Source organism: Brienomyrus brachyistius, chromosome 7, assembly GCF_023856365.1.
Source record: "Brienomyrus brachyistius isolate T26 chromosome 7, BBRACH_0.4, whole genome shotgun sequence".
NCBI classification, from domain to species: domain Eukaryota; kingdom Metazoa; phylum Chordata; class Actinopteri; order Osteoglossiformes; family Mormyridae; genus Brienomyrus; species Brienomyrus brachyistius.
The window spans coordinates 28,968,210-29,040,298 of record NC_064539.1 but is presented as its reverse complement, the minus strand read 5'-3'; the positions used below and the strand labels follow the sequence as shown (position 1 = coordinate 29,040,298).

At 44.4% G+C, this 72,089-nt stretch overlaps 2 long non-coding RNA genes across 3 annotated transcripts; both read right to left on the bottom strand.

Annotated features, from left to right (window-relative positions):
* Window positions 1–18,579: 18,579 nt before the first annotated feature.
* Window positions 18,580–45,167, bottom strand: LOC125746075 (uncharacterized). 2 transcript variants are annotated; one of them, XR_007398842.1, is made up of 5 exons: window positions 44,870–45,167; window positions 43,195–44,730; window positions 42,615–42,651; window positions 19,166–19,894; window positions 18,580–18,917 (listed from the first exon to the last, which is right to left on the bottom strand). It is a non-coding gene; the product is annotated as an uncharacterized LOC125746075 (long non-coding RNA). The 2 variants fall into 2 exon arrangements; XR_007398841.1 differs by having other exon boundaries at window positions 18,580–19,894; window positions 43,416–44,730.
* Window positions 45,168–61,239: 16,072 nt separating this feature from the next.
* Window positions 61,240–70,102, bottom strand: LOC125746870 (uncharacterized). The gene is made up of 3 exons (XR_007399081.1): window positions 69,954–70,102; window positions 65,928–66,000; window positions 61,240–62,640 (listed from the first exon to the last, which is right to left on the bottom strand). It is a non-coding gene; the product is annotated as an uncharacterized LOC125746870 (long non-coding RNA).
* Between the last annotated feature and the right edge of the window lie 1,987 nt (window positions 70,103–72,089).

The window sequence follows — 72,089 nt, the reverse complement described above, 5'->3', positions numbered from 1 at the left end:
AATGGGCTCCCGTTTCCTGTCCGCAACATCAGTTTTTATTTCTGCCAATTCCACCAAGGAAGACTTCTGGCCGCTATTCCCGCCTCGCAGCAGTGTAGCGTGCAAACTCCCAGCACCCTAGCTCTTTGTACGTGCGTAAACCCTTAAAATGATGTTGAATAATGACGTACGAACATTTAAAGTTACAAACGGCCGTTTAGAACGTATCTCGTTCACTTAACATTCCACGGCTCTGTGAGATTTTTAGGTCCCATCCCTGAGCATCAAGAAAGCGCATCAGGAATGCAGGTCCCTGCAATGTTATTTCTAATGTCTTAATTAGTTTCTGGCCGCCAAGGATGAAGAATATTTGAGTTCCAGCACATTCTTCCTCATGTAGGTGGGTTATTGAAACAGCTCGACGTGTCCACCGCTGCCTCCAGCTTCAAATTCTAGGTCATCTTTTCACTCCATCATTTTCATTCTGGTACCTTTCTTGTTATTTTGGTCCTGTGAAAATTGCCTTTTCTCCCCCGCCTGATTCGTCTTACAGAGCATTTAAAATATATATTTTTTCCCGGTCACTTATGGTCCCATATTGCCCTAATCACTTCCTCAAAGCATACATACGAAGATCTACTGAAATCACTGAGATTTTAAGACAGATTCACGCACATTTTCATTAGTTTATCAATGGTGGATTCACAGGTTCTGTTGAGTGACCCTATTTAAAATAACTTCTAATATTTCTATCAAACATGCAGTTTTAACTGCTCTGTTCGAACATTTCAATGGTGGCATATTTTCTTATCAATTACGTAACAACCGCCACTCCCCTGAGTTAAATTGAGAGATATCATGAATGCAATGAATCCACCACTGCTGACTTATGGCTGATTTATAGTTCGGCGTGGAATCTACACCATCAGTAGCTGTGTAGCCTTTCCAGAAATGTAGCTACAGGGGTGATGCTACAACATAGCCTATGAGCAGAGTTGGGTAATTCAGGTAGAGAGAGTAAAAGTCCAGACCAGGATTTTGTTTCAACCAACTAGTTGAGTCCTCTGTGACTGTGACTCTTTATGCTCAACTGGTTGGTTGAAACAAAATCCTGGTCTGGACTTTTACTCACAAATCCGGGAATGCTTTAATTTGTCTGTGGTGCTGAGTCTGACGGAATAAGACAATTGATCCTCAGAATTGGTGGATCAGGCCAGGATCCGAACTTGAGGGACGCATGATGCTGAAGAACAGCTGAAGCAGAAGGAAACCCTGAGCTTCTCTTCTGCTCTCCTATCCCATCATGCTCCGACGGCCTAAAAGTAAGTATGAAGATGTGAAGAGATCCCAGATGGACCTGACCAGAAGCTGGAGAGCAGTCGCCTAAGCTCCCCCTATCCGTGTTTCATATAAACTGATAATCAAAATAAAAATTGTGCAGGCAGCCCAAGAAGTTGTGATGTCAGAGCCCAGGACACCAGGGCGAGGTTATTCTGCAAAAATAAAACAACAGATTGCTTTATCTTGAGTGACTTTCACAGCTTACATGTTTATCCAGCTGAGTGTGTGAAGATACACAGAGTCGGTGCCTCTATCATGGGTACATTAGTGGATTCTGTCTAGGAGTTTAGCTTACAAGCACTTCTTGCCCAGTCATTTTTTTCACAGTGCTCCACCTATAGTTATTACACATGGTCTAACATATCTGTGCAGGTTCTTCATGCGAGCCAGCAGGCCTGTGACAGAGGTTTGTGGCGCAGAAGACATTCTTCATTACAGTCACAGCACACAGTTGTCAGCAACTGTCTTGGTGAACTGCTTCCTCTATCTGTCAAGATGCCGGATTTTAGGAATTACTCAAGCCCGTGATTTATGGCACGCTGCGAAGGTTGCCCCTTGAGTAATACCTCAAAAATGAGGCGTATTGCCCCGCTTTTACTGACGCGAGCCGAGCAGGGAGACTGTGACGTTTGTCTCTCGCGTCGCCAATCATTCCAGCTATAAATCCTGGTGATTTCCTTCTCGATAAACACATTCTGTCTTCTCGTCTTGCCCCGGGATAAACGAAGGGGCTTAAGAGCTTCAGCTGCTCTGGTCGTGTGGTGGAGGACCTGCCCGACTTTCCACTTCATTAATGCACTGTGAGTGAATGATGAAACTATGAATGACCTCAGTCTTGTTTACATCTCCTTGGCTACAGGGCCGCTGCGCCTGTTATCAGATGCCTGTCATGTCCTGGAGGTGCTAGGAACAGAACCCCAGATGCGGCCCCCGACTCCCACACACCCAGGAAAGAGAGAATGCCTCCTGGAATCACAGAAGATATTAGCGGTTAGCCTCAGAGCTCATGATGGCACTCACGCGAAGCAGCTAATCCCAGTGAACCGCGATTCTCCCTTCTTACTACCCAATATTCCAGAGCTCAGATTTATGTTACATCATCTTAAGACCTTCACTCTTTCCCAGACATCAGTTTTGACAATAACGGTTACCTGATGGGCTAAAACACTACATTAATTAATACATTATAACTATCTAATTAACTATTGGAAAGAGGCATGCTTTGTGGTGCTCCAATAAATATGTAAACTTAGAAAAATCACAGTAAATCAATAATATCATAGTTGTACCATGTCATGTTAATAGCACGGTGAGATAGCAATAGATTATTGCTTTGAGTCTGTCAACTGTTGCATACTGGGTGTGATTCTGGTTGAATGACAAACAGATAAATGGTATCTAAATTCCATCATGCCCTGGGCACTCTAGACCTGTACCATCTTTCATTAGACCTCATTTATGTAGGTACATGGATTAGCCTGCAAAACATCAACTTGTTCGGCTTAGCCAGCGTCAAGCCCTGTGATTGCTTAGTGGACCATGCTAGCGGCCTCAGTGAATTTACAGGAAGTTTAGTTAAGTCTGACTTATTCTTGAATCACCTAGAATTGAACCCTGGATTTTTAAAAGTTCATGTAAATTAAAAAAAATAATAAAAAAAATGTATCAAACCACCAGAGAACTCCTCATGTTCAGCTAATTAAGGAGACGGTCAGAGCAGCGCTTCCTTCTGTGGAGTCTTACGTTCTGGACTATTTTTCTTATCCCCAAAGTCAACATGAACCCAAAACTGACACCATTTCACTAAGATCCATCCATCCATTTTCTGTCCTATTCCTGGTCTCGGCGGCTCTGGAGCCTGTCCCAGTAGCTACAGAAACAAGCGTTTCACTAAGATGATGAGTGATAAACTAACATTAACATGAAATTAATATAGTTACCCTGTTATGAACTTTGCTTCATGCGTACGTGAGGTAGCCACAAAAGTCACGTGCATGGCCAGCGGGGGCTGAGACACTGAAGTCGTGGAATGCTCAGTAAGCTGTAGCTCATGTAAATTGCTGGGCCGGCAACAAAGAGAAAAGGGACAGTGATGAGGGAGGCCCTGACAAGAGACCACCCTGAACGTCGGGAGAAAGCAAGGCAGACCGGCCTGGAAGGATCAAAGCTGGGCCAGTGACAGCTAATTAACAAGAAGGTCTCAAGATCGGCACTCAATAAATAAATACGCCGAAACTCAAAAGAACAGAGTGGGACGAGCACTAGTTTAAATGTCCTGCGTGTCCCACCCCCTCTCATCCTTTGCAGCAGACTTTTAGTTAAGATTACATATTGCAGGGAGCTTATTAGTCCTTAAACTAGGCGTATTCCTGCTCATTACTTCCTTCCTAAGACAGAAATATTCCTGCTCACTACTTCCTTCGTAAGATAGCGATATTCCTGCTCACTACTTCCTTCCTAAGACAGCGATATTCCTGCTCACTACTTCCTTCCTAAGATAGCAATATTCCTGCTCACTACTTCATTCCTAAGACAGCGATATTCCTGCTCACTACTTCCTTCCTAAGATAGCGATATTCCTGCTCACTACTTCATTCCTAAGACAGCGATATTCCTGCTCACTACTTCCTTCCTAAGATAGCGATATTCCTGCTCACTACTTCATTCCTAAGACAGCGATATTCCTGCTCACTACTTCCTTCCTAAGACAGCGATATTCCTGCTCACTACTTCCTTCCTAAGATAGCAATATTCCTGCTCACTACTTCTTTCCTAAAACAGCGATATTCCTGCTCACTACTTCCTTCCTAAGATAAAAATATTCCTGCTCACTACTTCCTTCCTAAGATAGCGATATTCCTGCTCACTACTTCCTTCCTAAGATAGAAATATTCCTGCTCACTACTTCCTTCCTAAGATAGCGATATTCCTGCTCACTACTTCCTTCCTAAGATAGCCATATTCCTGCTCACTACTTCCTTCCTAAGACAGCGATATTCCTGCTCACTACTTCCTTCCTAAGATAGCAATATTCCTGCTCACTACTTCATTCCTAAGACAGCGATATTCCTGCTCACTACTTCCTTCCTAAGACAGAAATATTCCTGCTCACTACTTCCTTCCTAAGATAGCGATATTCCTGCTCACTACTTCCTTCCTAAGATAGCAATATTCCTGCTCACTACTTCATTCCTAAAACAGCGATATTCCTGTTCACTACTTCCTTCCTAAGACAGCGATATTCCTGCTCACTACTTTCTTCCTAAGATAGAAATATTCCTGCTCAATACTTCCTTCCTAAGATAGCGATATTCCTGCTCACTACTTCCTTCCTAAGATAGCGATATTCCTGCTCACTACTTCATTCCTAAGATAGAAATATTCCTGCTTACTACTTCCTTCCTAAGATAGCAATATTCCTGCTCACTACTTCATTCCTAAAACAGCGATATTCCTGTTCACTACTTCCTTCCTAAGACAGCGATATTCCTGCTCACTACTTTCTTCCTAAGATAGAAATATTCCTGCTCAATACTTCCTTCCTAAGATAGCGATATTCCTGCTCACTACTTCCTTCCTAAGATAGTGATATTCCTGCTCACTACTTCATTCCTAAGATAGCGATATTCCTGCTCACTACTTCCTTCCTAAGATAGCCATATTCCTGCTCACTACTTCCTTCCTAAGACAGCGATATTCCTGCTCACTACTTCCTTCCTAAGATAGAAATATTCCTGCTCACTACTTCCTTCCTAAGATAGCGATATTCCTGCTCACTACTTCCTTCCTAAGACAGAAATATTCCTGCTCACTACTTCCTTCCTAAGATAGCGATATTCCTGCTCACTACTTCCTTCCTAAGATAGCAATATTCCTGCTCACTACTTCATTCCTAAAACAGCGATATTCCTGTTCACTACTTCCTTCCTAAGACAGCGATATTCCTGCTCACTACTTTCTTCCTAAGATAGAAATATTCCTGCTCAATACTTCCTTCCTAAGATAGCGATATTCCTGCTCACTACTTCATTCCTAAGATAGAAATATTCCTGCTTACTACTTCCTTCCTAAGATAGTGATATTCCTGCTCACTACTTCCTTCCTAAGATAGAAATATTCCTGCTCACTACTTCCTTCCTAAGATAGTGATATTCCTGCTCACTACTTCCTTCCTAAGATAGAAATATTCCTGCTCACTACTTCATTCCTAAGATAGTGATATTCCTGCTCACTACTTCCTTCCTAAGATAGCGATATTCCTGCTCACTACTTCCTTCCTAAGATAGCGATATTCCTGCTCACTACTTCCTTCCTAAGACAGCGATATTCCTGCTCACTACTTCCTTCCTAAGACAGCGATATTCCTGCTCACTACTTCGTTCCTAAGACAGCAATATTCCTGCTCACTACTTCCTTCCTAAGATAGCGATATTCCTGCTCACTACTTCCTTCCTAAGACAGCGATATTCCTGCTCACTACTTCCTTCCTAAGATAGCAATATTCCTGCTCACTACTTCCTTCCTAAGATAGCGATATTCCTGGTCACTACTTCCTTCCTAAGATAGCGATATTCCTGCTCACTACTTCCTTCCTAAGATAGCAATATTCCTGCTCACTACTTCATTCCTAAGATAGTGATATTCCTGCTCACTACTTCCTTCCTAAGATAGCGATATTCCTGCTCACTACTTCCTTCCTAAGACAGCGATATTCCTGCTCACTACTTCCTTTCTAAGACAGCGATATTCCTGCTCACTACTTCCTTCCTAAGACAGCGATATTCCTGCTCACTACTTCGTTCCTAAGACAGCAATATTCCTGCTCACTACTTCCTTCCTAAGATAGCGATATTCCTGCTCACTACTTCCTTCCTAAGACAGCGATATTCCTGCTCACTACTTCCTTCCTAAGATAGCAATATTCCTGCTCACTACTTCATTCCTAAAATAGCGATATTCCAGCTCACTACTTCATTCTTAAGCATATTTCTGCTCACTAATTCGTTCTTAAGCTACTGTAGGCGTATTCCTGCTTTCTCCTTCATTCCTTTTGAAATTTCGGGCTAACCTGGCAGTTTCCCTGCATGAGAACATATTAATCTCTCCCCACATTATGGCCTCATCGGCAACAAAATTTTTCTTCGGTTATATTTGATCCCTTCCTCCCTCCCACCCTGGGTCTGACGCCGCAGTCAGTCGATGTGATAATGCAACGGCCATTGGACAGCAGGAGCACACACCTTCCAGGTGACCCCCCACATCCCCCTCCCCATTCTGAGCAGTTCAGCCCGCTCGCTCGAAGCTGGCACCGACCGACCCAGTGACTCCATGGTGAACTCCTCCACGGCGCCCAGAGAAGTAACTTGGGGAAAGCTGTCCTTCTGGGAGGAGCGAGGCGAGGCGAGGTTGTGGCGGAGTTGGGCGAGCGTGACGGGCACCCCATGCCGGCTGGGCGCCCAGCTGCGGCGAGAGCCCATTCCACACATCCTCAGCATGCCTTTGTTGAGGGCTGGATCACAGGGGTTACACAGTGAACCCAGTACATCCCGCTCTCCCCTCTCCCCCGCCCAGCCCCGCCCGTCCTTCATGGACCCTTTTAAAATTTTATACGCAGTGTGAAAGTGATGCCCGAAGCACAAACAAGCACAAACAAATCTTTCGGATATGGATACACACGTAAATTTGAGGTTATGACTTGGTTTGCTGCCATACTTCACATTAAGGCCAGGATGCTCTCAGACAGCTAAAAATGACCTTATTTTATCATTTCCACCTGGTGTCCGATATTATGATTATAGCTAGGCTGTTTTCTCTATGTTTTTTCCAAATGCACAAAAACAAACGTCTGTACATACATGCATATATACTTACAGCCATGCAAGCATACATACCTACATGCATACTTACGTAAAGGAGGCTATCTTTGCAAAACATTCACTTTTTAAAGCTATTTAATACTTTATTAATTACAGACCTTGAAGAAAACGGATTCTTGCCTTCTTTTTGGTACAGAATTTTTCTGCTAAATTTGACATATTCATTATTTTCCCTCCCAGAAGACATCCCATGCATGCTGAGGTCTCCACTTTAATGATTCTTCCACTTTAATTGAACTTTTTTTGCTATATGAATATTCAAGGAGCTTACAGAGTTTCGTATGAGAACAGTGCATTGTCTTGTATTTTCTGGGAGAAGAAGCAGCCAGTTCTGGCCTTACATTGCTGCACTGGCTCACTGGAACAGCATGTCTGCAGTGTGATATAGTAACACCTGCTTATATTTTGCTATCATATATTTATATACAGTAAAACATCAGATTGAACAACCAAAGTGATATGCTGCAGAGGTCAAAGATTCTAAAGTCTTTTGATTGATTTTTTTGTGCATTTTTTAGGAAACTATTCGTTTATGTTCATCATGCTTTGCCAAGCAGGTCTCAGCGGCTGATGTATACATATACCTGTTTATTAGCAGTTTTTTTGATTGCAGTCATAGATTTTGACAAAATTTTGAGTTGCTCCTTATGGAGGCCAGGAAGCTTTTTCTCCAGGAAACTGGTCCCCATAAGGTAAAAAACAAGGCATTCAGGTGTTCTGGGGACATTTGGCCCCCAAAGGGAAAGATAGGCCTTTATCTGGACCACACACACACACACACACACACACACGCACGCACCATGCAGTTATGCATAAATATCAAGAGAGAAACAGGCGGAGCAGACGAAGATACAAGACAAAAGGATGGAGGAGTGATTAAGCTTCTCAGGTTAGTCTATGTTTTAAAGCTTTTTGTCTTTTGTACTTTTTTTTTAACATGCAGTATTTGATGGGCCGGAGGTTTAAATAATCATCTCTGGTGGCCGTCCTGATTTCAGTGTCAGCGGTGAGGATGCCGGTGGTGGGGGCTGGGTCGGGGGCGCGGAATTAAAGCCCCCAAAACCTGTCAGAAGAGCAGATGGTTGCCAGAGGCGCTGCCTTTGCCGTTTGATTCCGCGCCGTTCGCGGAGATCCGTACACTCAGCCGTCTGCATCTAATCTCCCGCGTGTGTTTATCGCCGCTTGTTTCCCCCCCCCTCTCTCTCCTTCCTTTATGTTTCCTCTTTTCATCTAAATAAGAAGCCACAGCTGTTTTCCGTGTACTTTTTATGTACAGTGTAAGCATTTATTACTTGGATACAATCTGGATCCATATCAACTGCCTGTTAAGACAATCTCACTCGAGGCTATGCAGTCATACATAATGACTAACCTTCATTAATTGTCATCATAATCATAATAATTATAATATGATTCAATTTGCTAATAATATATATATAATATACTAATATCACTGCTATTAATTGCTATTAATAATAAAGATAATTAGTAGTATGCCAGTTTATTATTATTATTATTATTATTATTATTATTGCAATGAGCCATTGTATTTTTTCCCATTTCAGGAGCTCCATCTTTCATGGTCCTGTGTGTTTCGCACTGTTCATAAACCCTCCCCTTGTCCCGTCCCCTCACAGGCACACCTTGCTGCGGTCATGCTCACCCTAACCCCGCGGATGGAGGAGGAGGTGGGGCATGAGCTGTGACCCCCACTCCTCAGCGGCGGGGTCAGCGCAGGCATGCAGGAGTACAGCCAGACCAGAGCAGGCCTTTCCCCAGCAGAGCACCCGCCACCCTGAACGAGGCGCGATCTCCATCTCGTTTTCCTCTCATTTGCCCCCCTCCTGCCTTACATGTTCAGGGTGCTTTTCCTTTCAAGAGGCTTTTAAGGTGCACACCTGGACTGAAATGATGGATTAACATTAGCATAATTTAAGTAAAGCATCTTCCACTTCAGGTTACGCTGAGGTATTTGCTGCTGAACAATGGGAGCTTTAACGTATTATTACCGATGTTTTAACTAGAGTAACTATAATACAGGTGGACATGATCCTTCCTTCTTCTCGGAGAGATTACAGCACAAATGTGAGCAACACGCCGAAGTTTCCGTCCCCAAACGATTCATAATGGGCCGTCACATCACCGTAAAGCAGCAAAATGAGAGAAGTCCCCGATTTTCCCCAAAGTAAACCTGAATGCGAGTGAAATGTAACAAAATACAGACATGAAATATCAATGAAAACGGTGCTGAAACGAAGGCGCTGAGTTAACGCGCCGCACCTCCGTCCCTCTGCCGTCTTCGCTCACAGCGCTTGCCGATGTTTTCTGCGAGATCGAGCGAGGCCGATAGTGGCGCACGCTCTGTGCCGCTGGGGGGGGGCACCGGGGGTCAGCGGATTACAGGGGAAGCGCGTGTGTGCGCGCTGGAACTGCTGCGCATTATATGGGGGGGGGGGGGGGGGGATGATTTTCCCCTGATGAACTTCAATATTCGCCTTCACTAATGCAATATTATCTCCCCCTCGCCTAAAAAGAAATACATAAATAAATAAATAATGAAAAAAAGGAATCGAGAGAAAAACGAGGTAGTGATGAACATGCAATACTACCTCTTATCAGACATTATTAATATCATCGTGATGGGTCTGCAAGATGATTGGATGATTGACACAAGCTGATCTGAGCTTAAACAACAACCACACAGACAAGCACACATATACATATACACACATATACTTATGTATATGTGTGTGTGTGCGTGTGTTATGTGGCATTTTGAATAGCATTATTGCCTCCATGCGATCTATATGACTATGCCAAAAATAAGTGGCCCGATTGGCTGCTTCAGGTAGCTAAACATGCTGTTGATGGGTCTGAAATGAGAAGTAACAATCTTTTTTTTTTCTTTTTTTGCAGAGGAAAAATGAGCTATTAAACTTGAGTGAAAGACTAAAATTACACCCCTTAACCTTAGGGCATCAAATTTGCACAGCCAGATGGCAGCACTATTGCTTAAAAAAACAAACTGTAGTCCCGCCCACTTCTTCCATATTGCCTTCCCACCATTATGAGTTTTGTGGCAGCATTTGCTAGCTTTCTGGTCTGGCACTAAGCATTAAACATTCTGGCTAAACCTGCTGCCGGATAAAATTCAGCTCTATATCCTAAAAACACTGTCAGTTGCTGAGAAATTCTGTACTGGTGCTTCCTGAAATTGTTCGGTAGGGTGATATTCCGTTTGGTGCCGCTGCAATGGCGATACCGCACAGCGGGGTCCCTTGTCCGGGGGAGCAGGCTTGCGTGCATCACAAAGGCTAAGAGCGGTGCAGCCTGGAGTTCTTAACTCCTGTCAGGGTCACCCAAGGCAGACAGGCCTTAGCAGAGGAACCAGAAAACACCTACAGTACAACCTATATTAGGCAGCAGCAATAGGAGAGTGTCAGCAGTGGTTGGTAACAGTGATAACAATGGCAATGACATTATTTCATACTGCGCAGACATTGGTAAACCACTTTTTTTTTTTTTTTTTTACCTTGCTAAGAACAGCTCATGGAAGGACACAGTATAATCGTGGAAGATGGGCCACCCAGGTCAAAAGGCACTCAGCACTCTCAGGAGCAAGAGCTAAGGACTCTCCTGAGGGCGGATCAAAGCCTGTTAGCCTTCCAACAGCCATGCCGACAGAGAGAACCCCGAGCCGCACGGAAAGAATGGCTACCGCATTGCAGAATGGAGGAAGAATGAAAGAAAGGTGGAGGAGGTAACAACAGGAATGGATCCCTCGCAGTTAATGTCCAGCGAGATGGACTGGACTCACACACTTTCAGACATGAAAATACACCATTTACTGCTGAGGAACTGGACATTAGACAGGAGATGACATGGCTTTCATAGTCAGGAAGGGCATCGCAAAGAGTAATTTGATAACAATCTTTTGTTTTTGGGCATATTACGAGAAGACCGAGTTCAATGGAGGAGACCGTATGGATATATGACACAATAATAGGAAGACGGGTGAAAGGAAACACACGAGCTTGACAGAATATTGTGTCATTATTGATTAGAAAAACCATTTGAGCAGATAGTATGCAGCAGACTCAGTACAAGCGGATGCGAGATGGATGGATGGATCTGTGTGACTATCTCTGAAGAGCATCAACCTCAGGTACCTTCAGCTTTCAGCATCCATAATGCAGATGTAAAAATAGCCAATCATCTTAAAACATCCAGATATCATTATCTCCGAGCGCCCTCCATTGTTAAAGGTTTTCGTTTCTTTTGTAATTTTTTGGGTTTGTGACACTTGTGAAGCTTCCGATTCTACTTTGTATCAGGCACCTGCAGCTGAACTCTTTTGAAGTCATGTTGCATAACCAGCTGAACTATTCTCAAAAATCTTACGAGACTATTTATATATTTCCCTTTACAGAACCGTGCCTTGCAGAGGATTTATTACAAATATACATTAATAAGGTATTAAATATCTAAGCCTAATCATTCTTATTTGTCATTTAAAAGACATAATTTCCAAAGGAAAACTGATTTGTGTTTAGAGTTCATAATTTTCTACAAATCTATGGTCATATAGCTTGATGGTTTTGGTAAAACTCGTAAAACCAACTAGTTAGACTTCCATAGAGATATAACCCCCGTTGAACTACTGTAATACTATAGAGTTTTGCAGCATCGTCAGCTGACAAGTCTCCTTGCATGGAATATATTCTCATATCAGCTGCCTTTTTCACATGCCCTTCAAAGGCTTTTTTTGTCATTGGCTGAAGCAGGCCAGTCAGTTATGCTGGACATGGCTACAACATTAGTGCAAGATCAGTCGCTCTGAAACAGGACGCAGGTTGAGGTTCACGTCAAGCCAAAGACACTGACCGGAGAAGGTCAACGAGTTGCAGAGACTCTTCCATGTCCTGAAACGCAAAGTTTCCTGATGTCTTTGCTCGCCATCTGAACCTCGAACGTCTTTCATGTAAGATACAAGTATGGGAGCACTGCCATCATGTCCCAGCGGCTAAAACCCTTCTTACTGCACGCAGGCTGAAGGAACTTGCTGCCAGGCCTCCATTGAAGGAGAAATGAGGAGGAAGCTGGTGTGGAGACCGACACGGCCTCCTGTTGTGTGACCTCCTCGGTAAGTCAGACCTCACTTCTGGAAACTTTAAGCAACGAAGATTAAGGGGGAACAGAGTTCTCCGTTTCTCGGTTTCCTTCGGCATATTGGTGGGCTTAGGGTTCCTGCATGTGAGTAGGTGTGTGTGTGTGCACCTGTGTGAGTGTGTGTCCATTTCACCACAGCCTGCTGCAGAGTGAGCCCATCTCCTCGCCGTCTTTAATGGCCTTCCCTGGGCCCTTTAGCAGCACAGAAGCACAAGGCCGTTCCTCATGGATAATTGCACCCTAACCCTTTCTCGTTAGACCCCCACCCACCCAGAAGCCTGAAAACCAAGCTCATTGCGGCGAACGGACCATCCCACAAAAAAAAACAGGAAAAAAAGACCTGAGTTGTCCTTCCAAACAAAAGCAGACTCTGTACTCCAACACCTTTTCAGATTAATATTTGCGATGGGCCCATTCTATGGAGCACGGCAGCTCTCCCTCAGGCTCCGCGCGCCCGTTTGATGTAATGGAGGCGAGGACAAAAAGGAGAGCCGGGGGAGTGTGTGAAAATGGTAGTTAAGTGGGCTTAAGGGCCGCTTCACTACTTTGTGAAAAGACCCCTTCCTGAATGGACCTTCAGAACGCGTCGATGTAGCGCCGCAAACAGGCAGGTCTGACACAAAGGTGCTGATGAAATGAACACACACAGCCCACCCCCTGTGACATCTGGCCGATGCCGGAATGTAATTTAATTTCTTTCTCTTTTTTTTTTTTTACCCCTGGCTGACCACCCCCTCTCCCCCCCCCCCCCCCCCCGCCCCACTCCTCGGCAAACACCCGGACAGTCCATCTCTTTTGTTTGGTTAATTGCGACGAGGATGATATAAAAGTCTCGGCGAGGTCTGCTCAGAACGATTAGACAATCCAGGCGGATTTAATGAGACGCGTTACCCAGAATGCACCGCGATCCATCCCACTTTTTTTGTTTCTGTCTTGTATAGCATCTTTATTTTTAGCTTTAAGCCCTGGAGTGCCATGGTGTGTCTGTCATTACACCTATGAACTTAAACTAAAAAAAGAAAATGACCATTGTGTACCATTGAAAATATTTATTTACGTTTCTTAACCCATGTGTATGTGCACACCTATCTGAGTAAGCTTTGTGTTACGCCTCAAATTCAATCCATGTTCAACCAGTTTGTTATTTATGGAAAATAACTAGTTTTTTTGGGAAGAATGCTACTGGATAACTAAAGAATGATTTACAATATTTGGCAGATATGACTAAAGGATCATAGTTATTCAATATGGTCCAGTTCTTTCATCTAATTAATAACCACAATTTTATGTACTATATATTATATTGTTTTATTTTAATTTGAGTCTGTATGCGACCCTGCCGAGGACGAGAGGTTAGAAATCCGCGTTTTATAAATCATAACCCCTCCTGTTTTTCTAATCACATTGTTACAACAAAAGCCACAGTTCATTATTACTTCTGTGGCAAAGAGAGAAGGTGGAGTGAAAAGGACGAGACCAGATGCCGTCTGACACAGAAAAATTAATCTTCCGCCGCCGTCAGCCATAAGCAGCCACAAATGGATCTCACGCATTAGCGGGGAGAGCCCAGCTCGAGGTTTTAACAAGCAACCGTGAGAGTCCATTTTCCGCCTAATGAAGAGACGAGTAAGTGACAGAGTGCAGCATGGCATTACGCTCAAAGTCGGGTCACCGCCACTGAAGCGGTCTTCCTGCTTTCTAGACGTTTCTGTTGGACCAGCCCATGATCATATCCTGCACATTTTGGGCCGAGATCAAACTGTCTGCCCCAGAACATCGATAAAAAACGTAACGAGCTTAACCATGCCTTATAAACGAGAGCTGGGAGCTGGGTCACAGTTAAGGAATAATAAACAAGTATGCATAAAGGGACATATAGATGTGTTTAATAGCAGAAACATCATGTTGGAGACCCTGAATTCCCTGGGACAGACTCTCCCCCCCCCCCCCCCCCCAGGATTTTCTACTGGGTAAGCAGTTAAGGAATGTGGATGAATGGGTGGGCAGATGGATGACTGGAAACGAAACTCATACTGTACATGCAAAATGTGCAATTCCATTGTCTAGTCCTTCCCACACTGGGTTGCTCCTTTGAGTCCGCCTGTTGGAGCCCCAGCATTGTGAAGACGGAAATAAGAGTGAGCTCTCGGAATGCTCTGCTTGCAAATGACGATGGGTCTATTGAAAAGATACACAAAAAGTATAATCGAAATTATAAGTAAATAATTATGATAAAAACTTCATTTTATATATAAGATGCCATTTTTTTGTAGGTTCTTGTTAAGTGCAATGTTTCATCCACCCATCCATCATTCACATGGTTTTATTTGCTTTACTGCTGGAAACAAATCTTACAATACATTAGCCATATGCTGTGTAATATGTGTGCATACTCAATACATTAGCCATATGCTTTGTAATATGTGTGCATACTCAATACGTATACATTAATATTCGCAATGTACTTTTATTGGACTATATGCACCCAGTACTGTGATTCATGCCTTTCTGTTTTATATGAAAAGCCAATATAAATTATATAAAAAGAGAAAATTAAGAATGCTGCAAAAAGTGGGACATCAGGAAGCAGAGGATGATGGTGGAGTTTACGAAACGTCATTTTTGAACACCCCCCTCTCACGTTCTCCTAAGGTGACCAGTCGTACCTCTGGGCCCCCGAAAGCCGACAGATTAACGCTTCATCTTTTCTCCTTGCTGGGTTTTAAAGACGTCGCTCGTGAGCCCGTAAGATCACGCAACTCCTGCCCATTTTGCTTCATACATAATTCATAGCGTCAAGCGAAGACCAATTAACGTCAACAAAATGGCTTTGGAATAAGAGCCGTTAAATGCGATGGTAGTTGTGTTATTGAGCGTCATATAGTCTTATGGGGGTGATTTATGTGCCGAACCGACCGTTTTGAAGTTTAGCGAGTGTCTACTGTAGCTTTTAAATACCCAGCTAACACCTGACACAGTGATATTCTTCCAGTTTATTGTCTTCTAGTGTGTTTTTTTCCCTTGTACAATTTTTTTTCTTTTATAATAGACTATAGAGATTTTCATCCATTCCTTCTTTGTCTTTGCAATACCCCTACACTACTGTAACTCGCATGCCAGTAAGCGACATGCTTTTATTCTTTCTGAAGCATTTTGGACCAGCCATGTATATAATAAATTAAATTCAACTGAGCTGAATTTGGCTGCAGAATTCATCCAATTCAAGAAACAAAGGTTAGCACAACTAAGAGTTAGGGTGGCGAAGCCGCCTTTCTTCCGTCTGGGAGCCAAGCGTCCGCTGGTGCTGTTGTTGTCTTCCTGGGCAAACCCCGCTAGCTGGATACATTATTAATTCGTTGGGCTGTCTTGTACGCAGGTGCCCGTGAGCGCTGTCTCCTCAGGTGCAGTTCAAAAGGACAAGTTTGGTAGGCTGGACAGCGAGGGTCAAGTAAGGGTCAGCCGAGGCCGAGCATCGCAGCGGGTGAAAAACTGTGAGCAGCGGCAGCGGAGGGAGAAACCGCGTAACTGACAGAGACCCGGGTTTCGCTCTCCCTCACGCTCATTATAAAATGATCTGACCGGTGTCATACTTACCCCTCCTGTCCAAACCCGCTGGCGAGTCCTTACCTTCAACTGTTGTCATCAAGGTTGAGAAGCATTTCGAAAAGAACATTTTTTGGGGGAACATTTTCGGATTTTAACCCCTTCTTTTTCGGGCCGTACTGTGCTACTTCTTGCAGGATTTCTTGTGGATTTTTGTGATTACGTGCAATAAGGTACCTTGTATTGCTCACAAAAAGTAAAACACAGGTATGAGCGTCACATTCATCAATGTGCAATTGGAGTAATTATTTTATTTATATTATTAACATCATCTTCATGATCATAATCACCGGCCACTACTAATCAGCGACCATCAGAACGCATGTAAGACCAGCAAAACGTGACACCAAATTTGAGATACATGCCTGAGATGCACTATCACCCCCCCCCCCCCAGCCACCAGTCCCCCCACCCCGGCCACTTAAAGGAGATGTGGCACCACCACCCTGTGCCGAAACATTTTAATTACATTTTCTCCCAAGTGCTGCCTGGTAGCAACTGGAGAGCTGACACTGATGTATGTGTATGATAAATGTGCGAACACTGGAAATGAGATTAACGAAGATTCTGAGGGGAAGCTGACAGGTAATTTTGCACAGCATTGTGGGTCTGAGGCAGGCCTGACGCTTTGATGTAATATATGTTATGCTATCACCTGCCATGCATTTATTACAGACTATGGGGCCGCAGTTTTTATTTTCTTTGTTTTACTATTATTATTTTCCTGTTCTTCCACTTTTTAGTCCCAAATCATACGAAACTTCTCCTCTTCCTTGATCCAATGTCACTCGCATGCTGTAATTCTCCAAAGTGATAAATACATCTTACAGAAAGACTGGGTCCAGTCTTATTTTCCCTCTCGGCCAACATGTCAGTGCTAGTTTTCCTCCAGCTTACATAAATCATAATGAACAGTGAAAATTAATCATTATGACGTGTTATGATGCTTTATGATGCTTCAGGAGAATTTTTATAATGTACCGGTTAGCGGAATAATCTAGCATAAAATGCTGTGTGCACGCTTCTCATCACGCCCTGCCTCTCAGTCAGTGCTGTCATATCTCTTTGTTTAATTCACATTTCCTTACTTTTTTTGAAGTGGCAGGTCTGAACTTGCATGTTTATGAATGCCGGTTTCATTAAGATGGGGATTGATGGAGATAATGAGCTTAATCAGCTAGCTTTGTTCTGCTTGGGCCGGGGGACATTTTGGTGGCCATATTTGCCCAGGGCTTAATCCTAACATTTCTTTGGGGGAGAGCTGGAGGTGAATGAGGGTCTTATACTTTTTTTTTGTCTGTCCCCTACTCTGAAAAGTACTTCTTTATTCTTTTTTTCTGACACTTTATTTTGTCTTCTCTCTTTTCAGCCTCCTCTCCCGATTCCATGTCTTCATTTGCAGGCAGCTGACAGCTTCCTCGCTCGTTCCCTTTCTCCCCCCATCCACCCTAACCCCATCTGCTTTTGCTTTTGTTTGCTCGGGTCCTCTCTCACCCCAACTTGATAATGAGGAATGCGGTGCGACTCCGACCCCTGTCAGCCCGGCAGTGACCTTTGACCCCGCCGTGTGACCTTCGCCCCACATTTTGACAGTTTGATTAATTACCCAGTGTTATGATTTATGAGTAAGTAGTATGTCAAAATAATAGACAACAGGTGGTCCTCAAAAATATTTTCTCCTTTGTGGTTCTGGTTTGTGGGGGTAGGGTTGCCGATTCTCTCCCTCCTTGAGGCTTTATGGAACCTGTAACTTTAGACCTACATTTTTACAGTGCCTATGCAGTTTATGCAGTTTACAGTGCCTATGCAGTTTTTCTAAAAAGGGGAAAAAGTGAAGAATGAAAAAAAATCTATTTTAAGAACCGATAATTAGACACTCTTGCACAAACGAATAAACAAACAAACAAACAAACAAAAAAACAGGCAACGCGGTACAGCAGGTGGCCAGTGTTTGAGAGCACGGACACACCGGAATAGCTGGTAAATGAATTTGTCCCACATGACTGCTGCACTTCAGGGGCTGTAACCTTCAGCAGATGGCTGACTGACTGTGCTGACTGCGGCTGCGTCGTCTTTAGCGCTGAGCGTGTAGCGCAGGAGAGAGACGGGACGAGCCGCGGGCCCTTCCCCTCCTTCCTTTGAGGTCACCCTGGCCAAAATCTGATCCTGGCTTACAGGGCGCTTGGCGGTGTTAATGTCAGCAGCACGGCCCCGTGAAAAAAGAGAGGAAGTTACAGCATCGCTGGAGTAATTAGCTCAGAGGTGGGCACACCTTCCAGTCACTTATCCTGCTCAGGGTCGTGGGGGGGGGGGGCTGGGGCTCGGCTGCAGCCTCGAAGGGGGGGCCCGGTAGTCACAGAGCCACACACTGTGGGCAAATCTGAGAGGCAAATCAGAAAGTGCAACTCCACCCCTTCAATCCAAATGAAAATGTTTAAATAATAATGATAATAATAATAATAAGTAAAGATATTCGAAATATATATATTTATATGTGTCCTGGCAATCTGGTGTGTTTAGATTAACAGCTGTGTGTATGTCAGGGCTTAACATTGGACATATGGACCCCCCCCCCCCCCCCCCCGCCCAGCAGAAATAACCCTGTCTCATAACAATGCACTTGCTGTCCGGCACTCAATAAGTGAAGGCTGAGCCCCGCTCATAATTACGGGATTGCTCGCCATCGCCGTCCCGCGTGCGCGTGACTAAAGGCCGTGGGCGGGCCCCCCTCCTGGAGGCGAAAGGTGGTGGGGGCTGCCGACCCCAATGTAGGAGTCAGGCACCAGATGAATGATCGGAAACATATGCTAGCTATAGCTGACATGCTGCAGAGCTTCTCGCCGTCAACTTCGCCGAACGTCCCTCTTCGGGCCACCAAAGTCACCCTTCATACCATGACAAGACGGAGATGCAGCGCTGTAGGTCTCTCTCACTCTTATTCCACAATCACTATACAAATAGAGGCAAATGGTGCCAGAATAGAACTCCAAGTACCATCAGCAGGAGTGTAATCTGTAGTGAAATATGTCTTAAAACAATTTGCATCTCTAATTTGGCCATCGTGGCTGATGTGTGTGTGTGTTTGTATTCTCCTAGCCTGGGAGAAGCTCTAGGCCCCACGATGATGGACAGATGGACGGATGGATTGGCGGCTAGATGTTGCGTTTAAGTACGTGCATATCTGTAGAACAACTGACCTTTAATATCAATGACTTGTTTTCTCCGTTGGTCTGCTGTCGGCTAAGGAACTTCATGAAATCGCCCTCCGTCTGTAATGATATGACTGACAATGAAGTATCCTTGGGGATTACATTGGGCAATGTTTGCTACTGACTCGTTGATCTTAGACTTGCAAGCCTGCCATCTATTGTGGGCCAACACTGCTTATTTCTGCTATGTAGCTCGTAACACAAGCAAGATCTTTGTGATGTAGCGCGTGACCCAGAGAGGCCAGGCTTCACGCAGACCATGCCACTCTCCTGAATCAGGGGCTGGCTGTCATCAATGGCACAGAGGGTCACCAACCTGCGTGGGCTAATGGAAACAGGACAGTGAGAAACTCCATTAACTACAAGCATCAAAAAACTCCTGACCAACAGAAAATGATTAATATTCCTCTCTCTATATACCACGGATTATATTGAGGTTGCATGTTCACACATACATGCTGATACCCTACATAAATTCTCCTTCTTTGGCTAGAACTTGTGTGGCTCAGTGCTGTTGCCTCTTACCTCCATGGTTGTGGGTTCAAAGCCCGCTTCTGGTTTTCCTCTGTGCATGGAATTTGCCCGTTTCCCCAAGTCCACTTCAGGGCTCCCCATACAGTCCAAAGACACGCAGTTACAGCTGGCAAAGGCTCCAGTCCCCGACACCGAGTAGGATAAGAGGACGGCAGGCAGGGCTGGACAGTCCAGGGCCCGAAGCTACAAATCCAGACCAAGATTTTGTTTTTACCAACCAGCTGAATACTCTGTCACTGTCACTCTTTATGCTCAACTGGTTGGTAGAAACAAAATCTTGGTTTGGATTTGTAGCCCAGCGCTGGAGGAGGGATGGATTAACAGAACTTTGGTAAGCAGTAAAACTCAGTTTGTGATATTGACAAATACAGATATGTGCAAAGAGAGAGGAGACATTGTGGGAGAGGTGTTTGATGTCTTCGGTTAGATTGATGGGACGGACGTGATGAGGACAGACTGACAAAAGAACACTTAACAGCGTGGTCCCGGGTCAGGTGACCTTTCTGAGCAATGACCCTGTCTGCGGGGGGCAGTCAGGCCCATCTTTTTGTTCAGTGTGAGGCCTGGTCTTTGGCTGCTAGCATAAAGCACTTAGGGCTACATGTGAGTTATTCTGCAAGGCCGGTGTGTATTGACCGAAAATGAAGCAAAGCAAATGCTGGCTGTATGTTGCAAATAAAGTAATATTTCATTTTGTAAGATTTAGAACATTAAGTGGGTTATAGGTCTACTGGTGACCCCCGAAATATATGCTCTATCCCCAAAGTGCAAATTATAGCAAGGTGAATAAAAATACATAAACTATAAAATATAATGCTGGGGGGGGGAGGGATATAAACCTGCCACTGCTAAAACCCTCTCGGCTGCAGTGAATTATGGGTACAGGGATTCTGACACGAGGCATGCAGCCGTACCGGGTCACCCTGCGGTGAATTTACTGGACGTTTCCCTTTGGCGAATCCGCGTGGAGCTGGACGAGAGCCCGAGATGCAGCGATGACCCGGGCTAAGCTGTGACACGGCGGCTGGGAGCTGCCACCCCCCCCTGCCACTCCACCCAACTCAAGCCCTGTCAGCGTAACGCCATCTCGGCCCGTCATTCATTCACACGGCCACTAGTGGGCAGTAGCACGAAGCTCCAGGCAGTTGAGTCTCCTCTTTGAATTGCAGACTTAGGTGTTGGAAAAAGTTCTCTGAATAGACTGAAACAAAGACCTGAAGATGTTCAGTGGAGCTAGGTGAACGTTTAAACGGCATCAAAAAAGAAAATTGTAAAACTAAACAAAATTAAAAGATATTTATAATTTATTAAGTGAAAACATGAAAGAGGCTTTTACAAACATTTTCAAAATAATATATATTGCATGAGCATCAGAACACTAATTAGTAAATAATTAACAACGCCTCAGGGTAACATGGAGGATGATGGTTAGGGATGTAACAATGTGACCAAACACACTGGACTGCTTAGTATGGAACCGATCGTAAGTATTAATCCCGGGTAGGCAGGGAAACTGCAGGAGCATAGCTATGAAAATTGTGATTTTTGTAAGTAATGCAATGAACAAATAATTTGGTCAAACTGGAGTGAAAAACATATTTCTACAAAATGAAGGGAAAAATATATTTTTCTTTAGTGTTTATTTCAATAAATATTTTAATATGACGAAATCATTTATATAATGAAGTGTCTACAAATTTGTAAAGATAAAATGCTTATTTTGCCTTAAGGAACCACAATAAAGCTGAGGTGTTTTTTAATGATAGGTGTATGAATACATTGGAAAATAGAAAATAAACCTTGGAACTTAAAAATGATCCAGAATATTTAGGAAAATCGGAAGAACGAGTTACAGAGAAAGGAAATGACAGAGGAGGAGGATTGAAGGAGACACAGCACAGGAACCGAAATAGAGGCAGGGGGAAACTGGAGCTCCTCAGGGAGGGAGACACACGGCCCTCCGCATCCCAAATATTTTTTTCCGGAATGTTTCTTGCACCAAAGGGCCTGGTACACTCCGGCCCCAGTCTGGCCAGAGATTTGCCCGTCGGCCGAGTTCTGGACTTGGACGAAGCTGAAGGTGAACTGGACTAAAAAATGGTGGCGATGCGGCTGAAATCGCTTCTCATCTTCCAGTCTAAACATCTACATCGGCGAGCTAATGAGAGGGACTTTTTTTTGTTTGTCTTTTGTTGTCAAAGAGGAGTCGCGGAGCGGAGACGGCTGCAGTCAGCGGCGCGCTGACGAGGCCCGGAGGACGCAGCCGAGCATCTCTCGCTAGCTGACAGGCCGCACGGGTTATGTGGAGCAGAACCGCGCTCTGTTTGCTGCGAACAGCCGGGGAGCACGGCACATGCGCGGGCGCGGGGCTGGCCGGCCCTCGGCTGACTCCTGCCGGCGCCCCCCTTAACCCTCCCGGGGGAGGCGCGTCGCTGTACGACAAGCGGCACAAAAGTAAATATTAGCGGAGGAGGCTTATTCGCCCTAGAAGAGACGCCCCCACAAAGAGGCTCTCCACAGTGTGAAGCTCGACGGCGCCACTCACTGGAAGAGCAATCAGGGCATCTGAAACAAAGTCAGTGTTTACCCCCCTAATTTACGCGTTCATGCTGAAAAAACAACCAAAAAAAACCAGGCGGATAACAGTGGCCAAATTCCGTCTCATTCCCCATTAACGAATCCCTGGGGCTGTTTCATTCACGTCTATAGCTGATGGGGGTGGGCGTGTTTTTTTCTTTACCGTCGTCCTCTGAAGGGGATCAAATCGGGTCTCTTAGCTGGGAGATTTTCATTTGTTGTAGGATCATTGTACTTTCAGCACAGCCCCGCGCCCTGCTCGGCCCCATCAGCCCAGTCGGCCAAGCCCCGCCCAGCCTCCAACGTCCCGGGTCTGTGGCCCGACACACACCAAGGGTCAAAACGGACCACCTGCATCCGCCAGAGTGAAGCCCAGCGAGTAACAGGACCATAAAGTTGAGTTGATTAATACGGTCCCTTACACACATTAATAAAACGCTAAGCACTAACGGGGCCCTACTTTTTAGCCCCCGGTTCATAGTGTCTAACCTCACAGCTCTGGCTAATCTCGGGTGTGTCTGAGATCACAGTCCATTGCCTCATCTCTTAGCACTGCTGGCTTGCTTAGCACCCGCTATACAGAGGGCTGGGAGTTCAATTTACTCTGAATTTTAGCGCTAATCCAGTTACCCATTTTCTGTCAGTCAAGCGAAGGAATAGCATGAACAAAAAACACATTCAGGGCTTAAGAAGCCTCCAACGATTTCACTTCTGGCTGACTGGAATGGATTATAGACTTGCTTCTGGGTACAGAGCCGGGGACAGACCGAAGCGGGGGCTCTCGTCAAGGGCGGCGCACGAGAAACGTGCTGGTCGCTTTTATGCCTTCGCTTCTTGCGATTTTTTTGCGCAGTTTGAGATGCCTTGCGTCTGCTGCGTAGTTTCATCACGCTCGCACTTCTCCGAAGGTTTTTAAATGATTTTTAACTGCCGACCAACGTCAGACACAATGTTTATTCCTTTTCTAAAAAGCCATTTTAGCTTAAGGTTTTCCTTTGCGATATTCCTACACTGTCTGGTATCTGTGTGATTAGAAGAGCTTTGCTTGGTATTACGGCTGATAGATACAGTAAAATATGTCTCTGTGAAGAAAGACTGTATATAGGCAGATATTTACTGGAGTGACTCAGGTTAAGTGCTAGTGTTAGGGGCTCAGTGGCAGTGTTCAGCGCGGCACTCTCGTCTCATTAATCATTAGAGGCTAATAGTGTGTGTAGCTGAAGCTACGGCCGGCTCAGATTAAAGAGAAAAGACATCCCCCTGCCCCCAGCCCACCCCAGAGTTGCATACAAATTCCTCTGTGAAGCTATTCAGCGTGTCCCTGCTGGAGTCTCTGTGAGGCTACACTGCTGCCGTGTGTGGGTCTCACCATCTTCTCATCATCGCGGCTGAAAACAAATAAAGCATGCGGTCTGGTCCGGGCTACGGCTAACAATACTAAAAACAATACTAGCAATACTAATAAAAATACTAATAATATACCCAAGTATGAGGCTGACAGCTTTCTGCCAAAAGAAAGCAAAAAAATAAAATATAAAAATAAACAAAAACTAAAAGCAAATGAAGGGTGATTTACTGTGACAAGCATAGATCTTTTGGAGAGCACTCATAGCCATTCTTACTTTCTTACACGTACATAAGGATTGACATTTTGAAAGAATACTTTGAAGACATACCTGTCTATTTTAGAGGGATGTGAAAGTAAAGCTATCTTTTTTTTTTTATTTGATGTGTGCCACATTGAGTAATCATTTATGGCTAATGAAAGCATCTCCTTTAAACTCCTCCCCAAAGCACAGGAACGTGCCCCCAGGGAAACTGTACACATTAAGGCTAATTTGTCTGACATTTTTATAGCAGTTTACGGTGAAGACTTGGGTACGGCTTTAATGTTCATCTATCTTGCAGCCACATATCCTGATCAGAGTCAAGGGGTGGAGTAAAGTGGGCCACCAGGCAGGGGCTGTTTTCTGCTGCTCACCCCAGGATGGGCTGCCAATTCATCATAAGGCACATATGTGCCCATATTTAATTGCACGTGACAGGCAATAAAAAAAAACACCAATTAGGCTAAAATGCATGTCAATGGACCGCAGGAGGAAACAGGAGTTACCGAATAATCCACAAGATATGGGAAGAGCACACAAAGAGCCGTCAGTTTCAGTGGCCGAGACCGCCTAACCGGAAGGTTCCGAGACGCGGTAGGCCCCACTCAGACATCTGCATTTCTTCCGCACGGGATTTCCCTGTTACAATCATGTCAGCAAACCTTCAAAACCTTTTTCCCGATCAACTTACTATAAAGATACTGATATTAAGAAATAAGACCCAATAATGGCTGAAAGCATCATTACTCTATTTTTGGAAAAATAAATCCCTCCATTTGTCTCAGGCATCGTGCGCTTTTCTCTAGTTAAAACAGCATATCTGGAAGCTCTCGGACTGTGCGATTCGCGATGGGCCCCATTCGCCAAATCGGCCTCTTCTGAGCACATGAGTCTTTACGGCTGGATGGATGTGCACCGATGCTGAGCTCTTTCCTCCTGTGTCGCTGACACCACAAGACATTCACAGAAACTTCTGATAAGTGCTCGGGGCTCTGGAATACGATGCGATGACAATCTGAGCATAGCTACACCACAGTAGATCTGTAGATGTTCCTTTAAAGCCTCCAGTCTTCAGAGGAACAAAATAATGTATCTTTTTTATTTCAAGATGCTTTTAGGGCAGTAATAACTATTTTTCAACTGATTAATCTATCTATTTTATTTTGACAATAACATTCATTAATGTCGGACACGTTTTTGTTTGGTAAATACTTTTCTCTTTTTATTCAGTTCACAAATGATTCTTTTTTTTAATTTAATGTCCGTTTTCCTTTCAGTTTGAGTTCAAGATTACACTGGCTCCAAAAAGACCAACACACACGCACACATCAATCAACATAGAATTTGATTTTATTTCAGATTTTACCATAAACATTTTCACAAACACCTATTCCACGGAGATTCTAATGTAGCAGGCAGACAACTTTATATAATTTGTGTATTTAGCAGCTACAAGGACAAAAAATATAACAAAAATTCTCCATACTAATCTAATAAGCATGAATAGACAACACTTAAGGTGCTTTTTACTCCGGCGGTCCATCATCCACACTAGCGCTTTTGTGTTTTCGCTTCAGGTGCTCGTGCGTCGCACTAGTGTCACTGCGATGCGGCAACTTTCCACCGTGTACAACTGAGCTACTCCCATAATTATGCAGTGATATTAAAGGAAAACATTTCTTAAAATGAAGTGTTTTAAAAACCTTAAAGGTAATTTCACCAAAAGTTAAAAAAAAAAAAAGATGTGTTGATTTAAAATATTGATGTTTCGGCACTGACGTCATTCACTACGCCGTCTAATCGCTTCTGCCCTGGATGTTTTATCCGGTTGTTACATTTTTAGCATTAGGGCTTATATGTCCTTTCAAAATTCCCTTTAAACAATGTTACTCTTGTGAACCTAACATAGTTATGCCCAAGCTTTGCTATGCTTTGCCTGCTCCTCTGGTCCACAACTAACAGTCCAGCTCCAAGCACCCTGATGACAACCCTGACATCAGCCCCCTCACCTTCGCCACCACTGAACCGGAAACGTTAAGGAGGGGAAATAATGACAAGAAAACACTTAGAGATTGTTTGTCAAATGTGCTGAAGCCTGTCAGATTCATTGTTTCCTGTTGGGGGGGGGGGGCATGGGTGGGGATATTATTCTTGGCTTTTATGTTATTTTTCTTGTCTTTGTGTGATTCTTTTTTATTTCTGCCTGGTTTTCATTAGCCTTTGTAAACAGACCACAGGAACTGGAAACTCAGATGTATCTGTCTGGGGAGTGACTATATGGAAGATTTGGGCTGGGATCGAGGGGGGTGGATTTCATCTGTGCGTGGGGGGGTGGTGGATAATCCATCCCTAAAACCTTATTGTTTTTCCTGAACCGGTGCTTTCCTCTTGCAATTTTACCCATTCATACAACTTGATGTCGTGTCAGTCGATTCTGGTTAACTAGGCTGGTGGAGGCTATGGAGTAATTCCTGACACCTTGGACAGACAACCTTGGGGTATTGTGTCCTAAACTACCCCAAACAGCATGATTAACAACAGCATTTAATAAAAGCAAACGAAAAAAACAATGGCGTACATTTTATGGAAGTACTTTAAAAATACATTATCTTGATTTCTTACTGAAATATTTAATCAATAAGCCAATTGGCAGTGTAAACTCAGCTGTAGAGTAATTTCCTACTCGTGGAATAATTTATTCCACATTCTCCTTGTGCACATATGACACTCAGCAGTACAGAAAACCCTTGAGATGTCATGACAGTGAACAGAACAGAATAAAATATGAATGGAATAAGAATGATTTCCACTGGAGCAGTTTATTTAGCTGGCAGGTACAGACGAATGCGCGTAATGACGACAGGCATCTCTGTCATGTTTGAGGTGAGACGCGCTGTAAAAAGTGTCTTGGAGGCTAGCTGGATGGTGACCAGCGACGCGAGAGCGTGACATGGTCTCGTACGACAGGCTGGTGAGTGGCCGCGTCGGACCGGACAGGGAGCCGCTTGTGAGCGCATGACCCATGCAGGCAGCCGCTGGTGTCTCACTTCAGCCCTCGGCAGACTACCGGCATGAGGCTTGGCCACTTACACATCTCCTCCATCCTTTTATTGTTTTTTTTTTTATTACCAGTGCTACCTAATCCAATACGTTTTTTTCTTTTTGTTGGTGATACTTATTCATAGCTAACACAAATTATTATAAACAACTGACCTCTGGGTATGGCTGTAGTCTCACGCGTCCAAGGGCGGGGCATCAAGCCACACCCCACACCCCTGACTGCGAGGGCGTGCAGTGTGCACATTCTCCCAGTGTTTGTGCTGAGCTCCTCCCACATACGAATGGCATGCATATCTAAGGTACCCTGAATGTCGGATTGTGGCCCCTGTCCTAGGCCTTCTGGGATTGGCTCCAGGCTCCCTGTGACTGGCACTGAATAATCATGATTAAAATGCAAGAACAGCCATGATGAAACATCCTAATAGGTGTATTTGAAATCTTACAGCAGAAAACATGTATAACACAAAGGCAAAGGAAAGATTCCCTGACGCTGTGTTGTGTATATGAATACCGACTCTGTTTGGAGAGTTTGTCTGTTTCTTTCGAGTTCTGATATATTTCAGCCTCAGCTCAGCCTCAGGCTGAACCCAGTGACCCTCCCCAGGAAGGTTGACAATCGAACTGGACTCATCAGCACGCCTGATTAAGAGGTTCATGAGGCAAGTGAACCACCAGGAGATGCTCCAATAATCAGTGACACTAGCATAGGTGTGTGGATTCAATTGCAGGAGAGCAAATTAGTGAAAGGCAGAGGAAGGCATCTCTGGGGTGTGTGGGGTACAGGCATATTATTATTGTTAATATTATTATTATTATTATTAGTATTATTATTATTAATAGGGCTGCCACTAACGACTCTTTTCCTACTGATGAATCTATTGACTATTTTACCGATTGGTTGATTAATCTAAACAATTAATTTTCTTCCAGAAAATTAACTTGACCTTTTAATTTTATTTTCACAAATCAAACTGTAAGCCAGTGCAGGGCTTTAAATAATGGACCCTGGCCCTCAATTCGATAAGTATATTAGTAGTATGTGTGAAATATCGATGGGATGCGTTTTGTGACTCCCAAAAGTCAGTAATCTGTATAAATTCGGCGTGTCCGTACGCCTCTTTTACAAAGATGGCGCAGTACAACACATACGGCCATTGAAGTTACAAAAAATATTTAGCTACTGAGTTGAGAAGAGTAAATTTAGTTTTGTAATAATATATAAAAGCTATTTTATGTAAAGTATTGTGAAATACATAATCAAAGCTGTTAGCTGAGTTGCAAAGGAGATGACATTCTTGCATCAGAAGTCAGAAGTACATCTTTTATTTATTATATTAACACATTTATTATATTAATTTCAATTTGATACTTAATAAATCATTGCTACTCATATGTAGCTTGATGTGCGATACATAATTTATTCTTTTTTGGTGCTGAAAGTACTAAGTATTGGATTAGCTACAAGGGAAGGGAACCAATGTAAAAGTTCACACTGCAGAGGTTAAGCAGTTAGTTCACACTGCAGAGGTTAAGCAGTTAGTTCACACTGCAGAGGTGAAGCAGTTACCCTCTTGTTGCAGCTGAATATAAATCCAAACAAAACTACATGTATTGGTTAAATGGCTGAGCTGAAACCCCATTGGTTGATCCGCTAGCACTGGTTAAGGGACAGATCAAATGACAAAAACAGCAATGAAAGTACAGTATGCTCAAACACAGAGTGTCCCACCCATATTCATTGTCTAGTATGAAAATTTGAAATAAAAGTATTATGATATAAGCTGGTAGTTCCACTGATGGGACTCTGCGTTAGGAGCATCAAACTCCGCCCCATTCTGCTGACATAATTGGCCTTATTACTGATTACTTATCCATACAATTTACACTGATAAGTTTCCCTGAGAATTTAGCACTGCAACGAAAGTATGTATGCGGCACGCATAGAGAGCAGACTGCATTCCTGGCGCGTGCGAAATTGAGCGAGGTTGGAATAAAATTATTCGCAGACGCTGTGCGCCATTCCTCTGGTTTACATGGTTCTGATTTTATTTTAATTTATGGGGAGTCTTGCGATTGATTGGCTTGGGGTATATGTGCGTGCGTGTGTGTGCGTGTGTGTGCGTGTGTGTGGACATGCCAAACAAGCACCAAACATAGATTCTCGCTCCTGAAAAATGTGACTGACAGGCATATCTTTCAATTCTGGCAACAAGTTTTGCGAGGCTGGGGTGAGCCCATCACGTCACTGGCAGGCCTGCAGCTAATATGCTAAATTTGCTACGGACGGGGAGTCCAAGCGGGGGGAAAAAAAAAGAAAAGAAAAAACTGCTATGTGGCGACTAATTAGCCTGAGCAATTAATTACGCCATTATGCAAATGATGGCTGAGTAATTTGGCCTGTTATCCACTTGGGCGGTGGGAGGCATGTTCCGGCCGAGCAGCGCCCAGGTGTCCGGACTCACGCCGACTCGATAAGGGCAGCTACCTGGCCAGAGTCGCCCATGGCCGCGGTGCCCGCAGAGCCTTAATACCATGCTGAATTACCAACTAATAAGACCACAGATGGGACCATGACATCTCTCTCCCTGCATTAGCATCCCTGTGCTACATGTACAGAGCAAAGCAACATGAATCGTGTATCATTCTTGTGCTGGTCTCAACCCCTCCCACCAAATAGATGGAAAGTTAAGAGGTCCGAGATTCTGCAGCAGCGAGCTTGTTGTGAGGTATAATGTCTCATCGCAGACTCTTTCCGTATTGATCAGAGATTTTTTAACTAGATTTCTCGATTTCTGTGGTCCATCTTGTCTCGCGACATGATTGAATTCACACTAATTCTTGCGCTGTGATAGACTGATAAACACACAGGGTGTCCTCTGCATTGAGCTCTAAGCTGGTGAAGATCTGCTGGAAAAGTGGTTGCGGAAGATGAATGGATGATTAATAGTAAAACTAAAAAATGTCAATGAAACGCCAAGTGAGCTCAACACACACTCACACACACTCCCCAGTGTAAGATATGAAGGCCTGTAGAAGCATCACACAACATTGATTTCTTTTAACTACTAGTGACAGAATTAATGAAGCACTGAAACCGAAGGTGGGCAGAGTTACTGAGCTGTGTCAATCATTGCACGATTCAACTCAAATTCGAACCACAAAGGTAACCAATGGGAATTCAAGCAGCCGGTGACTGACAGTTCAGAAAGATCCCACCCACTATGATTTTTAAAACACTCATATATGTTCAAGGTAAAATTTGCAGATAAATGAAGTGATTGTATTTCATGACCACCAATGACAGGACTTAGGGTGAATGTTACACACCGGCCTTCTCCAATTCGACAAACAGAATTCGAAGGTTTCATAACCTCATTTAACAGGGACAAGGAGAAAGGAAAATGACTGGGGCCACATCAACAAAAGAACACAATACCAGTGCTTCTTAAGCCTCTTTCCAGCCTCCTTAAGAGGCTTCTGATAACCACTTGGGCTGACGATGACCCAGATACTGCCTGAAAAAACAACCTAGTCGTTGGAAGGAAGTTTCAAGGAAGGAAGCCCCGGATGACCAAGGCAGAGCAGATGACCGTGCCTGCAGACGACTAACGAGGAAGCTCGTATCAAACGTTTTCCCTCGTAATCGCTTCTCGTTGCTGCCCATAAAGGTTTGCGGCAGTTGGGTGGGGAAGGGAAACACTAAATGCGAAATAGAGATGAAGAGCAGGTGCAGCAAACGAAATAAATAAAAACTACTTTGCTAAGCACCTCAGGAAAGTTAGTTCGGCTTTGCCGCATTCAAGTCCGCAGGAAGTGAAATTGCATCGCAGCCTTTTGGAGTTTGCCTCAGTTTACCCCTTTCTGCTGCGGACACCCTCAGCTGGTACAAGGTACACCAACCACTTTGACAGCAGTTTCAAAAGGCGCGGTTCTCCGCTTTGATCTTTTCCACTCAACTCTGCTTGAACCTGGTTTATTCAAATTGCACCTCCCCTCTCCTTTTGAAGAGGTAGAGTAAAATTCCTTGCCCCCCCCCCTTCATAATTCCAGGAATCCGTTCGCTTTTAACTGTGTGTAATACCACAAGTGTAGTACAAATATGGCAAATTAAATATTCAAAATGTGTTTTGTGAGTGTTTTTTTTCTTCTTTTCCCGCTGTCTGGAAATTTGCCTTCCTTGCTGTAACTTTCACACTGTGGTTTCCTCTGTGGTAGCAGGACTTAACCAGCAAGAAAAGCCAGATTAAAAAGCAAACAGGATGTGTTTGCGGTGTAACAGTCCTTTGGGTTCATGGAGAATGATTTTTCTATGAAACTACTCATCCAGTTTGTTGTTTGCATATAAATGGGACAGTAGTGGTGTTGTATGATGATTTCTGATTGTATAATGATGTATGAACGATTGCTGTAAGATTATAACTTAGGTGTCAGGATTGGGAATGAACACAGAGGTGTCAGAGCTGTGAGGTTACAACGTAGGTCTAGCTAGTTGTTAGTGGGCTTCTGTCATGGTTATGGGTCATTACTGTGTCACAGCCACCCGCACGTCAAGTGGAATTGAGACTGGCGCTCAATTCTCCTCCTACTGCACCATCAGCATGAACCACATGCTTGTGGTTGCCCCCCTGTAATTTCAGCACCTGATAATGAAGTCATTCCTCCTGTCCACTAGGGGGCAGCAGAGGTAGGAAAGCTCCAGGAGGGAATACTCTCCTCAAATAAGTACATGTTGACCTTCCCTTTCTCAAACCTCTCAGCCTGCTCTGTGCTTCTCCTACAACTGCACCATCAGCCTGGACCATATATGTGTTGAAGCCACTCCCCCCTTTTGAAATTTAGTATCTGATAATGCAGTGATTCCTCCTGACCACTGAGGGGCAGCAGAGGTAAGCCAGTCAGGGCAGGTGAGCCTCTTCTCAAACCAGTGTATGCCACCCTTCTTGTTCTCACACTTTACACCCATCTCTGGGCTTCGTTGCTCCAGTTAGGAATTGAAACATACCTGCATTTCCTGGTTCTGGTCATGGATCACTGGAGGAGACACCCTACTCCAGCCCTCCCATGATGGAGATATACTGAGATATCATGCTGGCTATTATCTTAGCTCTTTTAGAGATGTTTACTTTGTGCTTGTAGGAGGCAGAAGCTTTGGAAATGTTAAGCATATGAATACAAGACTGAATAATGCATATTATGCAAGATACCATACAATATTATGTCGTTTGAGTGTTTTTTCGAATGCAAATTATGCGGACGTTCTTATAATAACTGTCATAATGGCTGCAATACTGTCACTATTTTCAAATGATTCATATTTTTGATTAAATTTGCACAACAGGTTACATTTTTGGCTCTGGAATTTTACTTCTGGAATATTCCACCAACTGCTATCTTGTCACCCAGATGTAGCTTTGACAGTTCGGAGTTCCCAGTCCGCGGCCGGTGTGGGTGTAGCTCCTTGAATGTCCTGTATGGAACTCTGTCACCCCCCCCCCCCCCCCCCCCAGACACATCCCATTACTTCTCGGGTTGGAGTCCCATATGGGGGAGATGAGTCCCCTCTGCCCACAGCTCCCCCAGCGCGAGTCACCCCTACGCTTGTGAGGCCGGCCCAGCCCCACGTGGGACTGAATTCGTTTCATAACAGCCAGTGAAGAGAAAAAAGAAAACATGCTTCCCAGAGTGTTTGGACTGATTACAGCTACATCAAAGAGCAGCTGAAGGCTTTTGAATGGACCTTGCTGTGCGGAGTCTTTACGGCCTGGGGAACAGTGACTGCTTTCTGCTCCATCTCCTTCCCTCTAAAGCAGGAAGGCTGCCGGGAGGTTTGAACACTCTGTTTATGTCTATTCAGTCTATTCTGGGCAATGGGTGAGGGGTCGCTTCTGAACTGGAGGTGCGACCGCTGCAGAGCCCCGGGCCCAACTCGAGCAACGGCCAGCCAGCTCACAACGCTCGGCGAATGTTTTCAAAACGCTATCCCCCCCCAACCTCATCCTCACCCCGAGACAGAATAACCCCCCCCCCCCAATAAATAATGAAATGACCCTCAACTTGGCCTGCATTACTGATAGCTGCCAAGACAAAAGGTTCTAGACTGTGTCGTCATCTTCGGAGGCCCCCATGAAACCGGAGGAATCTTATCGACGGAGGTCGGATGCATAATGTAGGGCTGTATAGCTACAGATCCATCCTCACATTCACTAATGTTAGGAGGCAGGCAGGTGAGCTCACCGCGTCACACCTGTACGGGAAGCATCCCCGGATCTGCTCCAGTTGCCGCTGCATGCCTGCTTCTTCCCTACAGTGGTTTTCGCTGGGTGTTTGAGGTCAATGGGGTGATGGGTTTCCAGCTTTCCATGAAGCTGAGAGGAATATGGGCCTCGAACCTCAACTCTGCTCAGGTCACTCACATGAGAAGAGAACCAGATATGCGAAAAGGGAATTTTGAGGTATTTACAGTCGCTTGATGTAAGATACTGAACAGCAAGGGATAAACTCACTTTAATGGTCACCGTGAAAATGGGACCGTCCACATTCCCCTCCTAGTACATGATGACATAACATCCACATCCACTTTTATCCAGATCGCCGTAAAGGTTGATCTCGTCTATATTGAGGTTTGTAGCATAAAAAAACCCTCAGCGAAACAGACATAAGACACCTAATCGGCGTGTTCTTAGTCCTGCTGGCTGACCGTATGTTCCTTCTGCGGGTCCCGCTGAAATTAAACCGAAGGCGGTGGATTGGCATGGGGCTGGGTGTCATCGAGAGGACACGCTGTTCAAAAAGGAGATTTCTCCGGGGACGGAAGCGTGCCCCGCCGCTCTTCTCTCCTCTGGCGCCGGCCGCGTCACAGGTACACGGGGTAAGTGCGAGAGCGTGAAGGGGCTGTGAGACAGTGCGAGCGACTGCGTCTTCCGCCCGCCGCTCCGCCGAGCTGATCCCGTAGCTGCCTCCCTCGCAGAGCATTTATGCAGCCCATAATCTGCGCGTAGTTTTCAGGGCCCACGCGGAGTGCAAGGAAAAGAAGCTGATATAGACCATGTTTATTACAGCACAGCTTATTATGCTCTTTAGTTCAGTGGGTAATGCTGTACCCAAACACCTCCTGAGTTGGGAGTTTGAATTCTGCCCCCTGTCTCCCTGTGTGGTACATTGCATGTTCTGCTGACGTTGCATGTTCTCCTAATGTTGCATGTGCTTCTGGACTCCTTCCAACATATGTTTGCCCTCTGATGGACTGGCATCCTAATCGGTGAATCTCGGCTGGCATCCCAAATAGGGGAATCCCTCGCTTCCTTTGACAGGCTCCATGCTTAAGGTGACCCGGTACTGGACAAGCTGTCTTCAATAATAGCAACAGCAATTTTTAATAATTGTGTTTGCGATTAATCATATGGCCAGTGCTTAGATGTGGAATATATAAAAATCTCATTTTATGGTTTTATCCCTGTACTACAGTTGTTAACATTGATTAATAACTATTCCTGAATTCAGAATTTAATAAATCTTCTTCTGGGTGTTTTGCTGATTCTTTATTTTATTGTTTACTCTACTAGTTTGATCTAGAAAGAGTTGGACTCAAGGTTTTGTTGCGTGTTTCTTAAAAACTAGAAAGTTTAAAGAAATGGGGGTCACTTTTATGAAAAGATGAAGTGGAAAACAGACAGATCAAAGACAAAAGAGCAGACACAAGGTCACCGCGAAGCTGGGGAGATTTCCGAATGAGCAAGCGTGTCCTTCAGAGTCTATCATAGGGGCCTGACTTTCACTCTATTGGAAAAGGCATGCGTGATCTCCGAGAGAACAAATGTTCATGGCACACAATCGATGTTCAAGTTCTTCATGGATCCAGCAGTTAGCAGAAGTTACCTCGCAGACATTCTCGGAAAGATCCAAGTTCTTATTGCTAAGAACCTAAAAGTGAGCATAGATGAAGTAGCAATTAGTGTCATCCGCAGATTCTGGAACTGAATAAAATGTGTCTGCATCACTATCCATCTCTACGAATGTTGTGATGGAATACCAAGGTGTGACCTGGTTACTATAGGGGGTTTGCATTGTTGCTGTGCACCACCTGGGTCGAGAGTTCAAATACATTTTGTGAGTGTATAACTTTCATGTTCCCTTCTGTTTCCGTGGATCTTCTCCCAAAGACAGGTGCATTGATGGCCCTAAACTGAACCTGTGTGATAGTGATTGAGTACTGCGGGAGAGGTTGGTCCTGCCGGCTGGTCCTGCCGTCTGGGTTTCCTGTTGCCTCTTAGGACGCACTCCGGGTCACAGTGACCCTGACAGAATAAGCGATTGCTGATCATAGATCAGGGACAAGAGGGAGGATCTGAACTCTTCTGAGGGCAGTGATTCCACCTACTCATGGGTATGTCCAGTTGAAGCAGTACGGGGCGGCTCTGCTCTCTGCCCCACAGCTGGGTACCGTCTGCAGCTTGGCACCGACCCCTGGCTTCGTACCCCCAAAAACAAACGGCTTGCAGGATCTTGCAGATGACACCCGGATGGACACTCTGTCACATCCTGAATGGACTCTGTAGAGCAGCTCAGCATCACAGATTCTCAAAGGTGGGGCTGTGAAATCTCCCGTCCGCCGCTGACCCGGGTGCAAGTGCGTGCGAGGAAACGAAAGGCGTCGCATCCGAATGCACAAGCGCATCTCTGCAGAGTCGACAGAGCTCCATCGCCATTGACGCACGGCGCTGTGAAAACCACGAGGGAAATTCAGAGAGACCAGCTCACATCAGTGTCTTCATTAGCACCTTCATACTGACCCTGAATGCAATATGAAGGCTTCGTTAACATTATGGATAAAGGCAAAGACCACTGAGTTTACAAGCCACAAAGTTGCAAACTTTTACAATAACAAAATTTTATTCATATTATATTATATTATAATATATTATATTATATTTCCTAATAATGAAAATATTTTTTTTGTCAATAAAATAAAATATCAAAATAACTGTTTATTTAATGTTTGTGTTCTGTAATGGCGATGATGCCTTCCTTAACCACAGAGATATTAAAGCAGAATGACGTGAGAATAAGGTGCATAATGAGGTATATTATGGGATATTAGGGTGTCTTTTTGAGAACTCGTATCCATGGAGATTGGAAGCAGGTTATGGAGAGAACAATAATGACAAAAGGGGGGCTTTGCCGCTGGCCCGAACACAGACACACACATGCACACACACACACACACACACACACACACAAACACATATGCTTATATCCATATCTTTGTGGGGACTCTCCATTAATCGCTATGGGGAAGACCCTAATCCAAAACTTTGTCACCCTTAACCCCTACCCAGCCTCAACCTTAACCATAAGTAACCAAACAAAATACAAGACTTTAGACATTTTCGGTTTTTTGACTGCTGTCACGGTTTCCCGTCATGGGGACCGAAAATAAGTTGTTCACGATATCAAAATAATGGAGAATAACAAAATACCTCACCAACATAGCCTAGTATATACCAGCACCATCATTATAAGTCATTTTACCTGTTTTATTCATATTTTAATCTCTTCATTTGGTCAAATATTAAAATTCCTGCTCTTTTTTTCCAAAGATTATAGATAGACTACATTTTTTCCGAGCGGTGCGTTAAATAGATGCTGAAACTCTATATGCTTTCCTCAGTCCTGCGGTCTGTACAGGTGCTGTAGTGCAAAGCTGTTTGTGTGCATCCTGAATGGACAGGAAGTTTCCCGGCCAGCCGGGGTGCATCTGTATAACCACCTTGCTACCACATTTCCAGCATCTTTGCCTACCTGAATGACCAATCACAGGCCTCGTTTTTACCTGTGTGCCCCCCGATGTCATCATTGCTGTAACCCTGGCAGCTGAAAGCTAACACTGCGGCCTGTGAGGGATACCTCACGCTAAGCAAGATGCGGTAAATCCTGAAAAAACACTTCCTTCCACCGTGTGGCAGGGATGACGACATAGTCTGCTTAGCTGTCCCCCCCCCCCCCCCCCCCCCCCCCCCCGCCATCAATTACAGGCTATAAAAACTGATCACTGTAAAAAAAAAAAACAGAGGCAACCGCTTAAAATCATTTGAGGAACACTAGGAATGCATTAAGTTTATAACATATTTAATAAGATGAACCAGGTCTTTAGCAGAAGACTGGCTGATTGCCGTCTATTGAAGACGCAAATCGTACGGGAACACCACAGGAGACTGGGCTTGCAGGACCAGTGAATCAGGGAGCTCTGCTAGGCTGCTAGGAGCGAGGGAGGTATCATATCTTCCTGTTCAGTGGGGTAACTTTCAAAAGTGCCCTTTATAACATTTAATAAGCGATGCACGTGACAGTCGGACCGGTCACAGGCTGTGGACGTAATGAAAAGGCGAGAGTTTGCCCACGGTGTGCGAACACAGGTCACGTGACTGTCTGCCAGAAGTGCTTTCCTGTCCCATGAGGTCACAGCCATTGAAGCCTCTGGTTCCATCAGCCAGAGATCATAGAATCCAGATCAGGGTTTAGATGCTACACTACTTCCATGCTTGCTGGCGAACTAAATCACCGATTCCTGCTAAATATACTTACAATGTGAAATCCATTCTAATGTATATCCATTCATCCCCCACAAAGCTAACCACTTTACCACCACTTCACTCGTTTCATGCATCCGCCATCTATCCATCCATAGCTTCCACCAATCCTCTTCATTTATTTAAGTTGATGAACTTTATGAACTTTTTGATGCTTACGCTCTTGCATTATCTATTATCAGCTGCTTGGGCTGAGTAATGAATGAGCAACGTTTTCTAGTTAAAGAGCCTGAAAGCAGCATTAAAGCTAGACCAGTCCATATATATTTCAGACTAAGAAATCCTTGGATATAGAATAAGCGTTCTGGAAGTCTTACTCAACAGCACAATATTATGTTGTGTGCTTCTTTCAAACACCCACCGTCACCATGGCAATATAATTGAAAATCATTATTTGACTCAAACAAGTATTGTTGAATTGAGTATTCACAAGGCCCGTGTGTGTTTCTTTTCTCTCCACCTCTTCTTCTTCCAAGAAAAAATAGGGCAAACCTTCTCCGTAGCGTTGAGGTCTAGATTATAGAGTGGTCCATCATGAGAGATTTATTACATATTTCATGGCTGTGAATATTACGGTGATGAGTTTGTTGATGCCTCCATTGATCTGTTGTGCATGTTGCTTCTCAGGGTCACTGGATGCGTGTGGATTTGCATAACGCCCTGGGCAAGGTCCTCGGCATCGACCGGCCCATCTGAGGGGGCCCTAGGCATCGATCGCTTCCTTTCTTCACGTGAGAGACGGGAGTTTGACGAACATGGCTGGCTTGATGCTGCGTGATGCTATGTTGGGTTTTGCAAGTATCCGGGGAGTTTGGGACAAAAGAACACGGGCATAGGTGCAGTCCCGCCCAATTATTCTGAAATCCCTCACCTCCGACATCCGATTTCCACAGCATCTCAACCACAACAATTCGTTTGTTTGTTAATTCATTGGATTATCAGCTTTTATTGTCTTTATTGCATTTGTATTTGACTCAGTTTGTTTTGTTTGATTATGTACTGCACTTTGGTCAACCTTTGTTGTTTTAAATGTACTCTAAAAATAAATTTTGATTTGGTTCAATTCGAACAATGACCTGCATGGGCTGAAAGTAAAACTCAGGGAAATAATGTGAGGATGCTATCTGCAGTCTTTCGGGGCAGCCTGCAGTGTCAGGCTCTGCGTTTCACCCCGGTTTCCGCCCGTCCTCTACTTCCCAAAGTGCCCAACTCTCTGTGAATGAACCCTGCACTTTTGGCGGTGGCCTGGTTTACGCGTACAGAGTGGTACGCTGGCTGTGTCAGCTCTGCAAGGTGACTCCTGCAGCCACTGCTAATTTGGGAGAGAGAGAGAGGGAGAGAGAGGGAGCGGGAGAATGGGCTCCTGGGGATGGGCGGGCGCGGGTGGTCTGGGGGGAGGGGGGGCTGGCTGACAAAACCACAGCGCGAGGAGGCGTGAACCCGCTCCGCCCCTCACCCCGTGACCCCTCGGCCTGGCCCAGTTCAGACTGGGGGGGGATCTCGCTCGCGGCTATGTCTCGTGGCCTCTCACTCTCACCTGTCCCCCGTGTGAGAGCCGGCGGCCCGTAATTGCCGAGGTGATATTAAAAGAGGAACATAAAGGGAGAGGCGGCTGGGTCGGGCCACGCCGGGCACTCAGGGGGGCGCCAGCCTCATTTCCCGCCACCATCACCGCCGCAGAGGAGGAGGCGAGCGAGCGGGAGAGAGAGGCCCTGTCTCCTGCAAGCGCACTCTGCGTGCCTCCGCTTTATTACAGCCTCCTTTTGGGACTGCAGCTATTTAAATCCAGCATATCTTGAAAATAGATTGAAATAAATTGGGGTTGCCTTTTAGGCTATTACTCAACATCAGAATATATATTAAGAGATGAGCCTGGCAGGCGGAGGTACAGCATCAGTAGCCGGCCTCAGCTCCTCCGGCTGGGAGTCTGCCGAAGTACCCAGCATGCCGCGCTTTGTCTTTCTAAGGTCAAAGGTCATTGAGTGCGGTGCTCTCATCAGCCTGTGTGCTTTGTGTAATGTTTATGTGATTGTAATGATAGTACACCTATCAAATGCTTATATGACTATGCTTCCGCCAGTGACGTTCTTGGTCTGTATCGCTCCTGCGGCTCGAACGTGAGTTTCTGGTTTGTAGAGAGAGTTCCGGAAAGTCAATGCCAGGAGGGAATGAAGCGCTTTATGAGAGTGTTATAGTTTTATGTGCTGTGAAATGTGTACAGGGTGGGGTTACAGGAAGGGAGGGGGGGAAGCAAAACGGACTTAGAGCATGAGGTCCCGGTGCCACCCCGTTGACCCCCCCCGGCTATTCCACAATCCCAAACAGGGGGCTCCGAAAACGGAACAAAGGGGGAGGAAGACTGACAAAACTGACAAAGTGGAGTGGAGTGACTCCTGTAAGGCGCCACGTGACCTGTGTCCGTCCGACACGTCGCACACCGCAGCCGGAGCAACAGCACTCACCGCCCCCCTGCCCTCCCAACACACACCACCCCCTTTGGAGTAGGAAAATGAGCTTATATCTCCGGGTGCTCAGTGCAGGGTTTTACAACAGACTCGTGTGTTGCGTCTAATATTCTAACATTGAAATCAACTATTCGCAAGATGGATCGGCACTTTGGAACAGCAATATGTCTAATTTACGTTGGACTTTATGCCTTATCTGCATCCCTTCAAATACACATCACATCCTAATTGATATAAAAGTTAATTTGATTATTCTTTTTTTTTTTGAGAAGAGTAAATGATTGGGTTCTATTTGTGATGAAGGCAAACACTAGAGGGCGCTGCTTATCCTTTGTGGTTCACCTACCAAACCTTATCCTATCTTACATCTGTGCACCTGCATGTGTTTAAATGACTAGTCCTGTGATAGTCTATAATTTTACTTTTGTTTAAGGACTATTAAATGATAGTGGAGGGAAGGTGGTAAAATCTAAATTCACGTTATTAAGTTTTCTTATATAGATACTTAAAAAGATCCTTTTATGTTCTTAAAAATAAATGTAGCCAAGTATTTTCCTTACAAAAGCCCCGGAGCTCAGAAAGAATGATACTCAGAACATAAAAATAGAAGAAAAAAAAACGTATAAGCATGAAAAAGGGAAAGAACGTACACTTATCGCCCGACGTTTAACAAGATAGCAAGGATGGCTGATATTAACAATAATTAGGTACTAAATGCGCTTCAGAAGAAGCAGCTGAAGCACATTACTTGCTGAAACTGACATCTAATAAATAAATAAATGAAATGATGCCAGAGACTCATTAGTAAACAATTCCGATGTGACACCTATTGATTGTTTTAGCTGGTAGACTGGGGATAGACTGGCATAGGGAGATCACAGTGTATGCAGTGGGTGGTCAGGGAGGTGTGTGTGTGTGTGTGGGGGGGGGGGGGGGTTGATGATAAAATCAGTTTTATTCTAAATGGTCACCTCTACCAGTCACAGTGGCAGAAGGAAGTGGCTTTGTAATGACAAGAAAATCACTGCATTCAGGCTTTACCTTCATCACCGCTTATGAACTAATACATGAGGGGTATCCTGCACAGACGTATTCATCAGACACCTCTGATTGCTCGTCTGACAGTGGACTGCCAGCCCCCTCTGCCCCCCCCCCGTTCCTTATGTATTAAAGGACAATTTCGGTGAGGAAAAAAATTCTGAAAAAGAGAGGGGAAAACATTGTGTTACATTTAGAGTATTTCTTCCTTGCCCTGGATTTCCAGTGAAGTTAATGAGGGACACAGCCCTTCCATATAATGCGATATATTAAAATAAATATGATAATCATTATTACAGAAACAGGGAAGGTATAAGTGATCCGCCATCCCGCTCCCCATTAAGATCATTGTTCCGTCATAATGAGAGCGGGAACAATGGAAGGCGGCCGTCTTTCTCGGCGAGTAGCGTGTGAGTGGTACCCGGAAGCAAGGGGGTAAATTAATAAGCAAATAAAACTCAAGAGATGGCAGATAGCAGTTATCCTTTGTTGCCTTGCGCAGTCGTTTGTCATCTATTTGGTTCCCTACGCCAATGGCCACTTTGTGGCGGGAAAATAAAAAAATAAATAATGCCGAAAAACCCAAGGAAGGAAAACAGTATCACTCCTTTAATCTGTTTAATTAATGGGGGCTGTTTACTGTCCTCATTATTAATTCTGTCATTATTTGCTGAATTACATTTTGAGAACTATTATGTTGCAAGAATGCAATATTACTTCATTTTAACTCCTGAAAGTAATTAGACTGGACTTTTATGGAAATTTTTTATTTGAATTTTTTTTATTATTATTATTATTTATTTTTTTTACAAAAGTGGGAAAATGCTTTTCGCTTGATAATATATTTTTGAAAAACAGGAAAATTAAGGAAAATTTTATATTGTATGACCTCAAAGCTTCTGAGTAGTTTTTTTTTTTTAAATCCCCTAGTTATAAATGTCTTTCCTTGGAGTTATTGCGGTTTAGTTTTCCTTCTTAATCATAGTAATTAATCGGTCTTTTAGTTATGATATCACGTCAAGCAGCACCTGCTGTTGATCGCACAGATACAGCATGTGGTGACACAATTATATTTAGCAAATGATAATTTTAAAGTTTTATTTTTTTATTTTATTTATTATTTTCAGGACAAATCACACTCATGTGATGTCCCAGTCTGTGCGTTGACAGTGGTTTTCCTTTTCCCCATCTCTCTAGTTAAACGTAGCTGTCGGCAACGGAAAGTTAATTTTGTATTTGGAGGTATCTTTTATTAATTCTGCCGTTTGCTGCCGTAGCTGGGCCCCGGTGCTAACGCGAGGAGCTGCATGCACGTCGCTGAATCGGCCCGCACTCTTACGATGACACCACGCTTACGTGTAGAGGACGGATGCTGATAAGTGCCGGAAAAATAGGTCTTTGTGACATTAATTAGCAATTTTCCCTGTGCAGGATCTGTCCCGGAGACATGTACTGGCCACCAAAAGCTGCAACAAAGGGTCTCCCTGACGAATCCATTTTGATAGCCCTGGGGGTGTGCAGTGCCGCTGCAGGTCAGCGCGCTGGTGTGGCGTGCCGTGGCTGCCCATACCTGAGCTTGGCGTCTTGTGTGATGTCTGGTGGGAGACCTGTGGGTGGTGAGGGGCATCCCATTGGTGGATGGGGTGGAACGAGCATTCGTTAGGAATGAGCATCAATAAAAACAAAATTATATATTAATAACAAAATTATAATATTTTATATTATAATTAATAATAACAAAAGCAGAATACAAGGGATACCCTTATATAATAATTCTGAACCAGTTGGTGCATTGGTTTTGGAATAATTTATTATTATTATTATTATTATTGAAATATGTTCAGAAGTTATTGATCATTTAGGAAAAACCGGAAATAATTTCTTACAAGATAGATTAGTATAAATTGTTATGAACAGTTATGTTTCTGCACACACACACACGCACACACACACACACACAAATATATATATATATATATATATATATATATATATATATATATATATACATATATAGCATTACTAAAATTAATTATTTTATTAGCAGATCTGATTAAATATGAACATTTGTATAAATGGTTAGGGATACAAATGTTTTAAGTACATAAACATAGCTATGGGTTTATGTATTTTATATTTAAAGTACTTACAATTGCATTTTTTATGTGCATGTAAAGCCATGGATAAGTTGGTTTACTTTGGGTTTATCTCTAACCCTTTTACACCTTCGAGTGACAGGCTCTGAGGAAAGAGTCATTAGTGGCGAACTGATTTAGCCGCCCGCTAATCATGTCGGTTAGCATTTAAGCCCTTTACCAACAGAGCTAAGAGCAGAGAGTAAACATTCGCCACCTGTGCAAAGCATCCTTACCTTTAAACGATGAAAGTTACGAAAACACAAGCAGCGTGATGGTCATTAGCTTCCTCTTCCAGTTTTGACCTTGGGCATAAAGATGCTTTTTTTATCCTTCTCTTTTTTTTTTTAAATGAATGGATCGATTAATTAAAAGTGCAGCAGTCTTCAGCTGGCTCTCCCAGCATCTCTGGTTTGAGTTACGACATTGGAGGATTTCTACAAAGGCAATACGAGCGGTTTCATTCACTTTTCCAGTCAGGGAGTCAACGATCCAAAACTGTGTTAAAGACGAGGTCATCCCCTGAGTGTCCTTAAAAGGTTGTCGGTTTAACCTGCCCTGAAAGACTCCTGGCTATTATTATATCTTATAAATCATTAAGAATGTTTAATTATTCTAAAATTTCAGAGAGGAAACGTTTGAGATGACACGTGGGAGGGGGAGTTAATGGGCCATCAGGTCCCAGAACAGAGAGAGAAAATATTGAGGTTAGGTTTCTATTTTATTGCAGCGCCGAAAGGCTCTAAGACGAGAGCTGACGTTATGTGGTCAATACTTAGTGCTGGAGAGCAGTGAGGACAGCCCTCACCATTCTGCACAAGTCCAGTCAGCTATCTAAATATTTGCTATTGTGTTCTTCTAACCATTAATCAACTGACACTTTGTTAACACAAAGATGATTTTGACTTGCTAACATTTATTAACATTTAACATTTATATGTAATTGTGTGTGTTTTATGTGGAATTAAGACAATAATGTGAAATCCCTATATTAGTGTGAACAATTGAAGTTGAAGAAAAACATTTAAAAATACTTTTCATTTCTTTATTCAAACAACTATTAAATGCTTTTTTTGTATAGTAATCGGATTTATATTGAGTAACTGACTGAATGACTCATGAAATCGCCGTGAATCCAACCGTCATAATCATAAGAAATTTCAATTTATGTGCTTCCATTTTGGACTTTGATTATATTTCACCTGATGACTAACAAAGTGACTGGCAGCTATACATGTAAAGCATACGCACATTGTTGTTTTAAAGATTAAGTCAAAGATTAATTAACTTTTAGCAAGAAGTGGACGGCAAAAAGACATCGGCATGAACGTGACCTTAGAGCAGACAGCGTTTGTCTCCGCCTCCTGTCGGCTGTTCTGGAACATTCCGGAACATGGGAACGCATGTGGCAGCCAGCTCCGCGCTAGCCCGACGTCGGGGGGCTTATTCAGAGACGTTGTGGGGGGAGGCTGGTGCCTCTTAAAAAAGCGAGAGTGCGTCCCCTCGGAATGAACCCACAGCCCGGTCCGTTTATCTCCTCTGGCGACGCTCCTTAATAGCACAAGAAAGGCATGTCAGGGACATGATAAGCAGAGGTGCGGTCGACCACGGTCTCCGGCCCCCCTCTCAGGCATCCTCACTATCTGACCATTCTGTATAATTTCCCCCCTTAGAAATTGTGAATTTTTACCTGGATGCTCGGCTTATGACTCAGGCTGTGTCGATATTGAGGTTCTCCTTATCTGAAGAGGAGGAAAACACAATTTTAAGCTTAATAAGGAGACAGACACTGCCAAGGGGTGGCGTCCCACATGAGTGACCCTCTTTTGTCTTTCTGTTTTTTTTTTCCGCTGACACCGGCGGTGCCACCCCAGGCCTGTTCCCAGTTTCCTGGCACACCATTCCGCATCCTCCCGCCTTTGTTTCCATCGAGGTGTCGGCCTCCTCGATTTCTGCTGCGTCAGTAAATATTTACTCTGCTTCCCTTTCCTAGAGCCCCCCCCCCCCCCCCCCCCCCCCAAAATTGACGTGGCCGTAGAAAGTGACCTCCCCCCACACCACCACCCGGATTCTGTTGGTCAGTCGGCAAGGCGGGTGCGTGAGTCTGAGTCTGGCAGGCTCCTCAAACAGACACGCGCGGACGGTGGCTAATCTGCACGCGGGGGCCCAGAACAGGAAGAGGAAGTTGCTTCCTCTCGGCCCGGTAATAAATCACAGCTCGGCCCTGCTGCTAAATGGAGGCCCGGGACAAACAGAGTCAATAAATCCCTGTGACCTTAGCGGCTGCGAAGCCCCGACACGCGTGTGCAGCAAACCGGCTGCTACTGGGCCCAATCGCACCCACTGATGAATGGGCTTCCTTCCTGCCGGGAGACAAAGGGGCTCACGACGGTGCTTCAAAGCGCAGTGGAAAAGCAGACGTGCTCATCCTGTGACTTGCGCTGCATCTCTGTGTTTTAACAGCCTTGGGGGGGGGGGGGGGGGGGGGTGATGGTAGCCCCCGGTCTTTGTGATGGGGTAAGCGAGGGCCACACTCGTGCTGAACCCAAATGCTGAGAATGAGATGGATTCCAGCAAACATCTTATTTGTGACCCAGCGTTCCTTAAACCCTTAAAACAGAAGAGCAGAGTTCCTCTTTAAGACAAAGACATTCACGTAAATTTTTAGCAAAAGCTGATCATGGAACATTGCATCAGAGAGAAGCATTACGTTAGACGGTAAAAAGATCGGAGGCTGTGACACCCACCTAACTCTTTATTATCTGAACTTACAGGTAGAACAAAAACATAATATTTATTTCCAATGGCTAGAGGATCAGAAGTTGCCAAATAAATTTTATATCATTTTAGGTTAGGAATAACCAAAGAATGTAAAACATTCCATTTGCTATCAATTGTGAAATTATCCTGTTTGTCTTCATTGGTCATGTTTTGTGAGTTTGAGACTGACAAAAGTGGACACACCTTTAATCACCTAACCACACTGTGCTTGCTGGAAGCGTTCCATCTCTCGGCATACAAGACTATTTGCTGTTCTGCTGTCAAGCCGTTCGTACAGTCTGAATTGCTCCAGCGTAATTATCCAAATATTCCGCTAAGCAATCAGCCTTTGATTTGAGAAGAAGCCAACTGTTCTGGATGGGATTGTTCTGTTCGTACTGCTCTGCAATTTGTTACTGCATACTGACGCTCAGATTATAGACAAGAGTTTAGAACTAGCAAGGAAAATATGTCACTTTCTATGTGTGATTTTACTCCGAAACAAATAATTCCACATTATTTCACCTATTTCCTTTTCATGATAATAGCACAGCAATCTTCATACTACATACTAAAAAAAAAAAAAAACAAGCAACCTCAAAGTTTTATAGTACCTGCTGACTTGGGAAAACATAAAATGAAAAGTTAATTTTTCCAAAACAAACCTATCGTAAGAAAGACAATCTTCATCCAAAATCAATCCTTCTTTAATAATTCTGCCTATATTTAAAATTAATTTGGCATTTACAACTAGCAGTTCCAATCATATTTGCTATCCTACATTGGCCCTGCCCCCTTTAAGTCCTTAGCCAATGAGTGAACGGAGAGCAGCCACATGGCCCAGCATGCTTCAGGCTATCCTTCTCTTTCCTCATGCTAAAAGGTAAGATGGTTCCTAGGATCCCTTTGAGCCTGAAGTGGGATGGGAGTGATCCTTCCTGTCCATTCACTCCCGAGCAGACCCTCCAGAGAATGCCTTATCAGCCGATTGATACATTAGCCTTTAGCGCCTTAATAGAATCCATTTATCTCCGCACACTCCTACTTTAATTTTACAGGCTGTAAATGATGTATTTAAATGCCTGTGGAGATTGTGGTGTGCAGCGACGCTGGGCTGTAATCCAGTACAAAGCAAACGGCCACTAATAGCTAGTCACCAGCTCATCCCTTCCCTCTTCATTTTCAGACAATCTGAGCAGCTTCTGCAGGACCGATCCACACAGGAAACACAAGACATAGGTTTGTGGTTACGAAGCAAGCTAGCAAACAGCATTTAAACAGGTAAACACAGATACAAGAGCGACTGCATAGAAAGCCACAAATCCATATTATCTTGCCTGTAAGAGCCGCCCGCTCCGAGAGCCCAGACAGGTCCCCAGTTTCGTAAAGAGTCATTATGAATTTTGAACTGATTGGCCACTTTATATAAACACATTCTGATGAGTTATTCTGCCGCTAGCCAGCGGGGATTTTCCTGTCTTGCAGCCTAATGGAATGATATCACAGTAGAAAACTGTCTTTTATATCAAGCAGGCTGCTCTTGTCCAGAGAGAGCTCTGATCCATTCTCAGCGACATCCAGAAGGAGATGCAGTGTGATGCCTCTTGTTGGAGAATCAATGATTAACAAAGGTAATTTGTTTTCTTTCCACTGCTAGTCAGCTGGTGGGTATTTTATTTAGTTTCTGCCCAAAGCAGGTTCTTGCCGAAAGTTAGAAACACACATATTGGATGCATTTGTGACGTCACCCATGGCTTGTCCATTGTGTATAATATTTTTAAGCTTTTTTAAAATTATTTTTGAGGGCTCCGCCATGAACGCTGGCATTCAAGGTTGACGTGGCCCTCCTGCTTCAGTTTCGGATTCACTGGAAAGCCGGTAGGAAGCTGCTCATGACTGGAATGCTAAGTGATTTCTATTTGTGATGATTACCCAGAACAATAAATCTGTAATAACCTTCCTCCTCCACTCCCATGAAGGATAATAGAGAAGATGTCTTCTCATTAACCTTAATTCTCCTGTGTCCTCCTACGCCACGGTCTCCAGACAAAGACGGATCCAGTGTTCTTCCGGTTGACGTGAGACCGCACGGAGCGGTTCTGAATACGTTATGGTTGGCCGATAGTTGAGGCCTGGTCCTTGTAATTGTTTAATTCTTCAAAATCGATTCTGTCCAGGTAATTAAAGGCCATGAATGGCTAATCATTATGCGGTGACTTGTGAGATGTGAAAGTCTACGTCCGTGTTCATTTTCACGTCTTTATTACCATTTAATTGTGTCAGGTCCAGTGCTGGACTGACTTACACGTACAGTACTTTTGCCTGGATAGATGTGTCAATCTCAAGATGGAGACAAGGGCTCAGGTGGTGGAGAGGTGACGTCAAAGAGACACAGGCGGGGGACAGACATGCAGAAGAACCCGCCCAGCCGCCCCCCCCCCGTGGCCTTGTGGAGCACTAAAGCATGATCGCAAATTCAGATCAAACTTGCAGCTGGGTTGCCTTGCACAAAGAAATCTGTAAAGCTGTAGGATGAAACTGAGAGCATGTGGAGCAAGAACGCCTGTGAGAGGAGAAGAGCTCAGAATCAGCTTCAGAAACAGGCCTAATAGTCACACACAAGTCCAGCAGTCAAGATAGACATCCTGCACTAACAAATGACCAGTCATGACTAATTGTAAAGCCGGTAAAAAGTTGCTTTTGATAATGAGTATCACAGGAATCCTTAATGTCCATTAGATAAATTTACACTTAATAGTCACCCACAGGGACAGGGGAGATCTGACCTGGAGGCTGACCGCAAGGCAAAATCTTGTCAAAATTTTCCTGTTTTGATACAGACTAGGGAAGGGATTAATGGGACAATTTAGGGAGGGGGGTCTATATATATATATATAACTGGCAGCAAAAAACAAAGTGAAAGTTTTGTTTTAGCGAGGCTAAATGTGAACGCAGTAGAAAATTCGGGTTTATTCACCAGAAGCAAATTCACAAATGCTAATACAAAATGGCTGACTGCTCTGCGCAAGTCAGGAAACCAGAAAGATGGTCATTATAACCAGGAGGAGGACAGCAGTCAGGGCCCAGGTAAGGGTGTGCTAAGATGCCAAAACACCCGCAAAGCGTTTACGTTCGTACACAGCGATTAGTATAGCTGTTAGCGTCCTGCTAGGCCTCATCAACCTGGTCCCCAGTAGGATTCGCAGCCTCCACAGCCATATGGTTTCATGATTTATGCCGATTATCATCCATTCCAAAGCCTTCATCACCGGGCAGAAATGTGCCCAATGCAGTGCATTGAAAACTGGACTTTGGCACTAGCAGATTGGAAGTTTAAATCCTTATGAAATTTACTTATGAAAGTAACTTTCCCATGTCCTTGATGCAAATGCATAACCCCAGCCGCTGCAGCTAAATTGTGGCATTCATAAATGGGAGAAACTTTAAATCATTCTCCTTAACAGAGATAATTACGGCATTTTAAAAAGGTACACAGTGTTATAAAGCGGACAGTAATTGTGGTCACAAGTGCTCCGTGGCTCGTTTTATGAGCATTGAAAGACGTCCGTCTCTGTGCAGTTCTGAAAGGATTCCTCTGAGATTACTGAGTTTTTTGGCTGTTAGCAGAGGAGTGGGAGAAAATGCAGAGATGTGGAGATCGGTCCACCTTGAAGTGCTTGTGGAGATCAGCGCACGCTGGTGCTGACTTTTGAAAAGACTTTGTGAGTTCTGGAGTCTAATCTCACCCAGCAGTCCTGCCCTCCCCCAGCATTGTTGCCTTTGCCCGGTCCTGGGATGGGAGCTTCAGCTTGACAAATCTATTTTAAAAAGCCGTCCCCCTTTGCTCTGTACGGTAGGGAGCTGGGGCCTTTTGAAATTCCACCACCCCCACTCCCCGCCTTAACCGAGGCCCAGCAGACATCTTCTTCCAGGGAGAATGAATTATGGGCGACACAATGGGACACTTGATGTGCTAGTCAGGGATCTGTCCACAGCACCGGTGGATTCCGCGCTGCCCCGCCTGCACCTTGGAAATCGACCAATTCGCTACGTGTGCATCTGGCCACTCTATCGGCCCAGTAAAGGCTCCTCACCAAGTGGGAAGACGTGGCGATAACACGGGTAACAAGTGAGCGGAATGCACGCTTGTTCGGCACTTTTGCTTTGTGTTTCATGCAGAAAACCTTCGGTTTGCTCACAGGCCTCTGCTTTCCACGCATGGTTTTCGGAATGATTTGTAAAGGTGCTTCTGAGCAGACACAGGAATGACTCTGCAGACTCCATGCACACCCTGCAAGACAAATATTTAGACAAACAAATATATAACATAAGCTAACTGAGGTCTTCCTGCTCACCTTACAATGAACCTTTTAAGTGACTCGCTTCCATCTCTGCTTGGGCTGAGTGGGCATGTGATGCTGATGGATGCTTATTGGTCCCTAATTAACAGCCCCCCCCCCCCCCCAACAGAAAGAAGTGATTCAGATAGATAAACATGCAAGATTCTAGATCAGATTTATTTAGGTGCTTTTCAACTTAATCAGCATCATATCACATGGAAAACAGACAAGAAAAATCTAAATGCTCAGAGGAATGTCTAGTGAAAAAGCTAGACGCTCGACATGTAACAGACACCATTTCCCCCCCCTTAATTAAACCCTTTGATAAATCATAAGATTTTAGTTTGGCTGTAAAAAGGAAGAGCCGACATATTACATGGAACAAAAGAAGAGTGAATGCTCACCGAGGGCTATTTTTTGTGTGTAAACGGGTTGTTATGTATGCATCTACTGCATCTCTCTTTCCTTCCAATCAGATTCCCCTCAGGGTCGAGCTCATTGGCTTGTTACGCACTTCCCAATTACCAGTGATCCCCATTGGTTGGGGCTTTGAAGTCATCTGGCCCCTTATTGGCCGAGCAGTCGGCGGTGGGAGGGGACGATAGGCCACTGGGAGGTGCCTTGTGACCAGGGTGTGTCGGGTCTCTGGGAGGGTCAGAACTCAAGGTGGGAGGGGAGTGCTCATTATTGCAGGATTAGTGACATTTCATAGAGGAGGAGGGATAGAAACATCTAGATTGGGGGATGAGTAATTGCGTTTTATGTAAATCTTCAATACCACATCTATAATGCATTACTTCCATAGTGCAAAATTCAAGCCGTGTTAAACCCATTTGCACACGTATTTACATACATCAGCAAACATGCCCACAGAATAACTAACACTAACAATCTCTCATGTGCCACTTCCTTCATACCAAAGCATTACCTGTGACATCATAGCTCTCGCTGAGAATCATTCAATTATAATTCCCATATGGCAGAAAGAATCGCTACAACCAATAAAATAAACAGTCACTGCACAATAAGGGACTTAATTTAATTAGATTGTGTGTGTTTTTTGTCATCTTTGTGGTTTGTTTGATACAGTGAAACAAGGCAGCTTTTTAATGCGTGATGTTATACTGGGCTTTATAAGCTATAGCATGAGACACTCAATAAACCGTGACCAGGAACATGACGCACGATGATGATGTATTTTATTATTATTTGCTGATACATTCTAAGTGTAAGAGGCGATGTCATTGTTACGGAGTGTTAAATTGGATGCGGTTTGGGGGAAGTGTGGATGCAAATTCTATAAACCCGTGATGGCATCCATCCCCCATCTCACCTGCTGGGATACAGCACCCCCCCACGCCGACTAGCTATGCCCCCGGCCCCTCCTGCAGCCAGCCTGGCCCAGTCTCCACAGGTCACATGACCACCTACCACCTTCATGCTCAATAATTTATTTGCTCACAACCCCCCCCCCCCCCGACACACACACACACACACACACCCACTCAGGTTTTCTTACATCTGCTTGCTCTCATATACATTTTACAATGTATAAGTGTCTCATTGGCGGTTTGTCAATGTTACACAATGTTTTTAGCCGGAGGAGCTGAATGTGTCTGGCTTTGTTACGCGATGCTAATGTCTGCCGCCTGTATATTCTGTCCGTAATATTTATTTACTTCGAATATTAATGTCTGCGCACCATCCCCACCAGCATTGTAGTGTGTCTGTATTGCTAATTTCAAACCGCTCACAAACACATGTTTGTTTACCTATAATTGTGGGCTGTTCACATTGACTATCACATTGACTATCACATTGACACAGTGCATGCTGAAGCTCAACAAGTCCCTAAAACATATGCAGAGTCTAGCTTTCATTATATCTTTGAGATGTCCGCTAGGTCTCCTTTTCAAGGTTTCCTGTCCTCCAAGTGATATTTCTGACAAGGTTAGGAAAACGTGTACAGGCAAACACACACAGGAAATATATCGAGGACTGACAGATTACAAACACTGCATATCATGATTCATGATGCACACTGTAGACATCGTCATAATACATGTGCCTGAAAATCTGAGAATTTTCTCTTGCCTTTGGTGATTGGGTGCCTGGATGAATGGACTGAACCATTCCCTTCTGTGTGCGTTTGTGGGGGGGGGGCTGTCGCAAGGCATGATGGAGACACGTGCTTGGTGGAGTCCACCGCTTAACAACAAGACTGCTTGTTGTGTTTTTAAATGCGGTAAACCTTGGCTCCACTCCACACTTGCTGGAGCTCACGGTCAGGGTGTCTGCGTATGTGTTTGGGGGGGAGGGTTCATATTAGATGGCGGTGAGGAGATGCCCTTCCCCCCCGCTCTGTGATGGCAGAAGGTCACGGCGACGTGGTCTCGCAGGCCCGGTGAATTTTATCAGCCACGAGCCATGCTGAAGCCAATCCAAATACGCAGATGAGCTTGAGGGGAAAGAGCAGGAAAGGAAAGAAATAAATAAATAACGTTTAAATCCCCTGCCTGGGATTTAGCGTCTCTCCAGTTATGACCGCGAGTCATCTGGACGGCGCTGGATGCAGCCTGAAAAAGCTCCCGTAAGGAGATCCGGCTCCGACCCAGAACAATGCAGAGCCCGCGAGAGCCCCGGGCGGCCCAGCACCCTTTGCAGCCGCCATGCAGCCCGGACAATGCGTCCGGTAATGCCGCATTTCTCAATGCGCAGGATGGGCAGAGTCCTGATTGGCTGCTTAGCCAGCTGGTATGAAACCAAACTGAATGGTTTAGCCATGCCGGGGAATTTGCAGGGCTCTCCAATGGAGACTGAGGCTGAAGAAGCATTCAGAGGTTTAATTTCAGACCCTTGTTCCCTCTGAGGCGGGTTTCTTTGTGGAGCAGCCGCGCCTGCAGCACGGATTCCCGGCGATCCACTCGCCAGGAGACGGCAGAGGTGACATATTTCACGGCGAGGCGACCCTCTCGTGATGAATCACGTCGAGCTTGATTAATGAGCACAAAGAAATGATACGCTTACTGTAAATAGTGAAAATTGTTAACAAATGTATCTTAAACGTGCACCTCGGCTTTCATTATGGGCCCAATTATATCACAGACGTCTGAAAGGCAGTTGCCTCTTGCCTCTAATTGCATTCGTACTGAGCAAAAGGCTTTTGTGTTCTTTAAACATAAGATGTTATGGAAGTACTACACTGAAAATGCTTGCTTTTTTAAGCACCTTGTTGATGAATAACTGTACTCAGAAAACTTGAGATATCAAAAAATTTGTAACTAATGTCAACACCAGCAGACTTTGCACACCCACCGAACCGGCAATTATGAAAAGTTGTAATTGTGAACATGCGTGGTGACACAGGAGTTTCGTTGGGGCCCAGCAAGTGTGATAAAATAAACAGGTGTGTAGCGAGGAGCCCGGCTTTGCCCTTATGGAAGGTTCTGCAGTAGATCCACCGCAATGAGGGGGTCTTTGCCCTTCCTCAGCCGAGGGAGAGGATGTAATGATGCCAGTCGGTCAGCTTGTCGCCCCGTGCTGATGAATGCCACGAAGGCAAATGGCACATCGCGGTCAGAACGATGGCAACGTGGAGCCTCAACGTGAGAGCTGAAATCACAAAACGCATGAATAAAAAATTCAAAAATGGGATAAAAATGGGGCAAAAATAATGAAATAGTTTTTGGCAGAGTTATGAAGACTGTACGATTATGGTATGTTTGACATTGTTTCATTTTTATTTCTTAGTTTCTGAATGGTTGGAGTAGACAAGTGAACCAAAAATGCAAAGAGCCGATGCCAAAACAATATATTTTTTTTTCTTCTAAAAAACTAATTTCAAAATGTCCTGATGTACTTGGAGAACAGATGCAATAAATGTTGATGTAGAAATGTAATATTTATATCTGCCTCTTCATAAACAGATGAAAAAACAGATCGTGTCACAAGTCATCCTTCCCAAAAGACTTTCTGCATTTGCTGGATGTTCTCTTTCCAACACCCAGTGTTGCTAAAGCACTTAAGCCGAGCTAGAAGTGATCTCTCTTCCATATGTTAATAAATGAAGAACACCCAAGTTCTCCATCTACCAATAAGACGAGGGATCGGTCTCATGTGACTCGTTCACCAAAACACATGTGGAAATTTGAAAAAGTTCCAAGCTCAAAATGTGGAACCGCCTCCCTCCCATTCCTGACCCTCATTGAAAACCATGTGTCTCTCTTCAAAAAAAAATATAGAGGAAGGTAGGATCAGGTGTTTCCTCTCCTGCATAATTCCATGTTGCATCAGATGATAATAATTCGGCCTGGAGATGGTGCGGTAGTCAGACAGCAGGTTCTCAGCTGTGTTTAGGCACCAGTATCAGTGGTGGCTTTTATCTGAGGAATCAAAGTGCAGCCGTTCAATTACAGCCCTTCGCAGTGGCATTTCCAAGACTCTTAGCGGCGAGGTGAGAAGCAGGCACCTCTCAAGGCAGCGGTAATGAGTGAACATGTTCGTTTCCATGTCCGACTCATTTTACTAAAGGTAATGTGGGAATCTGAGGCCAGCTGCAGGAAAACGAAGGAGAAACGCCGTGACCTTATGATGCCTTATGGTCCATCGCTCACATTTCATCGCACCATCGCTTATCATCCTGCAGCAAAATTTCTATTTTCTGTTTGCATTGAATATTATGACTGTAATCAAGTTGCTGCACCACACAAATGGTTGGTGAGACCAAAATAAGCCTTTTTTGCAGGTAATGTCCACCCAGTCATCCATCCATCATCCATCCATCCATCTTCCGGCCATTTATTTTAGCCAGGGGTTGTGAGGGCTGTTTTCAATTATTAATACATATTTCCTCATAGCCCTTTACATGCATGGGAATGTGGCAGAGTTATCGGAATTATACAGCAATAAAAATACATTTCATTTTTCATGGCAACACTTTGTGATATGAATAATGTAGCAGTACATATTTACTTAATGCATTAATTACTCAGTAACTAAGTATTTGGTAAGTACTGATCCCGTGTTCATTCATCATTAATGAATGACATAATGATATAAAGACAGTTCATATATTTCATGGGGAAACATATATTAGTTCTTGAGCAGTAAATGAGTTAAAAAGTAATTTTTGCCCCCTCAAGTACTTATCATTATTAACTAGTTAGCTAACTGTTAACTAACATAGTACCTGAATGGAATACATGAACTCCTATGATTGGGCAAACGTTTTAATATGAAGATGATTTTTGCTCCATCGTCTGATGGACGAGTCTGGGTTTGCCTGACTGCATTGTGCCAACTGTAAAGTTTGGTGGAGGAGGGATAATGGTATGGGTAGTTTTTCAGGGGTTCGGCTCGGCCCCTTCGTTCCAGTGAATTGAACTCTTAATGCTTCGGCATGCCAAGACATTTTGCACAATTATTTGCTTACAACTTTGTGGGAACAGTTTGCGGAAGGACGTTTTCTGTTCCAGCATGACTGTGACCCAGTGCACAAAGGAAAGTCCATAAAGACGTGGTTGGGTGAATCTGGTGTGGAAGAACTTGACTGGCCTGCACAGAGCCTTGATCTCAACCTCCTCGAAAAGGTTTGGGTTGAACTAGAACAGAGATTGTGAGCCAGGCCTTCACATCCAACAGCAGTGCCTGACCTCACAAATGCTCTTCTGGATAAATGGGCAAACATTCCCATAGACAAACTCCAGAATCTTGTGGAAATCCTTCCCTGTTATAGCTGTAAAGGGGGACCAACTCCATATTCATGCCTATGGATTTAGAATGAGATGTCATAGAAGTTCCTGTAGGTATAATGGCCAGGTGTTCCAATAGTTATGTCCATGTAGTCTATATGATTCTGAGCTATGTGTATAACATATAGAGTTATAGATTATTTTTGCTTTCCTTCAAATAACATCTTGCAATTTAAACAGGAACTCCATTCATCCATCCATGTGCCAGTATCATGTACCATGTATCTAGTTCCGGGTCATTGTGCACCAGGAACCTGAAATGCAGGGCGCAGCCTAGATGGGATGTCTGTACATTTAAAACAGAAATTTAACAAGAGAAATGGAGATTTACAGGATTGTTTGGTTGTGTACATGTGAGCTCGTAGCCAAACTGTGTGAGATAATGTGTGTTTTTTCCTTTCACAGAGACCCCTGCCAGCCCATAAATGCCCCCCCCAGACAGAGCTGATGAGACAGGCAGCAGGGGCCCGCAGACTGGGGGCCGTTATCAAAATACCCACCTTAACTTCATTAGGGGCTCATCAAGCATCCACCCCCCTTGTCCCCAGCAGTGCTGGCTGACAGCAGTGGTGATCGTTTTGTCAGCCCGTCGGAGCGGATAAATGAGTGCATTCCTGCCGCGCGGGTCAACATCCCGCATGCCTGATTAGGCTCCCCCCACCCCCGACCAGGGCCCTGGGAGGGGGACTCTTTCCCTTAATTGAGAGAGATTCCCCCCCCCCCCCCCCCACACACACACACACGCACCCCCAACAGAAATAAATTGTTTTGTACTGTGCTGACAATGAATTACATTACAGAGCCCACACTAGAACTTTAAAATAATACTGGCTGGTAATAAATTTAAATATTTAATAAATAATAATGAATCATCAATCATTAGCAGTTAAACTTTTCCGCTTCTGATATTCTGTAAATGAATTCATATATCTATGTAAGCATTTACATCTCAGTCTGCACAGAAAAAGCACAGGCTAAATTTACGTCATAACCAATTTTGTGTGAATTGGTCAAATTTGTCATTTGGGTTTTCAATAACTTGAGAATACTTAGTACATATATGGATTGTTACAGGCATTCCCCAGGTTAGGAATGAGATCTGAGTTTGCGTTAAAGTCGAATTTGTAGGTCAGAAAAATGTACATAATAATAATAAGAATGATTATTATTATTAATAATATTATACAGTAAGTAACTGCATATGATACTGTTCTGTAACTCGAGCCGACAAACCGCTGAAGTCACACAAGGTTTTCCAGCAGTGTTACAAGGTAATGCGCACATTTGTTATTGTGAAGCATTGTTTTTAATAGAATATTTTATATAATAGGCTTTATTCCAGTCCGTTGGAAAGCCCGAGCTGCCTAAAGTCGGACGTCATGAGGACTGCCTGTACTGAAACAAGTGATTCATTAGTTGCTTTCAGCATAATTACCTTAAGAAACAGCTGGTTATCAAATAAACAAACATGTCAATATGTAAAGAAAATGGTATAAATGCAAGTGATAAACACTGACTTCTGCCATTCGAATTAATTTGTTTGAATTTAAATGAACAGGGAGAGGTATTTGTGGAGGGAGGCAGGCTTGAAAGTGTCTTCCATTTGATATTCTGAGTGCCCCTTTTCGATCACTGACGATCACGCAAAATTAACTCCGCACCCGCCCCTCCACAGCAGAGCACCTGCCCCTTGAAACGTCTCCGCATGGTCTTGTGTGGGTAAATCCCGAACAGGTGTTATTACATGCTGAAGAGCCATGGTCAGGGCTCCCAAGGTAATCGACTAAGCAGCACCGATCCTACCATGTTATAATCCCTAATCTGGTTGCACCCCCAATCCCACACCTGTTGGTACATTCTAGAGGCCATTGTACTGTCTGAATACACAGCAGCAGCACCCTCACTGATGGTTGTGCCTAACTGACCAAGGGGGGGAGAGAAACCAGTACCGTAGCTAAAATGGCAAGTTTCTGGCTTAAAATTAAAGCTTCGGTGCATTTCTATTTTTTTTGAAAAGGTAATTGCGATGTAATTTGCACGGATTTACGTATTTTAATCATTTTTATCTTAATAAAAAATGATCCATCTGCATGCCTGTCAAGTGGATTTCTGCTGGTTTCATTTCTGTTCATTTAATTTATTTGTTTTTCTTTCCCTCTTTGTAAATTGGCCAAACCTTCGCGAAAATCCGCGCAGCCCCATAGACGGCTCTCATCTAATCAGCCACGGGAGGAGGTTTGCCACCCTGATTTGTGCTCCTCTCGTCTGCCAAAAGTTACAGTGCAGTTTACAGATTACATCTTTCCGTCTGTGTGTCTGCAGCTCCTCTCGCCGCAGTCTGTCGCTTCGGGGGTATGCAGATGCACGCCGATGTCGGATGCAGGATTATTTCTCGTGGGCCCTCACCCTCCCCGGGAGGTCACATGGGGCTGAGCAGGATACGAATCCTGGGGGGGCAGGGATTTGGCCAGGGGCAACAGCCTGACTATCGCCGATCACATGACCACTAATTATGGAGCTTACTGAGCCTCAGAGTGAAAAGGATCCCGCCCCCCCCCCCCGCTACCCCGCCCCCCCCGCTACCCCGCTACCCCCCCCCCCCGCTACCCCCGCCCCCCCGCTACCCCCGCCACCCCGAGTGCTTCAGTAAACCTTTAGCTGCAAATTCTTGGGATACACTGAGAAACTTTGTCTGTTAGCATTTGCCAAACAAATTTTAAAAAATGACTCAAACGTAAGCAAAAAAAAAAAAGTGCAAAATGCTTAGCGAACGCTAATTGAGGTTGAAACCAGCTGTTGCGACACATCTTTGACACGTCTAAACGATTATTGTCTGGCACCACACTGCTATTCGGCAGTAATTAGTACAGCTAACATCACAGATGAAGGAGTCAAGTCTAGGACCACAAGAGATTTCAAGGGTCTTATCGGTTAAGGTTGGAGGGGCGATCTCCCCGCTGGTTTAATCTGCGTCTGTGGCGATTTGCTGAAATCCACAGTGACCTTTCACCCCAATGTGTCGCCGCTGGTCGCATGCCAGATCCAGTCCAGGCGCCATCGGCTGAGGGATGACCGCTCGAGACAGGTCTGACACCACCCCCCTCCAAACATGCCCCATTTCTGTCAGTTGGATCTCCGTTAGTGAGATTTCATACGACCAGAATCATCCCGCAGATAACGAGCCCGTTTTCTTCAACTTTGGTACCGATGCACTTCAATTAATCGTCTCAATTTCTGAATATAGAAAAAAAGTCAGAACAAAGATTTCTCTTTAACTAACTTCCAGTGTGAAGATTTCACAAAGACTATTAGAGAAGTTAATTATGTCTCTGCGGGTCTGAAACACAGTCCTCGGAGGGCTGAACGTACGGTGTCTCTCATTCCAGGCCATTTAACTTGCTTAATTGATCCAATTAGCAATTAATCCTGCACACTATTTATACCTATGACTTTCTCTGACATCACTTAAGTAAAATACTCTGTTTGCAAGATATTATGCACAAAGAGTTGCCATTAAAAAGTTAAACAAGGAACAACATCAATATTATTCTGAGCAGTCAAGAGGAGTGGTTGAAGTAAAAATCCATAGCGTACTTTCCTTAAGAATTTGAGACGCCTATATTAAAAGGAAAAAAATCTATTTCTCTTACAATTAAAGGAGAGATCATTATCAATTCTGCATAAAAAATTCTTGAAGTACAAAACTAGCTGTAAAGTCTCTTTGCTCGTTAGACCCCATACGGAAGTCAGTGGCCACATTGCTAGGCACCTCCCTGTGTTGCTAGATCACTTCCCCCTTCTCTCTGCAGAACCGCTTCATATGTAGACGAGTTCTGCATTTGGAGAAGCCTTCTGTGCTCCACTGCTTCACTGACCTGTTATTTTTGTACTTGTGGCCTCCCGGTTAGTTTGAACCAGTCTGGCCATTCTCCTCAAGCCACTCTTATCAACAAGGCATTTTCAGCAACAAGGCATATAGATGTTTTTTGTTATTTTGTCTTTGTAAACTGTAGATACTGTATTCCTAAGGGGGGGGGGCTCTTTCTGAAATGCTGGAAGCACCAAGTCCAGCACAAAATTTAAGACTTACTGTGCTGGATGTATTCAGTTGCAGCGAAGGTGATTTACTGTATGGCACATCAGGCTATACTGAGCAGTGTAACCTAATACACTGGCCAGTGAGTACATAATTCCACTAAAACCAAAATAAGAAACACTTTTCAGTAAGTAACAATGAAATGGATTTAGATGAATATATCAAGGCACAAATGAAGAGAACAAGAAACAGTTTTTTTCAACAGTATATTTCAAAATCCAAAATCCAAGCAAAATCGTAGACGTTTGAATGTCTTTCATAGTCAAACCTCTGACGGATTGCCAGTTACATGAAACTCGCCAGTTTTATATGAGTGTACTTCTACAGAACAGCAGTGACCCTCCCGTCCGGCCTCTGGTCACATATTCTAATATAGCAAAACTCCCCAGGAAAACAGCGTAAACTCAACTATCTACCTTCATTTGCTCTTATGATTACAAAACTGACTTTGCACATCATCAGATGGCAGCCGGCAGATTGCTAGTCTTCTGCAGTGTCACTGAGGGTGTCCGTGGGGGAGGTGGGCTGGGCGTGCAGGGGGTGGAGTAATGGCACCCATGTAGCCCAGCCGAATCCCCGGCCCCCCCCTTGCTGAGCGGTCCTAATGAAAATGTTAGACCTCTAAATAAGAGGGGAGGGAACTCCGTGCTGCGCTGGGCACAGAGGCGCTTGGCACTGCTCCAGTTCATGGCCAGGCTCCACCGAACTTAGTCTCGGTTCAGTGCCCACGGCGGTCACGACTAGCATAGCTTTGGGGTGACCTCTTGGCCGGGGACCACTCCTACCTCATTCCGATCTGACGCCCCCCTTTTATTCCCTCGCCTTTTATCCCCCCTCACTCACCCTCCTCATCCGGCCGTATAAATATTAAACTCCATTTCAGGAACAAACTGGCTGCGTGAACGAGCCGAGTTAATGATCGACTCAGGGCCACCGGATACACCCGGCGCACGTTCCCACAGGCGGCTCTCAGGGCGTAAGGGGGGGGGAAGCGGTTGGGGGAATTTAAATAAATATGTACATACCGGCATCCACAAATCACTGCATGGATGCTGCAGGCTTTCCTCAGCAGGGAGACGATGCAGTGCCGGAAAATACAACCATTAGACTCATGTCATTTCTTTGGTTATTTATTTAGAAACAATCAAAAATCACTATCTGCACAAGACGGGGAGTGACTCTGTGAGGACTGATAATATTTAATATGAGTCCTGCATGTTTTATTAAGATTCTTCTCATAAGCGATGAGTTTCGGGTTGCGCATCGCAATTTCGGTCCTGTCACTGGAGGTCAGGGCTACATTGGCTGTGTGATATTCTGGGTGTTTTTCTGCTGAATTGATAGGAATGTGGGTCAGCAGAATGTATGAGCATGGGGTCGTGGGGGACCCCAAAGTCTAGGGCCAGTTTTTATCCCAAGTCCAGCTCTGCTGGATGTAAAACAAACAGTTGTTTTCTAAATAACTTCACACATCAATTTATACATGATTTCAGGCAACAGCCAGACATTGTATTAAGGAAATTTCTGTCTTTTTATATGGTGTTAAATTAAAGATCGTCTGGGTCACCTGTCCGCATCCTTTTTATAAATCTGCACCAGTTTCATCACCACAGCAGACTAATCGCACATATTAGTCAGTGCTGTCTTACTTACAGCTGTCATGGCGTCCGCTCATGTAATCTGAGAATGTAAACTGGTTGGTTAATCTGCCGGGTATGACGGGTGATGCGTGTGAGCAATAAAGGTTAATGAAGACGCGCCGATGAGCTGTGCATCTGGGGGGTTGTGGAGAGGGAGGAGAGGCTGCTGGGCTCAGCAGTGGGGGCTTCTGGATGTGAGAGGCTGAGAGGAAGAGAAGCACATGGGTAGGACAGATCAAACGGGGTTTAAAACTCGGGAGCTGATGAGGTCTTTGTCTGGAAGAAAAACGAGATCAGCATGATGTGGCACCCTGGGAGCCGGAGAGGGTCACTGGCCGTGGGCCCCCCGAGGACCCGACGCCGAAGCCGGGCGTTCAGAGCGTAGAGGGCCGCCAGGGTGGCGCCCTGCCCAGACAAAGGGGGAAAGGGGTCACGCCAGGCAATGGGAACCCCATTCACCTGGGGCGACTCCAGAACCAGCCCCCCAGCCCTGACCGCCTACCCTCACCGAGGTGACCTGCCTACAGAACCACCAGCTTTATGAAAGATTTCATTTCAGCATGAGGTGAATCTCTCAAAATAGAGCTGGCGATTACGCTGGAATGAGAGGCTCCTTTAAAGGCCCTTCAGAGGCAGCTTGGCGATGTGCACTGTCACCAGCGTCCGGCGATGTGCACTGTCACCAGCGTCCGGCGATGTGCACTGTCACCAGCGTCCGGCGATGTGCACTGTCACCAGCGTCAGGCGATGTGCACTGTCACCAGCGTCCGGCGATGTGCACTGTCACCAACGTCCGGCGATGTGCACTGTCACCAGCGTCCGGCGATGTGCACTGTCACCAACGTCCGGCGATGTGCACTGTCACCAGCGTCTGACTGAAGTGAATAAAGCAAAACAAAACACAGCGAATAGTTACAGAAGAACAAGTCACCGGTACACAAAGCGCACTACAGGGGAAGTGGCAGAGCGACGCTCCAGTTACTCACATCTAATATCCGTGTCATTAGCAGCAGCTCTGATAAGCGCAACGCAGCACTTTGACCAAAGGCAATATGCGAAGGCAAAGCTTCTTACACACATTTTTTATTTAAATAAATAAATGTGCATCGCAGTCTCCAGGCACTGTAACATCTAATTACAGGGTTTTGTAATGCTCAATAAAGTTTTCTTCTTTGTTTTGCAAGCTAATTTCCTATGGCTTTAGAATTGCATTTAAGGATGCATCCATTGCAAGTATCCAAGCAAGTACCCCAATAGGCAATATTAAAAATTAATAAAGAGAAATCTTAACACTTTCAGGTTAACTAAAGCATTGTGGGAAAATAAAGGCAAGCAGGGTATGTAGACGTCTCACTCTGCTCTATCACTCACATCACTAGATAGGAAAAGAATAACAGAGAGAAAGAGGATTCAGGAGGTTCAGAATTGATCAGGTGAAGACTTGTGTGTATGTGGATTTAGCAAGTCATTTGCAATTATCTTCCAGAATAATTTTACTGAGCAGACAAGCAAGCTTGGTGGAATTTGCTTACAGTACAGGATGGTAGGTAAACTCAAATCAACAGTGTCCGTAACATTATAAAGACACGCAGGTGCTAAAATCATGTCATCAGCATGACATTAGACATTAAAAACAATGACTAACACAACAGATGATGCTAACAGACACCAGAAGCCAGAATTCGCAGATAATACTTACAAAGACTTACAAGCAGGATTTAAGTGCAGGAGTAACCTCTGTCAGGGTGAGACAGAGATGTGCGCGACACAGTACACTTACACAAAGTTCTGGAAACAAAAGAGAAATGTCCGAAAGACTTCAGAACTGGGGGAGGCGAAAATGCTCTGCTGCAGCACCCCTGCCAAATCTCGGCGTCACGCCGGCTGCTGCCCGCCTCGAGCATCACGCATCACTGCCAGCTGTCCGAGCCTAAACTGCAGACGTTTGTTCCTCCTGACAGGGGACATGGATGGGAGGGCACACGCGGGACAGAGGGGGCAGCGCGTGTGCAGGGGGAAATGATGCCTTGGCCATTGTGACTTGTCACTTCTTAATTGAGACGTCTCTCACTGGCTGAGGATGTTTGCATCCACGGCAACAAGGCTCAAGCCCCTCCCATTTTTCCTCCATTTATAAAACCAGGCTTTTTTTTCTTTTGTATTGTAGTAAGCAAAATTTTGTTTTTAAATTTGTGCTTTCAAATCTGGCATTCAAATCACTAGACTGCATCCCAGAATTCCATTCCATATCGTACATTTTTACGAAAATTCCAAGTCACCCCCCAACCTCTCCCCTTTCACCCCCACCATTAGAACCCTATCACGGCTATACACACTGATTTTAAAAGTTTATCTTAGTCATTTAAATTCAACATCTGAATGCTTGCAAGCAGCAAAGCCAAACGAGCGCTCCGGTAACTAGGGGAGTCGATACGTCTAATACGGTGAGTTTGCCGAGCAGCGCATTTCACGGCCAGTGGCTATCACCTGTATTGATTTCCATGGGAAAATGTTGTATGATCCCCGAATAATTAATGGCAGAAAAGGCGGCCTGGTGTTCTTTGTTCGGAGTTTCAAAGGAGATAAAGGTGTAAAGATTAGTTATTGATGGAGAGGCTTAGGGTGACTGGACCCAGGACACTTGAAATAAACTGGTGCCACACGGGGGCAAAACTAAGAAGCATCGGCCTCCGTGAACCTTCCAGGAGTCGATAACCTATTATAAAGCGTGCATATTACAGCTAAATCAGAGCAGCCATATTGAATTTGGATCCTTCTGGGTTATTAATCATCATCATTGCATCCCGGCACTATATTCATTACATTTACCTTTAATTTATATCTTGTCATTAGGGAAAATGAGTAGAATATTGTGTTTAACGTCACACAACCGGACCCAGCAACCTCGTCATTGGCGGTGGGCTGCAGAAAAAAATGTGATTATTCTACTGCGACCGAGGTGCGATACATTAAATCCAGGAAGGGCTGGGGGAGAACGTCATCCAAGTTTCTGTGTTGGACGTACACTAATAACTGTCATAGTTTGTGTTTATTTTTATTTATTTTTTTCATTTTTGTCAAAGCAAGCAGAGGGTAACCTGTGTAGAAACCGTAAAACGCGGGAACATCTCTCACGCGCAAGCATCAAAGTTTGCAAGTGTGCAAGTTGGCTTCTCTTCTTTAGCACGCCTTTGTAGACCCCATTTAGGTACAGATTAGAAAAGATAGCCAAGGGGATTTATAGCCTAGTACAGTCGAACCAGTTTGACTCTCCAATCTCCCGGCATTCTTTAAAAAAAAAACAGAAATTCGTTCCACTAAGTTTTCCGATGGCTTACAGATGGGCAATGATTAATCAGGGAGCTAACGGGCGAAGTAGTTTGCAATTAGACTAGAATGCTCTGAGGCATGCTAATAGAATCAGAAAATTAGAGACACTCTGTGTGTAATTGGCTAGTTTCCATTCAGCAGGTGCCAGCCCACTCAGCTGTGGAACAAAGTCACATTAGCAGTAGTAAAAATACTCATTGATATGGAACAGACAGATTTTCTGCTCATTTTCACTGTGGATGTCAAAACAGACCAACCACTGCCCAAAGCAATTAGCCCATAGTGGCCATTACCCCAGAAACGATTGTACAGGAAGTGTCGCGCCATTGGCTAAAGTCAAACAGAGGCCCTCTCTCTGAACCAATCAGCTTTGGCTTGCCAATAGGGGAGCACTCCCTTGTCAAGAGCACGGGCACACCTTGCACTCATTCTCTTATTTGAAACGTATTTATTAAAAATATCATTATTGACGTCCCTGCAAGTAATTTTCCTTTGCAAGAGGCCCCCAGCCAGCCTGGCTTTCTCAACAATAACCACATTATTTCTCTGTAGTGGTCACAGACTTTTGCTGGATACAGTTGGGATTCATTGCCTGTCTTTGATTCCCTGCTCACAGGGAACATGAAAGCAGCAAAGCATTCTGGGAAGGCCGCTGTTCTTTCAAGAGGTCAGCGCAGACGAGGGGGAGAATTCATGGCCTCCCACAGGTTGCCAGACCAGATCAGGGCTCTGCCTGGTGTGCCTTCCCAGCCCTCCAATGTGTCTGGCAAAATGGACGTTAACGAAGAAAACATATTAAATATTGATCACACTGCGGCTGGGGGCGGCTAACCTTGTGTTTGTGGAGAGCGAAATCCCTTAAAAGCCCCTCAGTGCTGCCAACGCAAAGGCATGTCCTCACAAGCCTGTCAGAGAAAGAGTCAGAAGAGAAAGTTGTGTGGAGACATCAAACCGCAGAGCGTATTGTGTGTTAGACACGCTGGAAAAGCTGTAGTATAAGAATGGGAGTCTGGTTCACACCACAGTGAATAAGCCGAGAGCTTTACACAGCTCTGTATACAAATGCCAAGAAGTCACATCTCTCTACTTTGTAAATATTTAGTCTAAATGGATTGGCCTTTGAATTTGAATGACCCACAGGCAAAACAATACGAATACACATTTCACACCTCCGAGATAAGACAAAACATACAGTAATGGAGCTGTTTGTTAGGGACTGTGGCTGATATTTTGTGGGAATGAAGTTTGACATGAGCACGGAGTTGGAGTAAACTAAGGAGGAAAGTAAAGACATATGAATGCAGATGCAGAGTCAGAAGACTTTCCCCAGGAAGTAGAGCTGAGGGAAGCACCTACGAGACAGAGGAGTCAGCAGGTAACTCTGACCCCATTGTGTTCTAATGAAGATGCCAACAGGGACTGAAAAACAGGCTTAGGAATCTCACTTTCAAAGTTGCGGTTTCATTTCCATGAGCCGAGGTCTGTTCTCCTTCCCAGCAGCCCCACCCTGTGCCACCCGGGCGTGCTGCGTGACGTCCACCCCTCTGTGTAACAGCTCCTTTCCAGTGAGTCCTCAAATTACACAGATTGCCTTGTTGCGCCGTTTTGCTAGTATTCCGTATTCGGTGGCTCTGGAACATGTCATGCGATGACATGTGTGCTCAGAAAAATGAAAGATGACTGGCTCAGAGAATCCTTGTTATTCTATTAGAGAAATGAAAGAAACCTCACAAGTGTGACGTCAGTGGGGAATTTGCAAATATGTAGAACAAGACCATCTGGCTGAGAACGCCTGGATCAGTGTGGTTCTCACTTGCCAGCTCCTTCTTGAACTTTTGCGTCCTGTTTAACGATTTGAAAATCAACCCAGCAAACTCTCGGTTATAAACGCGGCCGTCTGACTCCTCTGTTTATCACTTCTGATCCCGTTTTGAGACTGCGGCAAGCAGGAGGTCAACATCATTTGGCAGACGGACGAGATGCAACCAGCTGTCTGGACCTCGGCGAGAACCGTCCACTGGTTTTGGCAGACCCCAATTGGGTCATGTTTTCTGATCCCGGCTTAGCTTGTCCCTAATTGGCTGTAGAGGCACATGTGCAAAGGGTGGTCGACAGCATTCCTGTTGCGTTTGGCTGGCAAATAAAAGTCAGAAATCCCGAAATAACCGTAACCCTGGGCAACGATATTTTTCACTTAAGTACATAAATGAGGAGCACGTCGAATTTTCCAAACCGCAAACAACATCATAGTGTTTCTTCTTTATAATCTGGTGAACGTTCATACTTTGGACTGAAGAACAAACACCTTCTGTGTAGTCCAACGTAAAATAAATTTATATTTCTCAATTTAAAAGTGGGGCCTTAAATGGCATTAAACATTCGTATCCACCATTTCACAAGCAGCATTTACAATCAAAGCTCTCTATTGCAATGGCAGAACTCCAGAGGATGAGAGAGTATTACAGTAAATTCTGTACCAGCAGTGTGGAATACAGCAGATATCATTGTCTGACGGAGTTGTGGAGTACAAACCCGGGACAGAGAATCGCAAATCATTTTCAGATGTCTTCTCATGCACAAAAAAAATAGAATAGACTTAAAATGTTTATTTTTAAATTGCTTTGGGTTATTCCTCATATTCAATGATGAAACAAGGGATGGAATTTACGCAAAAATGACTAATCGTCATAATAGGATTCTCCTGAATGATTATTTTTCAAATCTCCTTTTGTTTCCTTCGTCCCCGCAAAGCTTTCATCTGCCCTTTGCTCACAGAGATCTTTCTAAGGCTGCATTGTGTGTCCCACTGTTGCACCCACAGTTCTGGTCACTTCCTCTGTTGCTCAGATTATAACCAGATGCTAATTCACTCTGTAATTCTGCCGATGTAGTCACTGTCTTGAAGCCACACTTTGTATCTCCTCTCGGTGGCCACAGAGGTCACTGTGGAGAGTGGTAATCAAATACATTCAGCGGAAAGCAGACTTACGTTAAGACAAAACAAAAGAAAAGCTTAAACTTTGCATTTTGTGGCCCCCCAGGAATGTATTTTTCATTGTTCTCAGATCACAGATACATGCCTTCTATTGTGGAGTCAAGACCCCAAAGGATTCTGGGGATTGATCGTAAAAAGGTAACAAATGTAGCTGCGGTCTGAATGATTTCAGCGAATCCTGAACAGATATTGCAAACGACATCACGTGCTGGAGAATCCAATCCCAGCACCAGATTAAGGTTAGCTGCAGTGCTAAGCTACGAGCATGAAGTACTAGGCTGGCTTGGTTGATTCTACCGTGGATGTAATGGGATTAGTCAAGTTCTGCGAAGTAGGTGGAACCCTGAGTGAGGGATCTTGCTCCTTCCGGCAGGATAAGATGTCATGGCAGCGGTCACAGGGCCGAGGAAGAGGGTGTTACCTAGCAGACCGAGGTTAGGTAGAGATCCCAACATGCAAGCCCCATCTGAGAAAGGTACTGGCAAATTGTTATAATACCTACTTTTCAACTGCGCTGCTCTGAAAAGTCGGGAATAACAAGGAGTGCTTTAAACCTCACGCCTCCGCATTAAAGAATTCAGTGCCAAGGAACGTTGTAGCCTGATGTGAAAGGTGACCTGCTCACCTTGATTTTTTTCAAGCCTCTGAGGTGAATTTGATCCAGAGGCAATAATTGCTGGGGGACGGAGCGAGAAGTGCTGCATATTGTCTATCAGGTTTTCATCTGCTTTTGAGTTTTCTTTTATGGTTTGGGGTTAAGGAATCAGAAATTACATTAAAATGAGAAGCAGTGGGAGGTCCCCACTAAAACAGGAGGACAATAATGTAAGAGCATCTTTCCCAGCTTGATAACTTTTGAAGAGAAGTTAAAAGAGAAACCTACAAGGATATTAAACCAAGGAAGAAATCTGGCATGTCTGCCCTGGGCAAAATGTTATTTTTCAACTTCCACAAAATATAAGAGACAAAACTTTATTCATGAAGATTTCCCTAACAACAGTAAAACAGTGTGCATGTGTGTGTGTGTGTGTCTCTGCATGTGTGTGTGCGTGTGTGTGTGTGTGTCTGTATATGTGTGTGCGTGTGTGTGTGTCTGCATATGTGTGTGCGTGTGTGTGTGTGTGTCTGTATATGTGTGTGTGTGTGTGTGTGTGTGTGTCTGTATATGTGTGTGTCTGGATATGTGTGTGCGTGTGTGTGTGTGTGTCTGTATATGTGTGTGTGTGTGTGTGTGCGTGTGTGTGTGTGTCTGCATATGTGTGTGCGTGTGTGTGTGTGTGTGTCTGTATATATGTGTGTGTGTGTGTGTGTGTGCGTGTGTGTGTGTGTGTGTGTGTGTCTGTGTGTGTGTGTGTGTGCACATGCACAGTGGGGTTCCAGAGAAAACCAAACAGTAACCATAGGCAAGGAAAAATTGTGGGTCTTTTTATTCTTAGTCTCATTCAAAAAGTTTAACAAACGCTCTCACATATCCTCACTTACAGGTAAATGATTAAACAGCCCAGTGCAGGACACATTTAGAGAAACTGCCTTCCCTGTTTGGGAATTTTCCCCTTCGATTTAAGCCAGAATACAAAGAATTATAAAATGCACACCTTCAGTGATTGATTTTCCAGATGGCACATACCGGGTAGCAGTGCCGTTCAGAACCTAAATGAAGCAATTTCCAATACGTGGGAGGGTTCTGCTGTTGTACCTTTGAAAAAGGTGCTGGCGAAATCATGTGCTCCAGTAAAACATCATACTCTTTAAATAGATAACTTTTGCACAGACATGCAAAGCAAAGAAATTAAGGCAATGATTAATTAGCAGGTCTTTTATTCAAGTAAGCTGTTTGAACATTAATAATTAAGAAGTCCTTACCCATTAACAGTACACAGGTGGTGCATAATGTTGGGTTATGCCCGCATTTGTCCCTCGTTTCAGTGTTTAATAGCTTCTCTTTCAGCTGATTTGGTTGTTGGGTTGAAGCTGCATAGTTCACACTAAACACTAAAAATATGCTGTTTATCTCTGTGAGCCCTTGTGGGAAGAGAAGTTGTTTGCTGCTGGTAAACATTGGATTTGCATATCTGGCTCTAATATCCAAGGTGATCTGGAGCAGAGAGCCAAGTAGGATGAGGGAGAGCAATTTGGTAGCAAAGAAGGCAGCTGCAGAAGCAGCAGATGAAAGTAACTTGGGGCACGAAATGCATTTATTGAAATACGTAATTAGCATATTTTACTAACAGTAAAACTGGGAAGAAAAAGAGGAAGAAGGAACAACGAGGTCATTCTGACACCATTTTGCTTTGGCCATTTTGAACCAAACTGGATGATTCAGCCTCAGATCAAGGGAAGAGATCAAGTGAAAAATCCTCGTGGACTGTTGGTCACGTAGCAAGAAAGTTGCCTCGTCACTTGGGTGCTTGATCTGCCTCAGCTTCCTGCAGCTTCAGAAGGCAAGCGTATCTGTGCCGCTGCTCTCAGCTTCGTGGACATCACGCCACGACCTCTCTGGCTTGGACTCGCTCTCAGCACTGTTGCCTTTCACGGCCTGCATTTAGGATGTTTGCTCAGAGTAAATACTGAATTCTTGCAGAAGTAACAGATGTGGCGGCAGCTGGGAACTGAAGGCATGTAGTCACAACCAGCACACGAGTTACCAGGCAAGAGGATTAGTTCACTAAACTCAATGACTACCTCTAGTCTGAGGGATAACATTACCGTCATGGCTTACACATACAGTACATGCTTAATAAGCCCTGCCACTGAACCCAACCCCATGCATGCACAGAAATCCAAGCCACAGGCAGTTCTGTGTAAATACATGTCCTATGTCAGAGGCAGTTGAGACTAAAGGTGAATGTATATGTCGAATGAAGTCGAAAGAATCGACACGGGTTTAGCAAAATGATGTCTTATAAGCCTTAATCACCATGATAGTGCTCACTGTTTCAGCACAGCACCTGTACAGGGTTCCTGGGCTGAACTTTTTAATTTGTTCTGATCCCACCCACTGTCCATGATTGGCTGACATGTATGTGAGGCCTCAGGGTTGGTCAGCCAGACTAATTATGCAGTTACGAGAATGCTTTGCGCTGCACCGCGCGTATCTTTAAATAGTGATAAGTGCATTAGTGTATTTATGTTTGGACTGTTACTTTTTTAAAAAATCAAGTTTAAACAAATTTCAAATGCCAAGCAATTAGTTCAAATATATTTGAATACCTGTGACCCCCCCCCCCCAAAACCAAAAAAAGTGACACAGAATCATTATTTTTAGTATTTTTTTAACTGCCCGCATGTCGTCACCTTTGTACAATGCCCCCGTCAGAGTGGGAATATATATATATTTTTTATAGTTTTGCATTCCCTCAAAATACTCTTGCGTTACTAAAAATGACTGTACTGTGTTCTTTTAAAGTACAAAAGATAGAATTAATGGGCTAATAAGTACCTAGACGGCATTTAACAAAATTACGACAAACGGTATAACATGCTTATATGCTCCGGTGACACTTTAAAATTGGGTTAATTATTTGCACATCATGTTCAAAGGAATGTTCGAATGCCGCTTAAAAAGTGACAGCCGTAATTTATGTTAATGGTAAATGTCAAAATTGTGTAATGTCTCTCATGGGATGCGTGTGTTTTGTTAGCTTGTGGCTGTGAATTTTGTATGAACTGTTGGCTTCCCTGTCCGCGTTGCTGTTAGTATTAAATGAATAGTGGCCGGTAATGAAGACAGCAACTTCCATTTTAAAAGCGCCGTCATCTCCTTTATTAAAAGGCCTCAGACACTCGTCACAATCCATTTATATGCAGTCTGTATGTGGGTCTGCAGCATCGAAAGCATTCTGTGATCTCTAGGCTCATAGCGTGACATAAAACATATAACGAGGTGGCATCATTTTTTTTTTGTAATAATCACACTTCATTGATCCCAGTGGGGGCATTCTCTCTGCACCTACCCTGTCCTGCTCTCCTTGACACTAGGTGAGAGCAAGCTTGGCAGCG